This window comes from Bidens hawaiensis, unplaced genomic scaffold, assembly GCF_021521415.1.
Source record: "Bidens hawaiensis isolate Kalapana, Puna unplaced genomic scaffold, B.hawaiensis_p1.1 tig00021361_1, whole genome shotgun sequence".
Taxonomy (NCBI): domain Eukaryota; kingdom Viridiplantae; phylum Streptophyta; class Magnoliopsida; order Asterales; family Asteraceae; genus Bidens; species Bidens hawaiensis.
Window position 1 is genome coordinate 17,208 of NW_027493312.1, and position 72,089 is coordinate 89,296.

The window sequence follows — 72,089 nt, forward strand, 5'->3', positions numbered from 1 at the left end:
CGGCTGGTCGGCATCCTTCCTTCCCCTTCCCCCCAACTTCACCATCAGTGCACTTCCTTGCCATATGGCCCATCTTACCACATTTGAAAAACGCGGGCTTTGCCAACAACAGAGTCAAAGGTAGTAGGTTTACACGTCCTGGCTAAGGTGAGAACATTTTGTGGTAGTCCTCAGATGTAACACTTGATTCTCTTGGCTTTAGTGTTCACCATATCAAGCACCAACCTCACCAGGTGGTTGAATTTGGTAGTACACTCGCGGTGTGTCATCTTACCCGCCTTCAACTTCATCTCCGCCCTTTCAACTTCAGCATCAGCACAGAAACATTTCATGACCAACTCCTTCAAGTCATTCCACCTCATAGCCTTAATCTCTTCCCGGGTTCTTCTCTGTTCCACCGTTTCCAATCAAAACATAGCCTCATCACCAAACGACTGGGTGGCATAACCCACCGCTTGATGCGGATGACACTCGCTGATTCGGATAACCCAATCCATTGAGGTTATCAACTGGAGAGTAGCGATTGCATCCCCTAAACTAGTCGGATTCAGCGGGTCGCAAACTTTGAACGACTTGTAGTTACACCCACCTCGGCCCCTCTTTCTTTCATCAACTTTCACAGATCAAACTTCACTCGAGTCACGTTCCTCATTCTCATCAACCTTCTTATCATTCTCTCATATCCTCTTAGCAGTCCTTGCATGGCTTTCAACAGATTTACCAGGATGTAAATTCTTCACCTTAGTAGCTACAGCTTAAGCAATGGCGGCCGAAACAGCAGGGCTAAGTTGATACGCTTCATTGTTACTCTGGTCCTGCCCAGAGGCACTTCCTTCTCCTCTCGCGTAAGTAACTAGTTCCTCAGAAGGTCCTAGAACGATACGGGACCTACCACGACGTCCCGTACGACCTCCCTGACTAACAACCTTTCTTGCTCCATCCATAACGTCATCACTAAAGGAACTATTAGTATAAGGATAGTAAGGCTAACAGGTAATAACATTGGCCAGCTGTGATTAACTGATCACGTTACTCTCCGTGTCCTATACACTTCCCTTTGTGAGTCCGCTTATGCTAGGTGCTACTTTTAAACGGTTGGACAATCAATCACAATCCACAATCAACCAAATAATCCTATCCCTAGCAATTAAGCCTAACACAATCTTACATTATATGTGAAATTAATCACGTACTTTACCTTTACTTAACTTGCTTGAGTGACACGTGGCTTTCTTGAACTGGCATCTTCTTTCTTTTCTTACTTAAATCCCATTCTCTTTTCGAGTTTAAGCGTGTAGGATGCTTATTACTGTCGAACTTATGCTCTGATACCAAATTGTAAGGCCCCCGGTTCCGGTGCCCTACTTTGGCATTGGATTTACTCATAAACACAGTTCTAAATATCAGAGTTAATTAAAAATTTTCGAGGAAAACATTCAATACAAAATATTCAAATCTTTTCTTTAAACATAACATAAAACATCGTATTAAAATAATCCTGACAATTCTTCTTCAGATGCCAGCCGCTTCAGATCATGCCATGTGTCTTCCTCAAGCCAACTCCATTAATCTATTTACCTGCGTGCATACTAAAAGTCAGCTACGCTGAGTGAGTTCTAGTTAATCAATTAACGTACTTTACATTCATATATACGTGCCCGAATGTACGTATTACGTACTCAACATATTTAACATTCTTCCATATATACATATTTTCATTCTCTCATACTTTCTTTCTTTTATACATACTTAGTACATTCATAATTATTCATACATTATAAAGAGCATTTCGCCCTACGTATCTCGGATATTATTAGGGTCCGGTGCCCTCCATCCTCGGATATTGTTAGGGTCCGGTGCCTTCCATCCTCGGATATTGTTAGGGTCTGGTTCCTTCATCCTCGGATATTATAAGGGTCCGTTACCCTTCTATCCATGCAACCAGATCGTCATGCATTCATGTCATTACTTTCATATTTATGTAATTTAATTCATACTCTTAACATTTCCTAAATCATTCATTAATTATTCATAACACATTCATATATCATTTACACATCAATCATAAAACATTCTGTTGGTGCATGGTGCCAGTAGTTCAGTATCTCGTGTTTTAGTTGTGTCTGTAATTGTTTAAGTTGATAGTTTATATTGAACGTGTTATTGTATGTTCGCTAGTGTGTTTAAGCGAACTTGAAGTATTAGTGAAGTTATGACAACTTCGCCTAGTATGTTAGGCGAAGTTGTCAAGTTATATAAACTCATAACTTCGGGGTTTTGAAAGAGTCTTTTTGAACGATTGGTTTTGGTGATTCTCTGAATCACGTGTTGGCAATATATCGAGTTCTGTCTTATATTCTTGTGTGTTTGTTTATATTCAACGTATTAATCGTCTCGACATTCGTATCGTATACGTGGGGATTCCGCACCCTCGTGTTAGGAGATATTCCTGGGTAGATCCGGCTGGGAACCTACAACTGGTATCAGAGCCAGGTTAATGTGTAGATCCGGCTGGGAACCTACAATTGGTTAATTTGTCTCAAGCTGATTTGCAGGTACTCAATGATAAGAAGATTTTCTACATTCCTGCGTGGAAAGATGAAGCTAAGAAGTACCAGAGGGTGGTCTCTGTCTGTGTAAGACAGGGCGTTCATTCTTGAAGACGGTGGGTACGTGATTTTTGGATTACCAGACACGAGAAAGAAGATAGAGATATGAAGCTACTGCCAAGGGGGAGTCTGTTGGTGCATGGTGCCAGTAGTTCAGTATCTCGTGTTTTAGTTGTGTCTGTAATCGTTTATATTGATAGTTTTTATTGAACGTGTTATTGTATGTTCGCTAGTGTGTTTAAGCGAACTTGAAGTATTAGCGAAGTTATGGCAACTTCGCCTAGTATGTTAGGCGAAGTTGTCAAGTTATATAAACTCATAACTTCGGGGTTTTGAAAGAGTCTTTTTGAACGATTGGTTTTGGTGATTCTCTGAATCACGTGTTGGCAATATATCGAGTTCTATCTTATATTCTTGTGTGTTTGTTTATATTCAACGTATTAATCGTCTCGACATTCGTATCGTATACGTGGGGATTCCGCACCCTCGTGTTACGAGATATTCCTATGTAGATCCGGCTGGGAACCTACAATTGGTATCCGAGCATTTTGCTCGTGATTGTGTGGTTCGGTATTATCACACGGGTGTCAAGATTGTTCCGTTAGACCATTCGCGGAACGAGTTTACGTTGAAATACCTCGTTTTTGTCATTTGCTCCTCTTCCCTCATCAAATATACCTACAAATCACCCTCGCGTCCCTCACAATCGACCTAACTAAACCTACAAAACTCCATTGTTCGTCAGGCGAAGTTGCCGTCACCAATACTAGGGTTTTCAGCCAACATGTAGGGTTTCAGCGAAGTTGTGAAGTAGCGTAGTTGTAAAGTAGCGAAGTTGTGAGTTAGCGAAGTTGAGAAGTAGTGAAGTTTTGAGTAGCGAAGTTTAGGTTCTGCGAAGTTAAGTTCTAGCGAAGTTACATGCTAGAGCGAAGTTGTACTAACTTCGCTGTAGCTGTACACAGAAAACTGTTTTTGATTCTTGAATCACAACTCTTTCAACTATGACTTCGATAAAAATCACAGAACTGGTAAAGATGGAGGTTGAAGCCGGTTTAGCAACTAAAGCTCCAAAACTGCTTAAGGGTACCGATTTCATTGCATGGAAGTATCCAGACGCAAAGATGTGGGTTTGCAATCAAGACAGGTACATTCCTCCAACATCCATGTTTGAGGGTCGTGAACAGATTAAGAAGTACAGTAAGATGGAAGATGATGAAAAGAAAATGTATGAGGCAGAGAGTAAGGCGCATGCAGCTATAACAATGGCACTTCCACAAGAGATTCTACATACCTTCAAAAAATACAAAACTGCTAGAGAACTATGGGAAGCACTAGAGAATATATATGAATGAAATGTTGGGATACGTACCTCCAAGACAAAGCTGCTAAAAACCCAATTCTCTGTATTCAAGTATCTGAAAAACGAATCACTTGATGACATCATCACACGATATTATCATCTGATGACCGAGCTAAATAACTACTCCATTGAATACAAGGAAGAAGAGATAGTAGAAAAGCTTCTTGATGCTCTCCCACCAAAATGGGAAATGTACACTGTTCTGATGAGAGAAGATAAGGACTTTGATAAGATTGATTTGGAGACGGTGGTAAATAAGTTACAAAATTTTTGAACTAAACATGGCTCGAAAGGAGACACCGACTGATCAGGTTCAGGATCCGGGAATGTATGGTGCTAAAGTCACTCCAAACTCAAGTTCAAAATCAGAATCCACTGCCTACTACTCAAAAGAGGAACCAAACTCCACTCCAGATGGTCATATGATTCTCAATATGGATGGTGACGTATGTTTTGTAGCAGGAGGTAGTAGTTCCTCAAAACCTCAAACCACAACTGGTAATTTCTCAACCAATGCTTCTAGCAAGAACTACTCACAGATGCCTATGAGTGTGAAATCAGCTGAATAACAGTTTGCTCTTTATGCCTCCTTCATTGCATCTTATGAGAACCACATCAAAGGAAAAATAGTCGACCCTGCAACTTTGGATGAAGACTATGATCAGATTGATGCTGATGATCTGGAAGAAATGGATTTGTAGTGGCAGATGGCTATGATAGTAAGAAGGGTGAAGAGATTTATGAAGAAAACTGGTAGAAAGTTCGTTGGAGAAAGACCGGGGTTTGACAAGTCAAAGGTTCGTTGTTATAACTGTCAACAAAATGGTCACTTTGCTAAAGAATGTACAAATGAGAAAGTAGAACGAAGCCAAAACAGGCCTGCTCAACAGAATGGGAGTGGAAGTGAAAATAAGGCTATGGTATCTCAACAAAACGGTGGATATAACTAGAATATACAAGTTGATGAGGTGTTCGAACAGGAAAATTTGGTAAACATCGAAACTGGAGGAAGTGACAAAGAGATTGGAGAAAATCAAGCATACATGGCAGAAGTGAACGATCAACTCTCCGATGTATGTTCTGAATCTCATTGTGAACAATGTGAAAAACTGTCTGATCAATTGAAAACATTAACTGATCAGTTTGTTAGTTTGGACACTCAATTTAAAAATTTAAAAGAAGAACATCACTATTCTAAAACTAAAGAAAACAGTTACTCGGTAAAAATAAAAGCTAGTGAAAAAGATATCAGAAGTCTTAAAGCCACTCTAGCTGAAAAATTCAAGTGATTGATCTTAGTTATGAAGTGTTAGAAGAAAAAACCAAACTAATTGCTGATAAAGAAAAACAGATAGCTGATTATCAGGTAAAAGTGGTGGAACTGAACAGAAAAATTGAACAATTTAGGAATTCTTCTGCGATGTTAGATCACATCATAAGTGTTCAACGTTCTCTGATTATCAAAGGGGAATTGAATTCTCTGAAGTTCCACCACCATACAACAACAATTATACATATAATCCTAGTAATCAGCACTCTGCGAATGTTGAAATTAGTCAGACAGTTCCAATAAAAGCATCTGCTAAAAAAACCGAAGTTAATGAGAGTGAAACAAGAAAGACAAGTTCTAATGTCACAAGTTCTGTATCTAGTTCTGTCTCGTCAGATTCGGACAAGTCGTCCGAATCGGATGAGATAAAAGAGGAAGTTGTGTTACTAAAACGAGGGGAGGACTATAAATATTATGAGAAGAAATCTTGCCTAAATCCGTTCGTCCCACCATATGTGAGACAAACGGATAGTAACGCGACCCTGACATCTGCAACAACTTCTGAGACGAAAGTTCAATACTGCCAGACTAGTTAGAATATAAATTGTTTTAGATGCAATAGGATAGGACATCTGGTCGCTGACTGTCCTCTGAAACATAGAAAATCTAGGAATATGAGGCCTACCAAAACTGAGAATAAAACGAATACTAATTTTAATGCTGGTAAGAATGTGAACACACCAACTTTCAATCATTGGACTAATCCAAGATTTCAAAGAAATCAGTCTCGTTTTTTTCCAGTTAATTACCAAACCAACTATTATAATTCAGTTAAATCAAGAAGGTTTGGATGGCCTCATAGCCAGTCATCAAGAAATTTTCCTTTCAGAACTTATAGAAATTCTCCTCAAACTGACTTTGGGCAACCAAGGTACTGGATGCCGGATAACAGGTTTAATCAACCCAAGACCAGAAGGTCTTGGGTCCCCAGATTTTAATTTATCTCTTTAATTGTGTAGGAACAGTCGAACAGGGCTGTAAACAATATGTGGGTTGTTGACAGCGGCTGTTCCCGGCACATGACTGATAACAAGAAATTGTTACGTGAATGGAAATCTGTTCAAGGAGGAAGGGTTAGTTTCGCAGGAGAAAGTGAAGGAAGAATTAGTGGTATTGGGACTGTGACGAATGGAAGAATAAAGTTGGAAAAGGTGGATTTTGTTGAAGAGTTGAAGCACAACCTGTTAAGTGTCTCTCAAATTTGTGACAAAGAATACACTGTTCATTTTACTAAAGACGAGGCACTCGTACTCTATCCCGGTTTCAAGATACCAGAAACCTGGGTTGTGATGAAGGCTCCAAGAGAAAAGAACACGTATGTAATGGATATGAGATCGACCGAGACGGCAGCAGAAGAGTCATGTCTTATGTCAAAAGCAACAGAATCTAAATCAGAGTTGTGGCACCGAAGAATGGGTCATATTCATCTTCGCAAGATGAACTATATTGTCAAGAATGGGCTGGTACTTGGGGTTCCCTTGAAGAATTTCAATTTTGAAGATCAATGTGTGTCTTGCAAGAAAGGAAAACAACACAAAAAGCCTCATCACTCCAAGAAGGTTAACTCAATTGTCAGCACCTTAGACCTACTTCACATGGATCTCTTTGGTCCTGTGAATGTAAAGAGTCTAGGAGGAACTTCATACTGCTTGGTGATAACCGATGATTACTCACGATACTCTTGGGTCTATATTCTGAAAGCGAAAGATGAGACAGTTCAGTTGGTAATTAACTTGATTACCAAAGTGGAAAATATTATTGGGAGGAAGGTTAAGTACATCAGGAGTGATAATGGTACAGAGTTCAAGAACTATCAGATGGAGACGTTCTGCTTACAGAAAGGGATAGAGCATCAGTACAACGCCTCATATACTCCACAACAAAATGGAGTTGCTGAGAGGAAGAATAGAACTCTGATCGATGAAGCCAGGACCATGCTGGCGGATGCTAAACTTCCCGTGGTGTTCTGGGCTGAGGCTGTTGCTACAGCCCTGTTATATCCTTAATCGTGTTTTAACTATTAAAAGATTAAATAAAACCTGTTATAAACTTATGCATGGTAGAAAGCCAAATTTGAAGGGTCTTAAACCCTTCGGGTCCCCATGTTTGATATTAAAGACTAACTCTAAATTTGGTGAGAAAGCTGACGAAGGTATCTTAGTTGGCTATGTTGTTGGGACACCCAATAGAAGAGTCTTTAATCTATCGAACAACAAGGTTGAGGTGGTCTGTAACACGGACATTACTAGTTACAAATCACCAAGGCCTAGCATGGGACCGGCAGAGGCTTTCGACTATGATAAGTTATTCAAATCTTTTAATGTGCCTTACTTGGATTTTGCAGACATTGATGAGAAAATGGCCTCACAGATGTTGTATGACGAAGAGGAGGACATTGTGCAACGGCCGTAATACAGTGAAAATCAACCGAGCTCGTCTAGTGCGGTTGAAACTCCAGCTGTCTCGAATGAAGATGAATTCTACAATCCATTTCACACTCAGCCTCATCCTGATGAACTCTCTCCAAATCTTGAGAATGATCTGGAGGTCGGTCCGGTACGGACCACCAAAATTCACAAGAACCATCCTTTGAAAAATGTGATCGGTAATCCTTCTGATGGTGTTCGTACTAGAAGAAGTTTGGATGAACACACATGTGTATTTGCAAGCATTAAAGACACGGGTATTATAAACGAATGCTTGTACACCTGCTTCATCAGCCAGATTGAACCAAAGAATTATCAAATGACACTAAAGGATAGCTCGTGGGTTGAAGCCATGTAGGAAGAACCGACACAGTTTGAGAAGATGGAAGTATGGCAGTTAGTTGAAAAACCGCAAGAAGTGAACACTATCGGTACAAAGTGGGTTTTCAAATGTAAGAGAGATGAGAAGGGGATAATCATTCGCAACAAGTCAAGATTGGTAGTTAAAGGATTTAATCAGTAGAAAGGAATTGATTACAACGAAGTGTTTGCTCCTGTGGCTAGATTGGAGGCAATTCGACTGTTTCTGGCATTTGCTGCACACAAAGAGATGAAAGTGTTCCAGTTGGATATCAAGAGTGCGTTTCTTAACGGAAAAGTTGATGAAGTGGTATACGTAGAACAACCTCCTGGTTTTCCTGACCCAGATTTTCCTGATCGTGTGTATAAACTGAGCAAAGCATTATACGGGCTACATCAGGCTCCTCGTACCTGGTACGCAACTTTGTCAGATTACTTTCTAGAGAATGGGTTTGAGAGAGGGAAGATCGACAATACCTTATTTGTCAAACGGAAAGGGGGTGATTTTCTACTCGTTCAGGTTTATGTGGACGATATCATCTTTGTTGCCTCAAGAGTTATTATGTGTTAGGAGCTTGAAGCTGTCATGAAGAAAAGGTTTGAGATGAGCGCTATGGGCGAATTAACTTTCTTTTTGGGATTGCAGGTAGATCAGAAGAAAGATGGCATGTTTATTCATCAAATGAAGTATGTCCATGATGTGCTTAAACTCTTCAAGATGGATGATAGTACCCCATTTGACACTCCAATCTGCGTCAACCACAAGCTGGGTGCTGATTTCGACAGTGATGAAGATGTGAATCCCACTCAATATCGAGCAATCATAGGTTCTTTAATGTATCTTACTGCATCTAGACCTGACATTATGTTTGCAGTTTGTCTTTGTGCTCGTTTTCAGGCAAACCCAAAGGAATCACACATGAAGGGAGTGAAAAGAATCTTGCGGTATCTTAAAGGAAAGCCTAAGTTGGGACTATGGGACTCGAAAGGGGGAGAACTGGATTTGGTAGCATACACCGATTCTGACTATGGAGGTTGCAATCAGAACAGGAAGTCAACAACCGGTTGATGTCAGTTTCTCGGAGGAAGATTGGTGTCGTGGCAGTGCAAGAAGCAGACCTCTGTAGCCATTTCCACATGCGAAGCAGAATACATGGCAGCATCCAATTGCTGCTCCCAGGTTTTATGGATACAACAACAGATGCGCGATTATGGTCTGAATTTCACTCAAACTCCTATTTGCATTGATAACACTGCTGCTATCTCAGTAACTAACAATCCCGTTAAACATAGTAAAACTAAACATATTGACACTCGTCATCATTTTATTCGGGATTGTGCTGAGAAGAAATTAATTGTGCTTGAAAAGGTTGATTCACTGGATAATTTTGCCGATCTTTTTACTAAAGCATTTGACCGATCCCGTTTTCAAAATATTGTTGAGCTTAATGGGATGATCAATCCCGAGTAACCTTGTTTTATTAAAAAAAAAACATCACTATCGCTTAAAATTATGTCGGTTGCTCAAGTTTGAATGACATATCCAAGGATATGTTTGGTCCTTACTTCTACGTGTAGATTATAAGGATAGCCATTAACCAGATAACTGAAAGTGACCGGGCGGTTTATGATGGGTTTTTATTCTGTCGCTTAAAATTAGTCGTTCATACTTGGTTAGAAGGACACATACTTGTATGTGGTCGGTCCGGCTGACCCCTTGGATCTTCAGGATAGCCGTTTACCTAAAGACTTTGACTTGATCGGGGCGCTAGAATTTAAATTTTTTTTTAGGGAGATGATATAATTTTTCAGTCTATAACTTCGTAAGAAGTTTCTTTATTGGTGTTAAATGAAAATTGATCCAACCTTGGAAAGTGATAGATAAACTGATTTTGTGTGCTTAACTGGTGAAGTAATTAGGCCTAAAAGACTCTAGAACAGTCATTGTATGTTATGGTAGCTTTCTATGGTGCGTAAAAGTTGAAGTGATACAAACTAAATCTTCTCGATTTAATATGGAGAATCATTCTGAGTTGTGCATGTCTCCATATACATCTTTCCGAATGATAGGCAGAAAAGTGATTACCCAGTCATACACGAGCCCGTGAGTGTTCTGATTCCCGCGAAGATAGTGTTATGTAATCTGCAGTGATCCAGATTCAGGACTTGCAGTTGTATTAGACTTGAAGTTATAGTATTATCTTAATAAAAAAAAATCTATAGTTATTAAAGTTGAGCCTTTGGAGCTAGTCTCGTTACAAATATCAAGAAAAAGGCAAGAAAGAATATTTTCAAAGTATCAGATGGATCGGGAAGATGAATCAGAAGGTCAACATGTGCACATTGTTTAATCAGACACTACGGGTCGAAGTCAATTCGGGGTGACTTGGGGAAAGCCAAATACGCTTTGAGAATAGACAGGAGGAATCACAATCTCTCATATGATGTCCATCTAAATTTTGAGCTTAATTGAACCTAATCCGTATCACAGAAGCGATGAAAACCATACTAAGTTTTATACCTGCCTACAACCTGTTTCTTTATGTCATAATACCGCTGAACATGGATCTGTGTGACAGCCACCTAATCAGTATGATTCCTGTTCGGATCTTTTCTAAAACATGCAGGTTCTCGTCAAAGACTAAAATTTGATCCCGTTTATTCTTTTAGTCAAATTCTCGTTATGTGTTTCTTTTTATTGTTTAAACTTTTAAACTTTTGGTTACTTGGTTCTTTGATCGTTAAGTTTAAATCTTTTTCGGAGGATTTTAAAGCGGAGTTGACCTTTGGTCAACTTTATGTGTTTCTGTTTATAAGTTGTATCGGGCGAACTTATCTTAATGGCGAAGTTATCATAGTAGGCGAAGTTGACCCTGAGTTGACTGGGCGAAGTTGACTGCGGGCGAAGTTATATCCAAATTCGCCTTTGGGGTTTCTATAAACTATATAACGCAAGGCGGTGGTCAAACTGGTCAATTTTCGTTCAAAACTCTAACCCTCGGCGAACTTATCCACTCGAATCAAACCTAAATATAATCAGTTTTTCGTCAGCAATAAAGGTTTGTTGCCTCATAGTGTCACATAATTCTTATTCTCAGGTTGCTAATCTGGTCTGCATTGTGTGATTTTGCTCTCGCTCTTTATAAAACCCTAAAATCACACAGTTCGATCGATTAAAGGATGTTTTATTTAAAACATATCGTTTTTTACCCTAATTGCCTATTTCCTCATCTTCGCCTAACCTCTGATTGCGCCGTTTTCTGTTAAATCGAATGTTTGATTTCTTTGCTGATCAGGGGCGAGGTTAAGTTTGGGCGAACTAAGGGTTTAGGAGAAGTTAGAATTGGGCGAAGTTGAACTTAACTTCGCCCACCTAAAAACTTGTCTTTAGCACCATCTGGTCAATAATCTGTAACCTCACCTGGGTGGTTTTGACCTTGCTACTTTCAGTATCTGGATTTCTCTGATCCAGCGAAGTTCTATTGTCACACCCTCAAAATCCACTAACGGAGTTTTACCGTCAGAGGGTGTGAACTAACAGGATCGGAATCATTAGTTATAATCAAACCATAAAAACGTTTAAATGAAAATAAGTGCGGAAGCGTAAAAACCAAAAGGCAAAAGTTGCGTCACGCAGGACGACTTAAAACTCAAGTAATAATAGTTAAAAACATGTTTGCATATCAGAATGTTCAAAAACCATGCATGATCCTATACCGCGCACCCGCCTCGGCTACCTGAGAATAACATACTAAAAGTGTCAACACGAGGTTGATGAGTTCACAAGTTTATATAAAATAAAGCGTTTAGCGTTTGCGTTCAGCGTTTTGCGTTTAGCGTTTTGCGTTCAGCGTTTTGCGTTACCAGATAGTGTTATGTCAATTATATATCTATATGTAGCTAGCCTATAAAACAAGTATTACTAAGTGTTCGACACCGAAGCTGACTGTTTATCATTTGCCTTGCCACCAGGTCTATCCCGACCATGGTATGTGTTTAGCCAAGATTACACCCACTCGACCTCCAGTCGAGTTTAGCGTTGGGTGGGGTTTGTCAAACCCAGTAGTACTACTCAACAATGACTCGCTATTATCCAATACTAAACGGTTCGATGTGAATGAAGGACTTTAGTTATTGCGTTTGCCACTTAGTCTTTACAAGTGATATATAATTTATATTAACAAAATCTTAAATGCGTTTTCGAAGTATGTTATCTCCCCAAGTGAAAAGCGTTTGAAAATAGTTTAGAGGGGTAAGTGAACTCACTGTTTGCGAAGAATTCCCAAAAATAAATCACCAAGTGATGCGCGTCACAGAAAACTCTCTCTAGCGTTCTAAAACAACAAAGAGATTTTCTAAGTGTCTGAACTATTAACGAGTCTCTAGACCCGGCACGTAGTACCTATGCAAATATCACGTTTCGTGTTTCGTTTGTGAATCGTGTGTGACTTAACAAGTACATTTGTGATACGATACATGTGTGAACAATTATTTACGTGTCATGTATTAATAATGTACATCACTAACAACTATTTCCCACAGGGGCAATTTGGTCAAAACACCACAATTATTTAGCAAGTATTCCCCGCAGGGGCAATTTGGTCAAAACATAACAATTAACTAGCAATTATCATGTTTCATGCATTTTCACAAAATTCAGCAGCTAGTTTCACCGAGACAGAAATTCTACTTGAAAGATTATACTATACCACCGATCATAGCATCTCAATTAATTCATCAAAAATCATAACAAAAGCATACATGTATTAGGTTTCCAGAACATATTTTATTTTATTTTTATTCCACATGTGTTTCTCACAATGATCAAAACATTACAGCAAACTCATAACAGTCAAATTCATGCGCAACAGAATGCTATTTGAAATTCCCATTAAATGAAAAATCCAACAAATGCAAGACCACTTGGGTTAGGTTCCTAACTCAACAAGTCAACTTCCAGAAGTGGAACCAACCCAATTGGTCTCGTGGTTCATGAGATATAACATTTACAAAGCAACCTAACAGCAGGTCTAACAACTCAGCTTTGCACAACATTTTTGTAAAATCATAAAGGTTAACTTTTACACGTTCAAAAATTGCAAATTTATATTCTTTAGAAACTAGACTCAACCTAGTTTACTGTAGTATCAATTATCTCGACCAATTTTTACATTCACACCCCGTTACAGTCAATTGAACATCAATAACACAATCTGTCCAGAAACTGTTTGCATCCAAACTCAACATATTAACTACTTATGAACCATAATCCGTTCATATGACATTCTAGACACCATAACCATTATCCATGCACATCAAATACACATTACATCCATGATTAGGGTTTTACTTGAACTCAAAATCAAGAAACAAATGATTAACATGCAATAACACCAATACTAGCTATCAATTCAACAATCAATACATGATTAACCATCATCTAATCAAAACAAGTCATTTGAACATCATATATAAAATTTTCAGATTCTAGGGTTTATAATTAACCCATTCAAACTCAAAATTAAGCATGTAAAATATATAGGATAGTTGTTTATACCTTCCTAGCACCTTAATCTTCGATTAAACTTGAAAGATCTTGTGTATATGTGTGTGTGTGAGAGCCGATCGCAAGAGAGAGCAGGGGGGGGGGGGGCTGGCTGTCGATTATGAGGGAGAGAAAGAGAGGATTAGGGTTTATAATAATATTATTTAATAACAATATATTACACTCAAGTCCCTCAACTTTCAAATGTTACCTTTCTAGCTTAATTAATTTAGTTCTTGTTTCTTGTTTAGCATCACACATAATATAATCAAGTAACACATAAGTCTAACACATAATTATCACATAATTATTGTTTTGACGTTTTTCGTTTATTCACTAATCGTTTGCGTCAACTCGTTTGCGTTTCGGTGCAATTCCCGAAAGACTACACATGTAGTAATTGTTCAAGCGTCATTTAAACCCTTGTTTAAACGTAATGAGGTGTGCGTTATAGATTCAGTGATCTTTAAGTTTAATTAACGGAGTTGAGTTAACGGAGTTAACGGATTTAACCTGAAATTGACGATTATCACATCTATACCCAGCGAAGTTATCAACCTCGCCACAACATAACTTCGCTCCTGGTAAACGGCGAAGTTATGACATGTTGTTGCACTGATCTAACTTGACTCGTTTGTTTTGCAGAGATGGCTACTGTCGCAGGTGCTGGTGGCGCTGGTGGTGATGACGGTGGAGATAATAATAGACAGTTTTTTCCTGGTCACAATATGTATATCACCTTAGATCCGGATGCTCGAGGAGTTGAAGATTACCGTGAGATCATTTCGTTTCTCATACGCTCACGCATCTTTCATGCTATTACTACTACTCTTCCGATCTCACTACCGAATATTGAAGATTTCTGGAATACAGTTGAGTATGATTGTCGTGTCGATCCACCGGTGATGCGAGCTACTGTAAATGAACAGGTGTACAGTTCTCGGTAGATCAAATAAGGGTAGCCTTACAGCTTGGGGTTGAGACTACCAATGACCCCACTGACTTTTCAGCCACTTTCCGAAATTGTGCTTTTGTACGTATGGGGTACTCGGGTCCGTTGGAAGATTCTCAGAGACGAAAGGGGTTTTTGTTAGATCAGTGGAGGCTTCTGATGCACGTGATGATAGTGTGCATGTCTGGTCGTAAAGCTGGTACAGACGATATGGGTGCAACGATGCAATCTGCGATGACTGCCTTGACTTACAACAAGCCCTACAGCTTAAGTCAGATGATCTTCTATGAGATTGATCGACAGAGACGTGCAGTGGCTCGCGAAAGATTTTTGATGTACCCAAGAATTTTATAGATGATTCTCAATCACGTTGGTCCAAACTTGCCACAACGTCGTCCTATCCGTTATGTTGAAAGTGTGAGTAAGAGAATTTTTGCGCAATGTAAGTCTTCGAGTGCACGTAGTAAGGAGGAGTTACGCCCTAGGCACACAACATTATTTGGGTACTTCGTGAATCCGGCATATGTTACTCCTCCAGGTGATGAATTTCTTGATCCGGCACTGCAACAGGCCGATGTCCCTCAACCACCACTTGTGGTTCAACCCCACCTCCTGTCGGTCAACCACCGGTGGTAAAGGAAGCACCGCCTGTTGATCCTGATGTCGCTCCAGAAGAACAGGTAGATCTTGAGGTTGCTTTTGGTGGGGATGACTTCTTTGATATGGGTATGGTAGATCCTATTGAACTTCCTGCCTCAACAGCAGCGGGTTCCAGTATGAATGTGGGTCAGTCGGTTGCAGCTGTGGAGGATTTGAGGAGACTGAATCAGATTCCTCTACTGATGATATTGCTAAAGCACAACGGGTTCTTGCAAGACAAGAAAAACTCCATGGCAAACGAAAGAAGGACTCAGATGATAGTGAGTCGGACTTTGAGGATGAATTGTATAAAGTGGTACGTCGATCTAAGAAAACAAAGGTTGGTGAAAGTTCTAAAGTTGGTGAAAGTTTGAGGGTAGTTCATTTTACTCCACCTTCCTTATCGGGTATGACTATGTTACCTGCTGTCTCGACTATCACACTGCCAATAACCTTAAGTGTTCCTTTGGTGACCACGTCGTCATCTTTTGGTGTCCCTCCTGTGACATCTGCCCGATCCGACCCGACCCAGGTACCCGTTTCTCTTACCCGAACTCTTTCTTTTATGATTTAATATTTATTTATACTTATATTTTACTTTTAATAATAATAATATACTTTTCCTTCCCGCCTCTTTCTCTCTCTTTCTTTCCGCCGTCCCGTCCCTCTTCCTTCTCTCTTTCCGCCTTCTTTTCCCTCTTGTCGCCGTCCCGCCCTTACGCCTTGTTTCCCTCTTTTTCTTCTAACTCTTTGCTTATCCTTTGGTTCTTCCCGCCTAAGGATGTCTGCAGCTCCACGCGCCAGACTCCTTACATGGAAGCCTGCGTGAAGACATCTTGTTCCTGCGATGCGTGAAGAGAACTCTTCTCGCAGCGCGCTAAGAATGCATGTTCTTCCCGCAATGCGCTAAGAATGTATGTTCTTCCCGCGATGCGCTTAGAATTCTAGTTCTTCACGCAGCACGCTAAGGATGTGATTCTTCCCGCAGTGCGCTAAGGATTGTTGTGCCAGCCTTCGCGCTCGCGCACTCAGCCTTCCCGCGCTTAACCCTTGATGTTTATTCTAGCCGTTTGCTTTTGTAAATGTCTTTTCTTCTGAGCTGTTGACCTAACCTATCTAATGTCTGAATAGTTACTTTCGGCGCAGCATGCGTACCAACCCCATTGGTTGGTAGAAAAAGTGACTGACATTATCTTTTGAGATCTGCTTTTGCCATGCTTGACCAGTACCTTTATCTGAACCGCCCATGCTTTTTTTTACTGTTCCCTGACAGCTTTATCTTGCCCCCTGCAGCTGCCATATCTTTTGATATCTTTTGTTATCTTTTGTTTTGTCTTGTTCTGTTTGTCTTGGAATCTTTTCCTTTTTTTTGTCTGGATTTATGTCTCCTAGGGTTTCTCTATAAATAATAGTATTATTTTTCATAACACTACACACACAAAACACTTACACTCTCCTGTTCTCTCTTGCTCCTTGCCGTTGTTTTTCCTCTGCCGCCTCCTCTCTTGCCTCCGTTTTCTCCTCTCCTCTGCCCTGTTTTCCGGTAATATATTATATTTAATAACTTATTAATTATGCTAACTTGTAATCAAGACTTAAAACCAATCATTAAAAACAACAATCTTATTTATAGGTTAACTTGTGCTTGTTTAAAGTTGGTTCTTGCTTTACCTTACACCGCATCGTTTATCAAGTGAGTAATCTCGTACCTAATCCCTTTTTGCTTTTAATGTTTTGGGATGTTCATGTGTTCATACAAACTTAGAGTCTTAAACTTGTTTATGAACTTTAGTCGCGCAGTATCCCATGTGTTGAGGACGTAGACTTGGCTGTTTATTTGTATGTGTGGATCATTAACCGTCTTGTCGGTCTATTCCGCAGTTTTCATGGTACCATTAGATGAACACGGGAGAACATTCGTTTATGATTTTCTCTTTTGTTACACTTGCACAGTTAGTCTTGTTTGTGAGCTCAATTGAGAGCACTGGCAGTCTTGTCTCTTAGAGTTGGTCCCAATCAGATTACACCCTTGTTGAAAACCAGACATACACATGTTGCGCGCAGATTTATGATTATCTATGTATTGTATTAAACTTGATTTCTCACCAACACGCAAGTGTTTGACGTTTATTTTAACACATGTTCAGGTTTGCAGTAGCTGTTTTGGAGCTTGTGGACACGTAGGACGTTTTCACTTTTGGACCTAGAATTAAAATGTATCAAGACAAGTTAATGTTGTTTGAATGTTATAATTTATAATATATTGATTTATGTTTGATTTATGTTCTTTATTTTCCCCGCTGCGCGTGCGCGATAAAATGTGTATTAATAAATATTGACACCAATAGTGTCGCGAGTAATGAAGCAATATGTGGCGCCCCGATGTATAATCCGCCTTTGGTCGGGGTGTTACAGATTGGTATCAGAGCTCGTTGACTTTAGGATAGGTGGTTAGACGTAACGGCCTAGAATACCTAAGAGTCCCTTCTCGCGCATGAGAAATCTCATGTTTGCGCGCTTATTGTTAATTACTCATTATTTATGAATATGCTCGCACTTGCGCAGTATATGATTTTATGTTTTATTTCGCGATATTTCGATTTTTGCTGAATTTCGATTTTTATTGATTTTACTTACATATTCGTTTGTTGGGATTGAAAATCCGAAAGGTCATGGTGATACATGAATAGTTGATTTTCAATTTCCATTTACGATTATGTTCTGAGGTTGGAGACTTGAAAAGTCATGGTGATACATGAATTGTCAACCTCCAATACTCATTTTCTTGTATGTTTTATATTGAAGATTGAAAAGTCATTGTGATACATGAATCGTCAATCTCCAATGCTCGTTTGCTCGTATATTTTAAATTGGGAATTCGGAAGGTCATGGTGATACATGAATTGTCGATTCTTGATTCGAATTTGTTACCTTTATTAAGTCTGCATTTAGGATCATTTATTTTACTTTAACTGTTGACTGTAACTGACTCCGTGAAACCAAGCTTTATAAGATTAAAACTTTGCGCTAAAACCAAGATATTAACTAAAATTAAAATTTTTATAGAATGCCTCCGCTATCTCGCCGATTTCAGAGAAGAGAAGCCTCGCGCATGCGTAGACAGCAACGTTCACAGGAAATGGCCGCCGCAATAGCCCAAGCTTTGAGCCAAAACAATACCAACACCTCGAGTTATAACATTAAGTCCTTTAACGCGGGTAACCCTCCAAAGTTCACAGGTCTTGAAGGAGCCACCGTGATGCTCCAATGGCTCGAAAAGATTGAAAACACTTTCCTCCATACCCAATGCCCCTCAGACAGACGAACCCTATATGCTTCCAGCGTCCTGGAATCCAGAGCGCTTACATGGTGGAATGGAGTAGCTCATGCGCGTGGCGCAGAGGCTGCTTCTAGCATGACATGGGAGGAATTTAAGGAAGTTCTTACGCGAGAATTCTGCCCTCCCAACGAAGTTAAGCGCCTGGAGGAAGAATTCTGGAACTTGAAGCAATACAGTGGCGAAGCGCGCGAGTACGCAACGCGCTTCCACGAGCTAAGCTTACTGGTCCCTCACCTTGTTACCCCTTCACGCCGAGCAATCGAGAAATTCCTTGGGGGTCTCCCCATGGAAATTCAAGATTCTGTATGGGCCAGAAACCCAGTAACCCTCTCTGACGCCATTGAGTTGGCCGCTGTGCTCAGCGACAACCATGTCAGAGCAGGAACCCTGTTCCTGCGGGGAACTGAGAAGACCAAACTCACCAAGACTGCCCCTGAACCAACAGAAACCAAACCTGAACACTCAAACCGTAACAACCTCAAGCGCAGGCGCAAGGCCTATGCGCTTACCAACCCGCCCATTGTCCAGCAACCCGCATACCAACCCCCAGTTTACGCGCCTAACCCTCTGTCAGCTTACCCAACTCCCCCTGTAGTTCACAACTATGCCCTAACCAATCCAGCACTCCCTGCCCCGCCTCCTAAGAAACCTTACACAGGAAACCATCCCTTTTGCCCAACCTGTAGATTTCACCACCCAACCCAAACCCCGTGTCGACTTTGTACCCGATGTGGCCGTACTGGTCACACTGCTGAGAACTGTAGAGTCCTTCCCGCCAATCCAATTGCGCCAACACCACCAGTCTACCCGCAGAACCCACAATCAATCTACCAAAACCCACGACCCAGATCATGCTTTAACTGCGGTGATCCCAGTCATTTCCGGAACGCGTGCCCGAGACTACAAGTGCAAATCACACAAGCGAATCCGGTGAACCAGATTTCGAACCAAGTGACGCGTGGACGAGCTTTTAACATAACCGCGCACCAAGCGCAAGCGAATAATGACGTAGTTAATGGTACATTTTTACTTAACGGATTTTATGCTTCTGTACTTTTTGATACTGGCGCCGATCGAAGTTTTATCTCTCGCGCCTTCGAGCAGAAGCTTGCGCGACCGCGCAACAATTTAAAAGAAGATTTTTCAGTTGAATTGGCTAACGGTGAAACTGTTTTAATAAACTCAGTGATTAAAGATTGTACGCTTAACCTTAACGAAAACGATTTTCTGATTGACCTCATCCCCATGCCTCTTGGAAGCTTTGATGTTATTATTGGTATGGACTGGCTCTCGCATAATCGCGCCGAAGTTATTTGCGCCAAGAAGATGATTCGCATTCCTCGAGAAAATGGTGATCTTCATATTTACGGCGAAAAACCCTCCAGTGGTCTTAAGCTTATGTCTTGCGCCGAAGCCCAAAGACTCATGCGGAAGAAGTGTGTTGCCTTCTTAGCCCATGTGGTTAAACCTGCTGAAGAGAAGAAGCTTCGCGATATCCCTGTTGTGCGTGATTTCCCTGAAGTTTTTCCTGATGATCTTCCTGGTATCCCTCCCGCTCGTGAAGTCGAGTTCCGTATTGATCTTGTCCCTGGTGCTTCCCCCGTAGCTAAATCTCCTTATCGTCTTGCACCCGCTGAGATGCAAGAATTGGCCAGCCAACTTCAAGAGTTGACTGCTAAAGGATTCATTCGCCCTAGCTCTTCGCCCTGGGGTGCTCCGGTGTTGTTCGTTAAAAAGAAAGATGGATCGTTTCGCATGTGTATTGATTACCGCGAGTTGAACAAACTCACCATTAAAAACCGGTATCCCTTACCGCGTATTGACGACCTCTTTGATCAACTCCAAGGTGCCTCTTGTTTCTCGAAGATTGATCTCCGCTCTGGCTATCACCAGTTGCGCATCCGCGATGAAGATGTTCCGAAGACTGCTTTTCGAACTCGTTATGGCCATTTTGAATTCTTGGTCATGTCCTTCGGTTTAACCAACGCACCCGCCGTTTTCATGGATCTAATGAATCGGGTGTGTAGGCCTTTCTTGGATAAATTCGTGATTGTGTTTATCGATGATGTTCTGGTGTATTCTAAGACCAAGGCCGAGCACGAGCAACATCTTCGGTTGGTGTTGCAAAAGCTTCGAATCGAGCAGCTCTATGCTAAGCTTTCCAAGTGTGAATTCTGGTCTGATGAAGTACAGTTTCTTGGTCACGTTGTAAACAAGATGGGTATTCATGTCGACCCATCCAAAATTGAAGCAATCAAGAACTGGATTACGCCATCCTCTCCTTCTGAGATCCGTTCCTTTCTGGGCTTAGCTGGTTACTACCGGCGATTCATTTCGAACTTCTCAAAAATCGCTTTGCCTTTAACAGCTCTGACGCACAAAGGTAAACCGTATATTTGGGGCTCGAAGCAAGAAGAAGCCTTTCTAACGCTCAAGCGTTTGTTGTGTGAAGCTCCTGTTCTTGCGCTACCTGAGGGTAATGATGATTTTGTCGTGTATTGCGATGCATCCAACCAAGGTCTCGGTTGTGTTCTTATGCAACGAGGCAAGGTTATCGCTTATGCATCAAGGCAACTTAAGGTTCATGAAAAGAATTATACAACTCACGACCTCGAACTTGGTGCAGTTGTTTTTGCCTTGAAGATCTGGAGACACTACCTTTATGGTACTAAGTGTATCCTTTACACTGACCATAAAAGCCTTCAGCATATCTTTGATCAGAAGGAACTCAACATGAGACAACGCCGATGGAACGAACTCATCAGCGATTACGATTGTGAGATCCGGTATCATCCTGGTAAGGCTAATGTGGTAGCCGATGCGCTCAGCCGAAAACCCTGCCAGCTTAACTGTATCTTGCCGCGCACCCAGTTTCACTTCGCGCCGATTCAAAGCAACCTTGAATCGCGTATTCGTGACGCGCAGCGCGCATCCATCAGTAATGGTAACCTTCGCGCCGAGTTAGCGTGTGGCGCGGAAGCACTTTTTGTCCCTAATCTGAGTGGAATTCTCTGTTATCTTAATCGCATCTGGATTCCCTTTGATGAGAATCTTCGCGCTGATATCCTGAGTGAAGCGCACAAATCTCGGTATTCTATTCATCCTGGCGCTGATAAGATGTACAAGGATTTGCGCATTACTTATTGGTGGCCCGGTATGAAAAAGGATATTGCTGTGTTCGTAGCTAAATGTCTGACTTGTTCTAAAGTGAAAGCTGAACACCAACGCCCATCTGGTTTGCTCGAACAACCAGAAATTCCTACGTGGAAATGGGAATGTGTAGCAATGGACTTTATTACCAAGTTACCTTTGACAGCAAGCAAACATGATAGCATTTGGGTAATAGTGGATCGATTGACTAAGTCTGCTCACTTCCTGCCCATTCGTGAAAACTACCGTGTTGAGCAACTCGCGCAGCTGTATGTCAAGGAAATTGTTTGCCGTCATGGTACTCCTTTGAGCATCATATCCGATCGCGATGGCCGTTTTATATCCCGCTTTTGGAAATCTCTCCAATCTGCGCTAGGAACTCGCTTGGACATGAGTACGGCATATCATCCCCAGACTGACGGTCAGTCTGAGCGAACTATTCAAACTCTTGAGGATATGCTCCGATCTTGTGTTCTTGATTTTGGAGGTAATTGGGATTCGCACCTGCCTTTGATCGAGTTCTCTTATAATAACAGCTATCATTCCAGTATCGGTATGGCCCCATTTGAAGCACTTTACGGTCGTAAGTGCCGCTCCCCGATTTGTTGGAGCGAAGTGGGTGAAACTCAAATCACAGGACCCGAACTTGTTCAAGAGACAACCGATAAAATCGCCAAGATCCGTGATCATCTGCTGATTGCTAGAAGCCGACAGAAGAGTTACGCAGATCGCAGGCGAAAGCCTCTCGAATTTCAAGTTGGTGATCTTGTTCTCCTCAAAGTGTCGCCCTGGAAAGGTGTTGTCCGCTTTGGGAAGAAATGTAAGCTTGCTCCTCGTTATGTTGGTCCATTCAAGATTCTCGCGCGTGTGGGAAAAGTTGCCTACAGACTTGACCTGCCGCCCGCGCTCAGTAATGTGCATCCAACGTTCCATGTATCCAATCTCAAGAAGTGTTTAGCTGACGAGAACCTTCACATTCCACTTGATGAAGTCCAAGTTGATGAATCTATGCATTTCGTTGAGAAGCCTGTTGAGATTATGGATCGCGAGGTAAAGCAAACCAAGCGCAGTCGTATCCCTATCGTGAAAGTTCGCTGGGAGTCCAAGCGCGGAGCCGAGTTTACATGGGAAAGGGAAGATCAAATGAAGATCAAGTACCCGCACCTGTTCTCTGCGCAACCTACTTCGAGATAAATTTCGGGACGAAATTTCTTAAAGTAGGGGAGACTGTGACATCTGCCCGATCCGACCCGACCCAGGTACCCGTTTCTCTTACCCGAACTCTTTCTTTTATGATTTTATATTTATTTATACTTATATTTTACTTTTAATAATAATAATATACTTTTCCTTCCCGCCTCTTTCTCTCTCTTTCTTTCCGCCGTCCCGTCCCTCTTCCTTCTCTCTTTCCGCCTTCTTTTCCCTCTTGTCGCCGTCCCGCCCTTACGCCTTGTTTCCCTCTTTTTCTTCTAACTCTTTGCTTATCCTTTGGTTCTTCCCGCCTAAGGATGTCTGCAGCTCCACGCGCCAGACTCCTTACATGGAAGCCTGCGTGAAGACATCTTGTTCCTGCGATGCGTGAAGAGAACTCTTCTCGCAGCGCGCTAAGAATGCATGTTCTTCTCGCAATGCGCTAAGAATGTATGTTCTTCCCGCGATGCGCTTAGAATTCTAGTTCTTCACGCAGCACGCTAAGGATGTGATTCTTCCCGCAGTGCGCTAAGGATTGTTGTGCCAGCCTTCGCGCTCGCGCACTCAGCCTTCCCGCGCTTAACCCTTGATGTTTATTCTAGCCGTTTGCTTTTGTAAATGTCTTTTCTTCTGAGCTGTTGACCTAACCTATCTAATGTCTGAATAGTTACTTTCGGCGCAGCATGCGTACCAACCCCATTGGTTGGTAGAAAAAGTGACTGACATTATCTTTTGAGATCTGCTTTTGCCATGCTTGACCAGTACCTTTATCTGAACCGCCCATGCTTTTTTTTACTGTTCCCTGACAGCTTTATCTTGCCCCCTGCAGCTGCCATATCTTTTGATATCTTTTGTTATCTTTTGTTTTGTCTTGTTCTGTTTGTCTTGGAATCTTTTCCTTTTTTTTGTCTGGATTTATGTCTCCTAGGGTTTCTCTATAAATAATAGTATTATTTTTCATAACACTACACACACAAAACACTTACACTCTCCTGTTCTCTCTTGCTCCTTGCCGTTGTTTTTCCTCTGCCGCCTCCTCTCTTGCCTCCGTTTTCTCCTCTCCTCTGCCCTGTTTTCCGGTAATATATTATATTTAATAACTTATTAATTATGCTAACTTGTAATCAAGACTTAAAACCAATCATTAAAAACAACAATCTTATTTATAGGTTAACTTGTGCTTGTTTAAAGTTGGTTCTTGCTTTACCTTACACCGCATCGTTTATCAAGTGAGTAATCTCGTACCTAATCCCTTTTTGCTTTTAATGTTTTGGGATGTTCATGTGTTCATACAAACTTAGAGTCTTAAACTTGTTTATGAACTTTAGTCGCGCAGTATCCCATGTGTTGAGGACGTAGACTTGGCTGTTTATTTGTATGTGTGGATCATTAACCGTCTTGTCGGTCTATTCCGCAGTTTTCATGGTACCATTAGATGAACACGGGAGAACATTCGTTTATGATTTTCTCTTTTGTTACACTTGCACAGTTAGTCTTGTTTGTGAGCTCAATTGAGAGCACTGGCAGTCTTGTCTCTTAGAGTTGGTCCCAATCAGATTACACCCTTGTTGAAAACCAGACATACACATGTTGCGCGCAGATTTATGATTATCTATGTATTGTATTAAACTTGATTTCTCACCAACACGCAAGTGTTTGACGTTTATTTTAACACATGTTCAGGTTTGCAGTAGCTGTTTTGGAGCTTGTGGACACGTAGGACGTTTTCACTTTTGGACCTAGAATTAAAATGTATCAAGACAAGTTAATGTTGTTTGAATGTTATAATTTATAATATATTGATTTATGTTTGATTTATGTTCTTTATTTTCCCCGCTGCGCGTGCGCGATAAAATGTGTATTAATAAATATTGACACCAATAGTGTCGCGAGTAATGAAGCAATATGTGGCGCCCCGATGTATAATCCGCCTTTGGTCGGGGTGTTACACCTCCGACCTCGTTTCAGTTTACGGCACCAGAGATTGTTTCTTTACCGCCTCCTACTCTTACTCCATCAGAGGTGGTGGCTATGTTTGCTGAGTCCACACTGGTGGCGACTGCTGGCTTGTCTGTATCGATGCCATCCTCAATTCCTACTCAACATACACCTATTATTCCCGCAAGCTTGGAGACCCCACTACGGTTTGCTCAGGCTACTTCTCCCTTGAATGTTGATTTTGATTCAACTTTGTCTGATTCGGAGAGGATTGCAGCTCTTGAGAGGGTGGTTACTGAACTGTCATGGGTGAATATAATTCAATCTGAAACTATTAATCGTTTGGTGGCACAAAATCAGGTTCAGACTGCACTACTTATTGAGCACGGTAAGGTGTTTGATCAACTTAAGGAGTTCTTAGCATCTCAGGGGGAGTCCAGTTGCAAAGGTGATGAATTGAGAACAAAGAAGAGGCAAGACAGAGACGATAATCCCAATGCATCGAAAGGTGCAGGTGGTGAGTTGCCAAGAACTGAACAAACTCTTGGGACTTCCACATCTCAGGGGGAGTCTGCGGGTCCGTCAAGTAGTACAGGTGGTGTTACAGTGGTGGTTGTAGATGATGAAGGGGTTTTGGGAAACGATGATGAAGAGTTAGTCGATGATGTGTTAACAATTGATGAGATTGAAAAGATTGGGAAGGAGATAGATATTGACAGTGAATTGGAAGAAGAAGAGATTGTTGATGATGGTGTAGAGCATGATATTCCAAGTGCCGATGAAGTGAAGCTGAGTTTAGATGAAAATGTGTCGGATGAGTCTGAATGGGAAGAACAACCAAGATGGAAAGAAGGCTGTGCTCAGTGGTTCTTCAACACAAAGAAGCCTGCAGTTCCAACAATGTTTAAGAAAAGTTACAATATCAAGGGCTACGCTGAGTCAGAGAAAGGTATTATCTGTTGGTTGTATGATGAACAGCTGAAATTGTTTGTGATTAAGCGTTATGATGGGGTTCAGTACTTTAAGAAGGCTTTGAGATCGCTCAGCACCTTGCCTGCGTGTGAGGTGAAAGATTTGGCTCAGTTGAGATTAATAAATAGAAGTGGTGATAACTTCGCGGATTGGGTTGGAAAGATCGTATGGAAGGAAAGTGTGAAAGAGAAAAAGTTTGAATTATTGAAGCCACAGAAAGGGAAGTTAGTCGAAGATAAGGAAAGAGGCATGAGGACTGATGGGAAACCTTGGATGGTGATGAAATACAAGCCGATTTGTTTCTTGAAAGAGGTCCCAATGAAGATGATGCCCAAGGATGTGTTGAAGGATCTCAAGTAGTGGTACGTTGACTGCAAGACTGCTGAAGCTGTTATGGAAGATGAGGATGAACAGGAGATCCTGAGAGTGTATGATCCCATGCACTTGGTTAATTTGTCTCAAGCTGATTTGCAGGTACTCAATGATAAGAAGATTTTCTACATTCCTGCGTGGAAAGATGAAGCTAAGAAGTACCAGAGGGTGGTCTCTGTCTGTGTAAGACAGGGCGTTCATGCTTGAAGACGGTTGGTACGTGATTTTTGGATTACCAGACACGAGAAAGAAGATAGAGATATGAAGCTACTGCCAAGGGGGAGTCTGTTGGTGCATGGTGCCAGTAGTTTAGTATCTCGTGTTTTAGTTGTGTCTGTAATCGTTTATATTGATAGTTTATATTGAACGTGTTATTGTATGTTCGCTAGTGTGTTTAAGCGAACTTGAAGTATTAGCGAAGTTATGACAACTTCGCCTAGTATGTTAGGCGAAGTTGTCAAGTTATATAAACTCATAACTTCGGGGTTTTGAAAGAGTCTTTTTGAACGATTGGTTTTGGTGATTCTCTGAATCACGTGTTGGCAATATATCGAGTTCTATCTTATATTTTGTGTGTTTGTTTATATTCAACGTATTAATCGTCTCGACATTCGTATCGTATACGTGGGGATTCCGCACCCTCGTGTTACGAGATATTCCTGTGTAGATCCGGCTGGGAACCTACACATTCACATAACATACACTTACCATTTAATATAAGTGTATTAACTAATCATATCGAGTATGCACACAGCCCTGAAAACATAACAAGGAAATGGGGCTAGAAACTCACCTAGATTTTGTTACGTTCGGAGTTAATCCTAATCCCCCTCCTTAGCTGTGCACGACTGACTGAATAAGGCACATAAGTTAGCTACTACTCTAGTGCTCATTTGTCTACTTGGCCCTTCTTTCTAGGTCTTTCTCATTTTAAGCATTACCTTCCATATTAATTGGTTCTTTGTTCTTAGTGTATATACCATATAAGTCCAGATTCTATGTTAACATATGTACACGCTATACATACATATATATGATACATACATATGCGTTCTTCATATATATATGGCATACATATATACATGGCATACATACAAATACGTTACACATATATATATGGCATACATACATACACTGCGTATATACATATACGTTACACGTACATATACGGCGTACATACATACACGACATACGTACATATATGACATGCATACATACATGGCATACATACATATTCGTTGCACATACATATATGACAAACTTACACGGCGTATATACTTGTACGCTACGCATACATATACGGCATACATACATGGCTTACATAGATATACATATATGGCATACTTACACGGTGTATATACTTATACGCTACGTATACATATACAACATACATACATGTTGTACATACATACACACTATGTATACTTATAAGGTCTATACATATACACCTTATACTTGTACGGCTTATACGTTCAGACCAGCTTTCTACTTCGTGTTTTAAGGTTTTTCTTCTATTTTAGCGCCATCAACCGCCATTAACCACCATGGTTGCCCGGATTTTGATCCTTTATAACCCAGGTAGCTTCGGGGTGTCCAGATCTGAGCTAAGGTGGCCCTTAAGTTCGTTTTTGGTCGACGAAACACCCGATTAAAGCTAGATCTAGATTCAAACGGCTCACTCGGCATCCAGGGGCTACGGTGTCGGGTTCTAAATTGTTGGGTTAGCTGAGATAAATGATTTCTTACCTTTTTTTGGTCTTGGATCGTTGTATGGAATAGTGTAGAGAGTGTTAGGCTTAAGTGTGTGTTTTTGATGATGTAGGCTATGGTGTAGAATGATGGAGATGGAAAGGATTTAGGATTTAAAGGGTATTTATACTATCTAAGCCCATGGACCTTACATCTTCATCTTAAGTCCATAAACAATTCCATTAATTCTAGCCCAACAACCTTTTATCTTTTTTATTATTATTATTATTATTATTATTATTATTATTATTATTCTAACTCAAATTAATTATTTAGGCAAAAATAATATTTTAAAATTACTCAAGGGAATCTCGGGATGTTACAGAACTCATTATGTGCGCATAATCTTCAAAATACCAACAAGTGAGTTTTTGGAATTCCTAAAATAAAAAACATGATGCAATGTTGTCCGAAATTTTGAATTACATTGCACTAATTTCATTAATAACCACATATTGGACACACTTTATGATGAACCATATAAAATGATGCCATATTATCAAGTTAATAGCTCTCTCTATATAAATGATCACTATACTTGCATAATTTGAAAAATAATTAACCAAATTCTCACATCTTTAGGAGTACACTTTTAAAGCCATAAACACATAGGCGAACAATTACACCGTACAACAACCTCTGAATCTTACTCGGTTGCGTGCATGATTAACTTTGTCTATTTTAAAAGGTTTAATATTAATATTATTATAGTTATTAATTATTATTCAGTTATATTCTATTCACTGCCAGGTATCCGAAACCAACCTTTTATTGTGTTAGCATATTTTTCTGTGATTGTTGTATGGTTGAAATTCGAACCAATTTATGTAACGTTGGTTCGATTAGTACACCTGAAACGATAAGAATGGAAATTATGTGGTTCGATTAATTTTTTTACTGCGATTTGAAGTGTTGTAACGAACAATTAGTTATTGATTATTTATGCGATCTTTACAGTTTATTATTTAAAATTTGGGTTGTATTCAACGCGCCCTTATATATATTGTAACATCCCGAGAATTCCTTAAATTATATTAAAATATTAATTGCGCTATAAGAATTAATTTGAGTGAGTAGAACAATAATAATATAATAATAAAGATAAAATGATTGTTGGCTAAAATAGATGGAATTAATTATGGAATTAAGATAAAATTTATAGAAGTCGTTTTCGTTTTTTACGCACTTAGGTTATTATAACGAACCAAACCTTTATTTAGTTATTTTATTATTTAACTAAAATATTTTTAATATTTTTGAAATGCTTAATATTTTTAAAATGTTAAAAGATAAGTTATACACATTATTTGCTACGTAACGAATCAAACTAGTTTCAGGCCGCGTCTTCGCCGCAAGGCACGAGTTTGTTGTCTATGTAACATACACTCTCACATGTGCATATCTTTTTGGTCATATCACCACTTCACTTTTTGACTTTCTTTTTCGGTTACTATACTGGTAACGCGAGAACCAAACCGATACCGTAATAACAAGACTGTTGTCATAACGAACTGATAAACCCGATAGTGACTAAGTTTACATTACGGGTATGTTTGGCAAAACTAGCTGGTGGCTGGAAGCTGGTAGCTGGAAGCTGTTAGGTAGTAGCTGGTAGCTGTTAGCTGTAGCTTTTTAGATATATTTAGGTGTTTGGTAGAGTAGCTGAAACTTTTAATAAAATGTATAAAATGACCAAAATAGACATAACTAAATAACTAAAAAACATAATACTAAACGTAATCAGACACACAGACACACAAATATATATATATATATATATATATATATGTGTGTGTGTGTGTGTGTGTGTGTGTGTGTGTGTGTGTGTGTGTGTGTGTTCTCAAATAAATAAAACATGGTTATTTCAATTAAATAAAACATAGTCAATACCAAACAGTCGAAAAATAAAATATATTGTTGTTATATCGTTATTGTCGTGCATTCCATATCAAAGTAGCAATATTGTTGCGAACAAATTTCATCTCATTCGTTGCTCCTTCAAATAGACCATCGGTGCTTGTGTCATGGTTACTAGCATCATGAAGTTCATCTCGTGGTATGTAGTTTGGATATTTCTCCATTGTAGTAAACATGATATCTTCTTGAGAATTACGTATATAGTTATGCAATGCAAATGTAGTCATGATAACATCAATTTGTGTTTGAACGCTATACTTGGGCATTGTACCAAGTATCTTAAATCGTTTCTTCAAAATTCCAAATGACCTATCAATATAACTTCGTATGTGAACGGTTGAAAGCTTCTTGCATATTATTCGGGGGCTCCCTTTGAAATGAGATTGATGGTATCTTGTCTTGGAATATGGAACAAGGTATCCTTTTCTGCATGGATATCCTTTATCAACCAAATAATATCTGCCTGATAAAGGAGTTGAAAAACAAAAGACGTTGGGATTTATTAAAAATAACATGAAACAGTTCCATATATATGTTTAAACAATTTTAAATATTACCTTCAGGTGGGTGTGGGAAGTTGAATTTACTATCCTGGGTTGCATTAATGAAAACACGTGTGTCATGTGCTGAACCCTCCCATCCGATCGATATGAATGTGAAACACATATCGAAATCACATGTTGCCATTACGTTGAAAGTTGGTACCCCTTTTATACCAATATAAGGTAGTTGTTGGCTCTCTGGGATGCAGGCCCCTATGTGTGTACCGTCAATACATCCAATACAATCCTAAATATAATTTGAAATTAGCTAAGTAACAAAATAAACAAGCATGAATGACATTAATCAATTCAACACCTTGAAATACGGCATGTATCTTTTGTCGTTCAAGATTTGAGGTGGTACTAATTCAAAAGTTGGATCTTTTGGTCTTATAATGTTGCGTGCTAGACCTTGAGAACCTTTATCTCTACCGGATATTGCCTCTAGAACTTCATGAAATGCTATACTAATAGTCTCTCCAGAACGTTGAAAACGCTCCTCAACATCCCTGTTAGATAATCCCAATGCCAACGTATACAGAAATATCCCCACCTTCTCACAAGTTGACATTCTATCACTCGACTGCAATCCATAGTTTGATTCAAACTCTCTACATAATTTCATAAACACATTTGGATGCATTCTGAATTCTTTTACACATCGTATAGGATTTCCATTCAAAACTTCCATTATCCAAGCCTGCCCCGTTTTTGATGATGTCATGCATGGTTTCTTGTATATATGCTTATAATAGTATGCAACAACTAGATCACTTGTATAAGTTGAATCCAACAAAAAATTATAACAATGCAGTTTGTGCTTCTTCTTGTTTGTTTCATTATTCATAATAACCCTGGTAATAAATTCAATATCAGCATAACACATAAACACATAACTAGCTAACACATAAACACATAAATAGCTTAATATATAAAGATGTAAATAACATTCTCAAATAAATAAAAATTAAAATAAAAAGATATCAAATAACATCTTATATATTCATGCCACTAAAACATCAATGTAAAAAACAATAAATCAATCCAAAAGAAATAAAGTTCAAACAAATAGAGACAATAATGTCTTTGTAACATATCCTCAAAGAAAACCTTAGTCGGTGAGCCTTTGCTTTCGTTGCAGCCACGCTAACGTACTTTGATCATGTCACACATTTATAAACATTTCTCTTTTCACGGGATCTTCAAATAAATCCATTGCAAACAACCACAACCCCTCATCTTCTCTCATTAATCCTGCATCTACCATCTGATAAAGCACACTTATAGCAGCTTCAATACTAAACTTACTACTTTCACTGAGTTTGGAATAATCTAATTCTAATATTTCTAGAGCACACTGTTGATTCATATTACTTTGAGTTAAATGGTCTTTAAGTATAAGCCCCCAATGAGTCTCTCCCTTTACGTTTCATCTTAACTGGTTTAGGCTTAGTGTTTACTTTAGTAGGCTTCTCAAAATTTTTTGCAACCTCACTGGCAGTTGATGTTGATGCATCAGGTTGACGTACTTCATTCAAAAAGTCACCAAAGAAAGTATTTTCTAGAGTTTCCAAGTTTTCTAGATTAGAAGGTGTATCATTGTGTACTTGAAAAACATCTCCATTATCACCTTCTTCAACATTGTCATCCTCAAGGTTCTCAATATGCACCTCACTGAATGTCGTTGGATCCATAGATGGCGCCACACAATTTTCCCCACTAGCAACTGCATCTCCAAATAACTGATCCCACACTTCTTGTAGTTGTATAGATGGTTGATTATTTTGAATTGCTAGAACTTTCGAGTTTTCCTACATAATTAAACGGTAAATCATTAGTTATCATTGTGACCGATTTTTAAATTTTAAATGAGTTATATTTTTGCCACCTTAATTTTCTTTTCCACCATTCATCAGAACAACTAAGTTGCTTGATGCTGTCATTCGAGCCTACACCAGTCTCTCCGTTCTTAAGTGACTTCCAAAGGTAGTATTCTTTTCTCATATGGTCATATTTGTTCTTCATAGCTTTGTCACTGACGAATTTATGATTTATAACCTTTTCAAACTCTGGCTGAAAAGAAACCCATTTGAATGAGGAAGTTCGACCATGCTTCGTTATATATTTGTTTAAGAACCGACATAATTCTAATACCATTTCTTTTATCCAATTTTCTCTTTTCCCTTTCTCTTTTTTGGAATCCATCTAGTAACCGTGCATACATATATACACAATTAAAAATATAAAAAAATAATTAAAATCAGCTACAAACATATGTTGCAAATATTAAGCATGTTTAAACACAATATGTCCACAATTTTTTAGAACTAATTTGTACTAACAAACATGCCCGTTTGACTTTCCCATGTTGATATGAGCATAAAAATTCCTACCAGCCCGTTTGACCAGTATGTCCACAATTTAACTCAACTAATTTGTACTAACAAACATGCCCGTTTGACTTTCCCGTGTTGATATGAGCACAAAAATTCCTACCAGCCCGTTTGACCAATATGTCCACAATTTAACTCAACTAATTTGTACTAACAAATAGGCCCGTTTGATTTCCCCGTGTTGATATGAGCACAAAAATTCCTACTAGCCCGTTTGACCAATATGTCCTCAATCTAACTCAACTAATTTGTACTAACAAACGGACCCGTTTGACCAATATATCCACAATTTAACTCAAATAATAATCTGGAAAAGAAAACATTATCAAAAACTAAATTCACTAAACAAGTTGTCTACTTGACTTTAATGTCAACCTTCTATGATTACTTATACTTTGAAATACCAATTTTGAACAGATACATTTTGAAATATATATATATATGTATATATATATTTCTCTAAAACTTGTATACACCATAACATGAACTTAAAAAAGTTATAAGCTTACCCATTTTTCAAATCACTTTAGCCATCATTATTTACTCTTTGGTTTTGTGATCACAAACTGAATCTTCTTTTGAATATATGTTATTTAGTTATTTTTTTTCATAAAATTATATATATCAATTAATAATTATTAAATATATATGTATATATTAATATATATATATATAATTATAAAAAATATATAAATGACATGCTCGTTTTGACTAGCGAGCCGGCTCGAGTTCGATAATGAAGCTCGGGCTCGGGCTCGTTTATTAAACGAGCTTGGACCACTTGATTAAAGATTTGGTTCGTATAAGTGGTATTAGAGCCACTGTGATCCCCCCGGACCCATGGCTACTTAAAGTCTTAAACACTATCCAAACTTGAGTTCCGCCAATGGAGGGAATCCTTTGCGAGACGCGAGTTCCAGTTTGAAACTGTCTTCGCCAAGCTTCGACAGACCCGAACAGCATTTGAAGCCGCCACACCCATACACCGCCACCGGCAGTTTCCGCTCTCGTGCCAACACGGGTTTCTGCTTCCGCACCAACATGTAGCATCACCTCCGTTCCCTACCCCTAAAACTGCCCAGACTCCAAAATTGTTTTCTATTCTTAACCCTCACACCTTGCATCACAGCTACGGTGTTGCAAACTTAATTGAAGATAAGTTCTCAACCCAATACTTTACGTTCATTGTCCCCAGTAGCAAGGACAGTTTCAAAACCACATCTACTTTTAGCCTTAAATTCCATTTGTTGCCAACACAAATCAAAGCATTAGCAAAACCGTTTGCACCAACACCGGCACCGACACGGTCACAAAAACCACCCCTTCTATCATACAATGAATTTAGAATACTAGCAATTGTGTCTCAATTAGGCAATTAATCTAAAATATACAGAGACATGATTAACTGTTTACACTCCATATACCGGTTTTATTACATCGATCGCACACAGTTACGTATCATATATAATCATAAATCAAATCATAATAGCTTAATTATGCATAATCAATGAAATCAGAAACAAGTAATAATCAAAGATCAGATTTCATACCTTTACTTTCACAACTTTTAGATCACGAATTCACGAAACCTTAGCTTGCAGAAACGTATAGAGTTAGAAGGCTGTTACTTTGGATTGAGAATTGGAAGGTGGGATAGAAACATATTGGAAGGTTATTTAGGTAATTATAAACCCTAGAAGCTTGTAGACTATTTTAAACCAGTAGCGTTTTAATTTGGAGCTTATTCTTATCCTCAAGAAGCTTTAAGCTCCTCTTACAAAACAATAATTTTTATTAGATGGAAACTTTTTCTAAAAGCTTTTAGCTTAAAGCTTCTAAAAATCTCTTTGCCAAACACCCTACCCGTCGTCGTAACACGTGGGTCTTGTGGTTGGGGGTGGGGTGGGTGGTGGGTTTGCAACAAACTAGTACACTATAAAGGTATCCTCTCTCTCACTAACAAAAGTTAACCTAATTCATTCATACCTACATAAGACCACGTGTACTGCTAGCGTTGTGGCTAGCGTTTTGGGTGAAAACGCGGGGGGTACACCGCCCCCCCCGCGTTATGATAATTTTTTTTTGGTGCGTTGTATACAAAACGCGCATGATGGCACAGAAATCAAAAAAACTAGCCGTTGGAGCCGTTGAGATTTAAATATATATATATATATACATATATATATTAATTATATTTATACTATATAAACAAACCAAACTCATTTTTTTTAACACACTCCTTCTACTTCTATACCAATTTATATCTTTTACACAAATATTTCTACCAAAATGTTTCCAAACAACAACCAAAATATTCTCGGTTTCGGCCAATATGCCCGTCAAGGCAACCAAAATCCACAACCGAACCAATCTACCGCCCCGACGCCAACCGTACCCGTCCCGCAAATGTATGACCCGCAAATGGCCACGTACATTGCACGGCGCCACGTGGAAATTTAATGTAATTTTTAATTTAGTTTAATGTATTTTTTATTTGAAAGTTTAATGTAATTTTTAATTTTATGTTAATTTTTTTAAATGATTTAGTATTTAAAAAAAAAATAAAATTAATAATGACTGGGCGCCAAGTGACACATAACCCCAAATAATAAAGCTTTATGACTGCACGTGGTGTAATATCATTCTCTGCGGTCAAAAGCAGAGTGCATAATAAAGTATATAAATGGCGAAAACCACCACCATCACTTTGATCAATCAGATAGAATGAGAAAAACAACAAGACCAACCCTAGACTCAACCACAAACCCACAATTTCTCCCTCTAGTACGCTCTCAACATTCAATTATTATTATTATTACAATTAATTAGCGTTTACTTTGTACATACAGCGAAATGATGGGGTTTGGGTTATTCGCATCGTCATCGGCGATGTCATCATCGTCATCGTCTTCTTCGAATCTGTCGCCGTTGGCAGTTCCGTTCACCGTCGAACAATCGAACTATAACAAGTTCAATTTGGGTATAAACTCTGACTCTCATTTCAGTTTTGGTGGTAATAATTCAGATGCCGATTCCACTGCCACTTATTCGTCCTTTCAAAACCAGAATCCCATTACTATCACTGCACCTACTACTTTTAACCGGTCTTCGGTCCCCGCCGTCTATTTGTCTGCTATTGACCATATTCCTAGCCCCAACTCGATCAGTACATCCACGGCTATTGGCCCGAATCAGCGTCTTACTGATGGATCGTTTTCTACGGCTTTTGATGCACCGGGCGCGCATAATTGGTGTTCGATGAACTCTAGTGTTACGTCAGGGTTAGAACCCGTGAATACGAATCCGTCTGCGTTCGGTGTAAACCCGGGTTTGCAGTCTCATAAGTGGTCGTTTGGTAATGATGGTAGTGGTAACGACGCTCCGGTGATGAATGTGCTGCCGGGTAGGAGTTTTCTTGAGGATTATGGATCTTCTCAAGTTGGCTATAACCAAAGTTTGTTGGGATCGAAGTACAGTTGTCAAGCCGATGGATCACAAGGTAATGATTAATGAGCCTCTGCATTGAGATATAAGGCGTACATTTAGGCTTAAATTTTGTTTCTTTTTTCTTTTTTTGTAATTATATAGGAAAAGACGATTCATCTATGTTTGGACCAGCGTTTGGTCGTCCTGCCTCAAGAGGAAACAACGTTGCGCCTTCAATAATCGGGACGACAAATGGTGCATCATCTCCTGCAGCATGTCACGGGCTTGTTTCTAGTGGGCTCTCAAATGAGCATACGTTTACATGGAACGACTATACATCGCTTTACTCGTTTGATACAGGATCAGTCTTGTATGATTCCTCAAGTGATCACTTATCGCCTCCCGTAACCACCCAAAGTCTGGATACCGGCAGTACTTCACCTTTTAACAAAAATGTTGATCTTTCGGTTAATTGTAACCCCTTAAAAGAAAATGAGTCATATCATGCAGTAGGTTTGATTTCTCACGTTGCTGATATAAATATCACTGAAGAAGTAAACTCGGGTGCACAATTATCAGAGCAGTTAGATCATCATAACCCTGGTGAAGATTCGCCATGCTGGAAAGGAGCTCCGACTCACTTTTCATCAAGTGGGTCCCATGAGCATGAGCCAACTCAGCATCCGATGAAGAAACTACAAATTAACAGTACCAGTGATGAAGATGTTTTGTTACAAATGGACCAGAGTTTGGTTGGGATGGTTGAGAATATGGTTGTAGCATCTGAAAGTCTAGATGTGAATATGGTTGTTAAAGCACTTAGTAACCTTTCGGAATTGCTGTTACGGTTATATTCAAACGATGAATGTGCATTGAAGGAACAAGATCACAAGGCTCTTGATCATGTTATTGCAAATTTAAACCTGTGTATGTCTAGTAAAGTTGAACAGGTGGATCCTGCACAAAAATGTTCATCGCCTCAGCAAATTACTTCAAATGTGCTTCGTGAGGTACTGTTTTCTTGCAATGTGTTCAGTAAAGGTGGAAATTTTAATGTATGTATTTATGATTATGTGGATTTCCGAAGATGAACAGAGCTTATAATGTTCGTTGATAAAACGTTAACCGAAAAAATGACTGGACACGAACAATGAAACAAATGGAGCTTTGTTGGTCGTGTTCATTTGTTAAGATAATGGACATGTTTTTGGTTGTTAGAATTATAAACGGACGTTTCACGGATGTTAACGAACGAATATAACTGAAAATAGTAAAAAAGTTTAAAAGTAAATGTGAACAATGTGTTTGGCCTTTACTTATTAAGCCGATACGAAATTGTGGACCTAAAAAATTTAAGTATATTAACGAACGTAAAAGAACGAACATTAAACTAATGTAAACTAACAAGCATAACTAAACAGACATTTACGATTTATTATACATAAATGAATAAGCGCGGCATGTGTTCATGCTCGTTTGTTTAACTAACTGAAGGAAATGATTGCTCATGTTCGTTCATTTATTAAGTAAACTAACATAAACGAATTTCCCGCCGAACTATTCACGATTCACTTACAGGCCTATGATGATTTGAGTTATGTTGTGGGTCAAACTGATAAACTCAAAACTTTGACAAAAAGGAAACATGTCAAATAGGTCTGGGTCAAAGTTGCTCAAATTGTTTTCAAATGCTTATTACTTAAGACCATTTTCATCATTTTATTAAAATTTAGATTAGTATTTAAATATTTCAAGTTTTATAAACCATTCTGCACACACTAATCAGTAATCATCTATAAAAAGTATATCTCTGGAAAATAAGTGTTCGGGTTGAACGCAACTCAACCAAGATAAAAAACTACCGATTTTGACAACCCACCCACACACACACCTGCTTCATGATTGTCGACTTTACACCAGGAAAGGAATACTGATCAATTTGGTAAGAATATTGAGGAATTACAGAGTGCTTATGTTAGGGACGAAAGTCTACCAAAAGATTATAACATGGTCCAGGTACTATTATCTTATTCTTCCAATTGAATGACTTATTTTTTCTTTTTAAATTGGGATTTGAAACTTAGTTTTAGATTACCATAAATTTAAGCAGAAAATAAAGAGGGTACTGGATGAGGATGTAGAGATCAAGGAGGATTCATCATATGACCCTCTTTTATACAAAAATTTATGGCTTGAAGCTGAAGCAGAGCTCTGTGTTTCTAATTTTAAAGCTCGTTTACATCGTGCTAAGACAGAGATGGGTAAATCAAAAGCCTTAGGTATGTATAACTATCATTACAGTTGATTATCTAATATCTTATTATCTATTATAATGTACAATCTTTTTTTAAGTCCCAGATTTATCTGAAGTTGCTTCTGACATAAAGAAAAGCTCAACTGCTTCCAAACTGTTACGCGAAAATGTTGGTGGCAAAACATTGAACACACACGTGCCTAATATTTCTTTGCCTGTTGTTGATGATGTCGAGAATTCAGTTATGGCGCGTTTTAATATCCTGAAACGACGTGAAGAATCAAATCCTATTAATGTGGCAGAGAAAGAACCTACAGATGTTGAAGCTTCTGGTAATAATATTCAAGGTTCTCGAGTGACTGAGGAACCACATCTGAAGCATCTCCTTGATACAGGTAAAGTGTGTCTTGTAAAAACGGGCTGGTTAGGTATTGTGTCAAAAGGGGTTCATGTTAGGTAGTGGGTTGAAATGCATTTGGGTCAAAACAGGTTTGGGTTGACCTTGAAACTTTGTTTAATTATTGTATATAAATAGTTAGTACATTAAATGTGATTATAAAAACTATGTTTCTCTAGTAATGATCTGGTTTATAAAAATGAAATAAGTTCAGCATTAAAGATTTACTTTAACCACTTTCAACCCATTTGACTCATTTATGTTTCAGGTAATTCTATTTATTTGACCTAGGGCTGTTAGTGAATCGAACATTTAGTGAACCATTCGATGGGAATTTTGCGTATGTTCGTTCGTTAAATAAGCGAATGAACATGAACACAGTTTTGTGTTCATTTAATTAAACGAACGAACATAAACAAATGTCTCGTTTGTTCGTTTATATTTGTTTATTTTTCCAAATATTCAAGTTTATTTAATACTATTATTAATTTGGAATCAATATTATTATATTATATTATAAAGCCTGTTGTATGGAGATATATTTGTTTAATTTTATAAAGTTTTGCGTAATAATGATGGTAATTAAGAATTTAATTTGGATATTCAGGTTTACATTAACTCGAGTCGGTTTATGTTTGTTAATTTATGTCTCGTTTTTGTTTCATTTATGTTCATATGTGCTTGTTTTTTATCGTGAACCATTCATCTAGAATCTTAACGAACAAACGTAACAAACACAAACATCTTTTCTTAGCGAAAAAACACAGACAAGAAAAATCATTCGTTTAAGCGTTCATGTTCTGTTGTTTATTCGGTTAAATGAACGAACAAGCCCCGTTCTGGTTCGTTTCACTCATTTACAAGCCTAGTTTGACATGTTAGAGATAAAACCATTACCCAGATCAACCTGCTTATTAAGAAGAAGTATGTTGTAATTTTCTCTTTTAGTAACAAAAAATGTCAAGAACTTTACAAATAGATGTGAAACTGATGAATTGTTTACTTGTACCAGATGATGCAGTGGTGCATTCTCATGGTAATCAGAAGATGCATGCAGAGGATGTTGATCATGCAGTTATGGCCAGATTGAATATTTTGAAATTACGAGGTGACGCGGATCCTGTTAATGATCAGGTTTCAGGTACAGAAAGTCAATTTTTTCGTTTGAGATAAACACAAGATAAATTAACTCATTGCAAGTTTGGTTAATTACTCATATTGCAAGTTTGCTCCTTAAGTTTGAAAAATTAAACCTAACCCTAATGTCATATTTTATCGGTAAGGGTCATTTTAGTCATTTCACATGTACCTAATCTGAAAAATTAACGCCCATGCAATCCAAGGACCCTTCGTGTTGCGCTTTAGAAGCAGTTGGGACCATGCATGTAGTTTTTCAAACAAAAAGACCATACTTGCGGTATGGACATATAACAGGACCATCCGAGTAAGTAACACATATATAAACTAATTATTGGGTGTGTTAAATGCGTTGCTGGTGATTGCAGAAAAGGGAAGCATGATGCAGAATCAGTTTGGGTCATTGAATGCATCATCATTTGGGTGGGAATATGTGACTAAAGGATCAATCGGATAAGTTGATTATGAACACATGTGACTGACGGAGTATATTTGTGATGTATGTACATATATGATGATGTTGAATCAAAGGTTATGTGAAGTTGATTGTGTTCTTAACTTGGATTGCTGGTATAAATACATAGTTGATGTGGGTTTTTTTAAAAAAAAAAAAAATTGTTGCATTAATTTTTTTAAAGTTGTATTGTGTTCTTCACTTAGTTTTTTTTTTTTTTTTTTTTAAAAAAAATTGTTGCATTAATTTTTATTGTGTTCTTAACTTGGGCTTTTTTTTTCAAGAAAGTGTTTTAACAAAATGTTTTTTTTTCACCAAAATAGGGTAAAAGAAGAGTTTACATCTTCCGTAAAAGTCTAGATATGGTGATGGAGCAAGTAGTTTAGTAAAACATTCGTGGGTGTGCAAGCTTGAATAAACGAAAAAAAAAATAAACAATGTTCACATTCCTTGAAGATGTAGTAAAACTAGAGGTGGAAAATGGGTTGGGTCGGGACGAATGAGTAATGGGTCAAAACGAGTTTGGGTCAGAATGAGTTTGGGTCAGAACGGGTCAATTAAAAAAAAGTTATTTTGGTTTAGGTCGGAATAGGTTAGAGTCAAACTGGGTTTTGAGATTTTTTTTTTGTTTTTTTATGGAGACTAATGGCGGAAACATTTTAGCTTTTTTAATTTTTTTTGTTTTTTATTTATATTTTAAGTTATGAATTTTTTTTTTAATTTTTTTAGAGGTTTTCTATTAAGATAAAAAACCCTTAAAGAATACTCAAAAATAAAAACAATAAAAAAATTATAACTCAATATAAATCATAAACAACAAAAGTAAAAAACACTAAAATGTTTCATACGTTGTCCTCGTTCCATAAAAACAAACCCCACCGAGAATTGAACCGAAAAAAATCGAAGAAAATGAAACAAAAAGCCATAACCAGACCACATCAATCGAAATCGAAAAAACAATCAAAACAGAACTATAAGAATTCAAACCGAACAAAAACGAAATTGAAAAAAAGGACAAAAACGAGTCCGGAATCGACCAAAAAGAAACCAAAACCCAACCCGTCACGGGTGAAAACTCGTGTTGGCTTGAAACCTGAACCGAACCCGTTCCAGTCTGAAACCCGTTTCGTGTCGAAACCTCTCTTGTACGAAAACCCGTTCCGATCCGAAATCTGTCTCATTTCCTTAGGACACTAACCCACATCAACCCAATTCTTTGAACTTGTCGACCCATTTTGACCCGAAAATAAAAGGATGAAATTTCAAATGACTCATTTTGACCTATTTAGTTAAAATCTTTTACCCAAATCAACTTATTTAATTTTTAAAACAACTCATTTTGACCCGTTTAGTTAGCGTAAAACATAAGTGACTAAAATTCCAAATAACTTTCACTCTTAAAATTCCAAATAACTTACACTCATCATACAGATTAAGCTAGTGATAAGACATTGGACATCTAAGAAATCTTTCTGTAGTGTATGGTAAAGATGAGTGCGCAATCTTTCCGAATAATTCCCTAGACTAGTTAGTAGTTATACAAGGCAAAATGTGCATACACTGATGCTTTAATATCATCATTCGATCAATTGTAATTTTTTGGAATAGACCATGCGTTGTCAAGGCAATAACTTTGTTTTGTAGAGGTCTAATAGAGTTCCAACACTATCAGCCTATTACATTACAAGTAACCATTATGAGAGGATCCAGCAACAAACAGAGTATCAAATGCCTACCTTTGCGCTACTATCAAAGGAGCAATTATGGCTGTATCTCCAATCAATGGCTTGATTTGGTACTTCAAATTATACAAGGAAATTCGGGTTTACTCAAATTGGATTTACTCAATTATACCCGTCAAAATGGGTCAATATGGTAAAACTTGATAATTTACGGTACAACCAAATAGACATCATGTTGGGATCAAAATTACTTAACTAAGCTTGAACAAGATAAACACAAATTACATCAATAGAACAGTGAACAACTGATCTAATCTTTTGACCAGATTAGTATCACACTAAGGGTCTGTTTGGTTGGAGTAATGGATTGAAGGGAGAATGAAATGGGAGAAGGAATGGAATGAACAACGGAATGAAATGGATCATTACCATTCATTTGTCTTGTTTGGTTAACCTATGAGAATGAAATGAATCATTAGTTAATGTTGTTTGGTATCCAAAAAAATTATAGGAATGAAATAGATATATCAATAACATTTTTTTCTCAGAGTAAATTATTTTACAAAAAAAAAAAAAAAACTGCAATGGCGACAGTGGTGGTAGTAACGATCAGGCGTCGAGGGCGGTGGTTATGGTGGTGGTGGGAGGGGTGGCGGTGGTCAAGCAATGGTAGCATTGGTAGTTATGGCGATGGTAGGGTGGTGGCGACGGTGGTTGAGGTCAGGTGGTGGTGGCGGTGATAGTCAGGCGGCGACGGTGACAATGGTCGCGGTGGTTACTGTGTAATGGATGATTCCATGTGTAATTGATGATTCCATTCCATTGAGCAACCAAACACTATATTTTTCATTCCCAAGCAATGAATCATTCCATTCCCCCTACGATTACTGCATACCAAACGCTACCTAATTGAATCCATATTGAATTATGAATCAATTAGTATTATCAAAGTAAATAAGTAGCGGAAATTAAATAGCTATAAGAGGTTTCACATGAAAGAACAAATTAATTTAATATATATATTAATTTACAACTTGCTTTACAAAAATCCTGCTTTGAAGGCTGTACATAATGCTTTATGGGATGTAACCATTGCTTTACAAGTTGTTTCAAGTGCATTGTATTTTGTAATTATTCATTCAGCTTACCACGTGTCTTCTCCGATTTACAGGTATCTCTCTCTACGTTTACCTCTGTATTCTCTGGCACTATCTTCTTGATATGGCAACACTTTCTCTCTCTCTTCCCCGGTGGCGAAAACCTCTGCCATCATTGTCATCGTGGGTGCCACGATTTTGACAACCACCGTCATTACCACCATCATAGTTAGCGTCGGTTCCATCCTCCTCAACGGTAGCCGCCATCGTGCTCACTGTTTTTAACCACCACCATATGGAAATCCTAGGCGGTGTGTTGAAGGCGGGCCCGATCTTCGGTTGTCTGGTTGTGGTGCTGCGGCGGTTTTCGGAGACCACCGGAAAAGGGTGGTCAAAGTGATTGACCTACTGTTGCAAGGTTTCTGTTTGGAGGTGACGGTGTTTGGTAGCGGTGTGTTCCGGTGGCCGTTAAAACCCCAAATTGCATAAACCCTGGAGTTTATGTTTTTCTGTCTGTGCTGTTCCATCTGACCGTAAGTGGCGGTGGTCCGGTGGCCGTGAATTGCAGAAACCCTAGAACAGATACGGTTGTTTTCAATATGATCATCTGAACTGATGTGGTTATCCCTAAACATGGAATGTTTAATATATGATGCCTTATAAGTTACTGGTTGTGGTGTTTACTTTGGTATTGTATTATATGAGGCTGATCATTGTGTTTTGTGCTTGGCTGTATTGTTTCTTCCGGTTTTCCCTTTTCCAGTTGTGGCCTTTATGTGGCCGCCGCCGAAGCTTATGACGAGCTTCGGCAAGCCTGTAGCTATTTTTTGACCTTTTTGAATATGTGTTTGTACTTTCCTTAAACCTCTTTGTTTGGAGGTATGTACACGTTTAGCTGATGGGCTGTAGCAGATTGCTTTATGGTTGTGTTAGTGCTCCATTTTTTGGAATGCAACGGATGTTGCAGCCATTGTGCCAACCTGAGAGTGAACTTACATTATCTGTGTTTCATGAACTTATATTATGTTGGCAACATATTTTGCTAACAACATGCAGTGCCTTGCTGATGTGTGGCAAATCAAATAGCGTTTTATCCCGTTTTTGTGTTGTTTTGTGCGTAAACCGTTAATGATTATTTATTATTCTTGCATGAAATTACATGTTTGTGATTATTTTAGATTCCAAGGTTGAAGAGAGCGAAAAACCGAGTCTAACTGAAAAAGAAATCAGCTTAAACGGGAATCTAATGAAGTCGGTATATGCGTACGAAGATAAACGAGCCGGAAGTCGAAAAACGTCAGAAAATGGCATGGCCGCGCTACGTGACCAGGTCATACCATTCAAGCAGCATGTGGTGGATTCCAACATGTCCCAAGGCTGCCAAGAATGTTAAGAAATCATAAAAACGTCTATTTTGTCTTCTAGTGAGCATTATGGGCTTGTTTTAACCTGTTTTATATTAGGAAGGGGGTGTTTAATGATATATTTAAAAACCCTAAACCCTATGAACGAAAATAATCATCATTCCAGCCTTCCAAGATCCGCTAAAGTCGAAATAACAAGAAGGAGGAGCTTCCGGATCGGAGTTTCATCAACCGGTTGTCGGTTTTGCTTGTTTTAACGTTTGTGAGTTCGTTTTTGAGTTTTAGACTTTGAAACAAGTTCCAATCAGTTTGTAATGGAAACCTTGAGCTTAGTTACGATTATTATCTGCTGTTTGTTCATAATGATTGGTTAAACTTGTTTGAATCACCTAGGTTTGATGTTTAACGGTTAAAATTAACTAGTTTAGGGTGCTTAACAAGTGGTTGATTGTTTTTCTATTGTAAAGTTCATATTTTATGATATTATTCCGTGTATACCCGCTGCCATAGATGTATCTCAGGTTGCATGCTCCCCATGTGGTTGATTATTGCAAGAATTAGTTTCGTGTAGGCGTTAATTGCATGTTTCGGTTAATACTTTGAGTGTTGATTGATTGTGGTAGGCATACCATTAGGGTTTGTGTTTCTTGGATCATTAAAGTCAGTAGGTTCACCACCTTTGAGTTGGACCAAAACCTTAGGTGTCGGCTTATCTTGCTAGTTAGTTGATCGGATTAGTCGTTGCGAGACCACGTGCAGTTTTCCCATTGTCGGCTAGGTTAAGTTTGTAAGTTGAGTTATTTTGTTTTTAGTATTGAATTAACCCTCTTCTCGTAGGTTTGTAATTAGCTCAAGCCTTAGTGAGATCTGTAACTTAGACATGGACCAAGTAATGAGTTATTAGGGTACGTAGATTAACAACCATGAATTAAAAGCTATCTAGACGTCGTTAGAGTTTTCTGGTAAAACTGACCGTATGGACCCAGTTTCCTCGACCTGGTTTCAACCACATGTTAGCACCCGTGTCATTTTACGACCGTTAAGTCATCCTACCTAGGTGATTCATTTTCTTATTATCGTTAGTTCCGTTAAGTTTCACCGTTAGCTAAGTTAAGTTTAGTTAGTTTAAATAATTAAGATAAATAAATATATTATTTAGGCAGGACTTAGATTAGGGTTAATTATCTGAGCCGTTCTCAAGTGTCTTTGTGTTCGATACTCGGACTCCCTTAGTTTTTACTACATACGATCGGTACACTTACCGCTTGTGTGAACTTAAGTTAGGATAATCCGTTTTAATTTAAAGCTTAGTTGTGAGTTGTAGTTTCATAGACGCATTTTCGCACATCAAGTTTTTGGTGCTGTTGCCGGGGACACGGTTTGAGGCGATTGAAGAATGACCCGAATTGAGGACTTTCTTTTTATAGTTCTGTAGATATATTAAGATTAATATAGTTTATTTTAGTTTTCTTTTAAATAGTTTAATTTTAATTCTAATTAGTTTTCTTCTACTACTATCTGGTGCCCGTGATCCGTTTCTGTTTAAGTGTGTAGTTATGGAGACTTACGGGAATGGAGTCAAAGAATAAAAACGTTACACCATCTGGTAGATGGAGATAAAGAGGATTCTGTATTGCAAAGAGAAAAATTGAGTGAAACCCCGGTTACGTTTGATGTTTGATTTAAGGGGGAATCTTCTAGGTTATGAAAACTCAATCGGTGAATTCATTGAACAAATACCAGATCCGGATGAGGTAATGTTTGATTGGTTACGCATCATCCATGATACAAATCCAAATGCCCCATTTCCAACCCAACAAGCTTTAGATGGAATTCGGCTTGGTTTAATGAGTCAATCACAACTTAGTGAGCCGATTATTGAATTTGAAGATGTGAGGATGGAAAATAGGTCAGAGGAATATGTTCCCTCATGGGAAGACGAGTTTAGGGGTGAGTTTGGTGATGAGTTGGTGGATTTTACAGTGATGGATGACAGAGACTTTGACCCACTAGGCGATTTAAATTTGCTTGAGAATCTATTGTATAACGAGCCAAGTGCGGGGGTTAAGAAGGAGCCTTGTGAGGAGAGCCATGAGGTGGTTGGTGATTCAGTCTTCCCACCATTGCACTTGGATTGTGTAAAACCAAAACATGAACCGTACTCAATCTCCATTCGGGACGTGTCGAGGTTTAAAAAGTTGGTTAAAATAATAAGGAGGATATCTAGGCTCAGAGATCATGGTGTGCAGAAGAGTTCGTCACTCCCATTTCACTTAAAGGAATTATTTTTGGCAGAGTCTACGAGTTGGTGGGCCAAGTTTACGTTGTATGTTTGGGCCCATGAGAGCGGTGCAGTTGGTTTCTTCCCGACCAGTTGTAAGAGGAGAGTGTTGAGGAGTATTGATGGGAAGCGGATAAAGGAGAAGCCTCCTGATTGAGGTTTCGGGAGCAAGTCTGGCTGAAGACTTTTTGTGTAAACTTAGCGCTTTCCGGGAGGCAACCCGGTAATATGTTTCATTTTATTTTAGTTTTGCTTTTGTTTCTCCGATACTCCAGTTGCTTCTTTTCTTGTTTGCAGGTTATTCTATGGTCGGTTTATGAGATGATTATAATAAGGGTGGGGATGCCACTTGTTTTAGAGGATTGCCGCTTTCGTTCGTGAGTGATAGCTTGATAGAGAGCACTGGAGTTTTAAGCTTGCGTTCGAATAGGAGGGCGAGGAATATGATTCACCACACACTTTCATGATCACATATACTAGGGGAGTCTGCTCCATTTTATTTTTCTTTATGTTTAGTTTTGTCTTTTCCTTGTCTCACATTGAGGACAATGTGAAATTTAAGTTTAGGGATGGGGAACTGACGTTTTCATTTTTAAGAAAAATAAAAGAATATTGAAAATCTTGGGAGTTAATATATATAAAAAAAGTTTTAAAGAAAAATGTCCCATGAAATTTGTTTTTCTTCTATGTTAAGCAGGAAATGATATTATTACCGTTGTGTTAACAAACTCTCGAAACTTTTCAAAAAATATAATGTAATAATAAAAGAAGAGATGGTTTGCATATCTGATTTGGGAAGTATATGCTTGTAAGTATGAATAAAAGAAGAGATGGTATTAACAAGTTAATGGTTGTACATGCGAGTAAGTATATGCTTGTAATGATCACACACAATGAATATTATGAATAAAGCTTGAATCAAATAGCATTTATAAAACATAAAATAAAAGATTGCATGTTTCCACCTGTGACATTCGTGACAAAACGAGGTATACTATATTCACTACGTAACAAGTAAACGATAAATCGGTTAATTCGTAGTGCTTAAAGGAGTAACCGACCGAAACTAATTATGACCCGTATATATACTGAGGGGTCATATACGAGTTGTAGATATATTGTAGAGGCTAACATATTGATATTTAGTCCCCAGTACGTTTAAAACTCTATAAACGAAAAAGGTTTCGTTTATTGATACGCTATAAATTTAAACGCAATCGTTAACATCAAAACGAGCATTGTAGCATCCGTTAAGCCGAAAAATATTTATAAAACACTTATATGACATGTTCTAGGCAATTCGTGAAAATATTTTGGATTTTTACAACGAGTCAGTACGTTTTTCTTATTTTCCAAAAAGAAGCTGAAAACCACTCGTTTTCGCGCTGGTTTTCGCACTCGAACTAGTTTTCTTGCGAAAAACCGAACCCGAATTAAATTTTGGACCTAATTTTACGCATGGCACGAAAACCGAGGCACCATTGGGCCAAAAATAGGCCCAATGGGCCCCTTATACTTGCGGCCGCAAAAGGGTGGGACACCCCCCTTGGTTCTAACTTGTTGTATATATTAGAATAGTAAAGATATTTTGCACATTAACCAAACTAAGATCAAGATCAGCTGAGTTCTGCATCATCCCTTCCAAAACCCTAAAGGTAATCATTAAATTCATGAAGATTTCAAGCTTGTTTAGTAAGATTTAAACATAGAAAATTAGTTCTTGATTAGTATTAAACATGTTTAACCATCCAAAAATCATAAAAATCAAGTAAAATCATGTTTTGGTTTTAAACATGTTTACAAACCAGGAACATATACTTTTGGTCAAAAACGCGGATTAGAACATGAATACAACGTTTTTACGGTTTGAAAGTTCGGTTTGAACCCAAAACCGAAACCCTAATTATCAAGGCTGTTACATGGATGATTTATGCTTGATTTGATATTATATCATATGTAGATACACTGAGTTTGCAACCCGAGACCCGGAAAGTCGTTTAAGCTAGCAAAACTCATTGAAAACCGACAAGGTAATACCGTATTACTCGTTTAGGGGCTTTTTAGTATTAGGTTATGACGTGCTTGTTGTTAGCTTGTGAAACTTTGTAGGGACATTAGGGATCATTTAAATGAGTCTCTGTTCAAAATTGGTAATTTTTAGATAAACGAAGAATATTTGGCGAATTTATTACCGTTTATTGGCGTTTATTTGGGAAAAATAGCTAAACTTCATGAAAAATTATGAAATTTTGTTTGGAACCCAAAAATGATATATTAAGATTACTGGTAAAGTTTTAGAACCTTTGGAGATGTCTAAGTATTATTTGTGCAATTGTGTTTTAACCGAGTTTTAATAGCCTAAAAACGCGCAAAAAGGCCTTTTTACCAAAGAGTTAGATTCTGGAGATTTTTCAGGGGATATGTACTGATATTGAGACCACTTGGAAAAAATATCGGATTTTTCGGATGTCGTTTGATATAAACGGGCTATTTATTACTTAATTATAACACATTAAATGAATTTTTATAAATGGATAACTAATCATAAAATTTATGAAAATATTTTTATAAAATTCTACATAATTTAATTTATTTATAAAAAAATTTCCATAATTTATATATAAGTACATAATTAGTTATGAATAATCCAATATTTAAACTATATTTGTTTTAACGAAACCGGCAGTTTTGTGTTTAACGGACTGACTGGTATGTCAAAATGTCAAAAGTGGTCAAATATCGTATTTTTGAATGAAATTGATAAAAACAAACTTTTTACGAGAATTCCGGACAACTCGGGTGGATTGTACGCGTTTTGTATAATCAAACCCGTGTGAAAACGGAAACGAACCCTGCGATCATACCAGATATCGAAACTTCAAAATTCTTTCATAAATTAAATCATTTTATCAATCAATATGTTTACTTAAGTTTATGTGATCATACCTAATCCCGAAACGCATAAACGATAAACTTGGCTAGGCCTGGGAAACGGTGAAACCATGCCAAATCCAGTTTTAAACATTTCATAGTATACAACGTCACAATCTAAGACTATGGTCATGTTTTGGGACTAACAGCTATAACCAGACTAGTTATACAGCCCAATTTGGTTTAAACACTGTACTAGTATTAACAGTACGATACCGATTATAGGATACGAGTTATAATCGAGGCATAACACTTATTGACGTATATTACCTGCTCAAACTACGATAAGGTGAGTTTCAAGACCTCCCTTTCTAAACTGTTTTACGAACTTTTGGGGTGGAAAGCATGTTTACATATACTTATATACTTGAAAACGTGTGGTGATATGAATTATCTAAGTACTAACACTTGAAAGTCCCCACAAACACAAGTGATTAACTTCGTGCCAGTGACGTGTGGATAGTACTATCGGTTTGAAAAACCCAACTGACAGGGTCGGTGGGGTATGCCGGAACATGTTAACACAGTTGCACATTGTCATTTATACTTATTACATTCTGCTATGTGGTGTTAGACATAGTACATACTTGGGCAAAGTGGCTGTTAAATGCCAACGGAAGTACATGGGCAAGGGTCGCCATGTAGTGCGAGCTGTCTTGGGTTCACTTGTGGCTTAGTATAATACATCATACACATACTTATATACATACGTATTGTGAACTTTACTAACTCGTATACTGATTTTGTTCGTACTCGTGAAACTTGAAACTCACCAACTAGACGTAGTTGACCCGTTTTAACATGCTTTTCAGGTAAGCCGAAGTTGGAATGATTTGCTTTCGTGCTTGGTGTTAGAAGGAAAGTTGAATAGCTGTGAATAGATGCAAATACGTACTAATGAATAAGGAACCGAGAACTGGTTATGTGTTTTTCATCTAGTTTGTAAACATAGTACCTACCAATGTAATATGATGTAAATTAGTTGTTGAATTTCTTTATAAACAATGTGGTTGATACCAGTGTTATTTGTTACATTCCCGTATTACGCTTCCGCAACTACCTAGTCGGGGTGTGACACAACCCCAAAGTATAAAACGTTTAAAACATGTAAAAGGGGCTATGAACTCATCTTGCTTGATGGATGAACACGAACACGAGCAAGAATTAGTTGAACCGGTCACGGGATGCCCTAGATTAAGTTTCGATTTTTAAATTAGTTAGAGTTTCGCATACTAGAATGTTCTAAACCAAGAGCATGACCTCCAGCAAGTTGATTCCCAGGTAAGAGTCACGGGTCCAATGGGATTATTTACGCCACTCTTGCCTTAGGCAGAACCGTTTGCTTGTCAGATACATACATACCCGGTTTATACTCTATTTGTATACTAACTCAAAATGTTTTGGAATGGTTTTGATAAATAAGAAAGTACGAGGTTAAAAGTGTTATATCGTATAGTTTTGTGTATATATTATCATTTAGGAAAGTATAGGGTTCAAAGTGTAAATATTATAGTTTACGATATTTATTGACATTTGTGAAAGTATAGGGTTTAAAGTGTAAATATTATAATTTATGATATTTATGATAATTTTATGAGTTTTTGAAGATCATAAAAATATTCATAGTTGTTCATGGAAAAAATATACTTTTGATCCAAAATATTGAGAAAATAATTGTGATTTCTTAGAATAACATGATCATCATAATCTTTAAAGCAAAAAAGTAAAGGTTTTATTAACAATTTATGATGATCATGGTAAGAGTATATGAACAAAAGGAAAACTCAAGAACATAAGAACAAACAAGAAGAAATTCATAATAGAAAGCAAAAGTGTATAAAAACAACAATGAAAAGCAAAATAATTATAAAGACTTACTTGTTTATGCTTAGAGAGAAAAGAGAGAATGAGATTTGGTGTGAAAAATAATGAGAATGAAAGTCTCTATTTATAGTGGAGGTAGGGATGTTTGAATACAATTGAGATAGAGATTCAACTTGTTTAAAGATTAAGAGATAAATAATGATAATAATAAATATTAATAATGATAATTATAATAATATTTAAAAAAGTAATATGTATGCATTTAGATGTGCACGGCACATTTAATCTTTTTCTTTCTTTTTTTCTCTTTTTTTTTCAAATTAATAAGATTAAATAAATTAACTTGAGGAACAAGATTTAGCTTGGAAGTTTCTAGAATGTTCCATTTTTAATCACATGGTTTATTTAAATACTTAAGATAAAAATAATATTGATAATAACAAAATGTTTTGTTACATGTTATAAAATATTAATCTAGGCATTCCGGTTCAACGTGTCATATTAACGATTAAGCATGTTTATGATGAAATGAGTATAGGATCATATAAATACGCATACAAAGTTAATGTTATTCCATAAATAACATATAATTCAACAATAATAAATGAAGACGATGAAATGAATACAATAACTTTATTAAATGAGTAGAAAAACTAGCGTTTATTAACATGAAAAATCCATAGATGTTACAGTCTCCCCCACTTAAGGGAATTTCATCCCGAAATTAAATAGTGGAGACTGGTTCGGATTGAAAAAGCTGAGGGTATTTCTGTTTCATTTGATCTTGAAGTTCCCAAGTGATCTCAGGTCCTTGCTTATAGTTCCACTTGACTTTCACTAGACGGATTCGACTTCCCTTGAGTTTCTTGACATCACGATCCACGATTTCGATAGGTTCCTCAACAAAGTGAAGTTTATGATCAATGCGGAAATCTTCAAGAGGAATAGGCTGAGTGTCATCGACTAAGCATTTCTTGAGGTTAGAAACATGGAAAGTGTCATGAATACCGCACAATTCCTGAGGTAGTTTGAGTTTGTATGCCACTGGACCAATCCTATCAAGAATCTCAAAAGGTTCAACATACCTAGGAGCAAGCTTTCCCTTTTCCCCCAAATTGGATAATGCCTTTACAAGGGGAAACTTTGAGTAAGACTTGGTCGCCAACTTGAAACTCAAGTGGTTTCCTTTGATTGTCAGCATAACCCTTTTGTCGATCACGAGCGGTCTTAAGTCTTTCTCGAATGATAGCAATCCTGTCGGAGGTTTCTTGGACGATTTCGGGACCAATAACTTGTGATTCACCAAACTCGGTCCAACACACGGGTGTTCGACATTTCCTACCATACAAAACCTCAAAAGGAGCACATTTGATGCTAGTATGGTAGCTGTTATTATAGGAAAATTCAATGAGAGGTAGGTGATCATCCCAATTTCCTCCAAACTCGATTATGCAAGAACGAAGCATGTCTTCTAAGGTTTGGATGGTTCTTTCGGTTTGACCATCTGTTTAGGGAAGTTAGGCTGTGCTAAGATCCACACGAGTCCCCAAAGATTTTTGAAGGGATTGCCAAAAGTTGGAGGTAAAGCGGTTATCTCGGTCAGAGATTATGGATAATGGAACACCATGACGTGTCACGATTTCGTTGATGTAAATTTGAGACAACCTCTCCATCTTGTAGGCTTCACTAACAGGGATGAAATGAGCTGATTTGGAGAGACGATCGACTATAACCCAAATAGAATCATGCTTACGAGTGGTTTTTGGTAGTTTAGTGATGAAATCCATGGAAATTTGATCCCACTTCAATAGAGGAATCTCGGGTTGTTGAAGCAGACCCGAGGGCTTTCAATGTTCGGCTTTGACTTTTGAGCAAGTGAGACACTTCCCAACATACAAGGCTATATCCTTCTTCATACCAGACCACCAATAAAATTCCCTAAGATCGTGGTATATTTTATCGGCTCCCGGATGAATCGAGTATCGAGTTTTGTGTGCTTCATCAAGGATAAGATTTCGAAGGTCTTCAGAATTTGGAATCCATATGCATCCCATGAGGTAAAGAACTCCATCGGACTTAGTTTCAAATTGTTTTCGGCTCCACAATCCAATTCGGCCTTGAGATTGTTTTGGGCTACCATTTGGGCTTGAGCTTGAAGAATTCGGGCCTTAAGGCTAGTGTGAGTAATCATTTCCATGGCCCGAATACGAGAGGGTTTAACTCTATCCTTTCGGCTTAGGGAGTCGGCCACGACATTTACTTTCCCGGGGTGGCAGCAAATTTCGCAATCATAGTCATTGAGTAACTCGACCCAACGACGTTGCCTCATGTTGAGTTCTTTTTGGTTGAGGATGTTTTGTAAGCTTTTATGATCGGTATAGATGACACATTTAGTCCCATAAAAGTAGCGTCTCCAAATTTTAAGAGTGAAAATCACCGCATCTAACTCGAGATCGTGAGTGGTGTAGTTCTTTTCATGGATCTTGAATTGACGAGAGGCATAAGCTATGACTTTTCCTCGTTGCATGAGTACACAACCGAGACCTTGATTTGAAGCATCACAATAGACTAGGAAATCGTCGTTTCCATCGGGAAGGGTTAAGATGGGTGCGCTACAAAGGTTTTGTTTTAGGGTTTGGAATGCGTCTTCTTGCTTTTGTTCCCAAATGAACGGCTTGCCTTTTTGAGTTAAGGTGGTGAGAGGTAAGGCTATTTTTGAGAAATTCGAGATGAATCGACGATAATAACCGGCTAGACCAAGGAAGGAACGGATTTCTGATGGGGTTTTTGGAGCTTCCCAATTCTTGATGGCTATAATTTTTGCGAGATCCACGTGTATGCCTTTATCGTTAGTAACATGACCCAAAAATTGAACTTCGCGAAGCCAGAATTCACATTTTGAAAATTTAGCATAAAGTTGTTTTTTCTTCAACAGTTCTAATGTGAGACGAAGGTGTTGCTCATGCTCGCTTTTGGTTCTTGAAAGGATTAAAATATCATCAATAAAACATGATGAATTTGTCAAGGTACGGTTTGCAGATGCGGTTCATGAGGTCCATAAACATTGCGGGTGCATTAGTCAAGCCAAAGGGCATGACCATGAACTCGTAGTGTCCATAGCGGGTACGAAATGCGGTTTTGGGTATGTCTTCATCGAGATTTCGCAGTTGGTGATAACCCGAGCGGAGATCAATTTTTGAAAACCAAATGGCTCCTTGAAGCTGATCGAAGAGATTATCAATCCTTGGTAGTGGGTACTGATTCTTGATGGTAAGTTTATTTAACTCTCGGTAGTCGATGCACATTCGGAAAGCTCCGTCCTTATTTTTGACGAAAAGGACAAGAGCTCCTCAAGGTAAGAAACTGGGTCGAATGATTCCTTTGTCGAGAAGTTCTTGAAGTTGGCTAGAGAGTTCTTGCATTTCGGACGGGGCTAAGCGGTAGGGAGATTTGGCTACGGGAGTTGCACCGGGTATAAGGTCGATTTGGAATTCGACTTGTCGAGACGGAGGAAGTCCTGACAGGTCGTCGTGAAAAACTTTGAGATAGCCTTTGACAACGGGAATGTCTTGAATCTTTTTCCCTTCGTATTTCTTGTCAACTACATGGGCTAAAAAGGCATAGCATTGTTTCCTAAAAAGTTTACGGGCCTTCATACAAGAGATGAATTTTAGGTTACGATCAGGTTTTTCTCCTTGAATGATTTTATCGGATGGTAACGGGATACGAATAAGCTTCTCGGCACGTACAACTTCGGCTTGAATACGGGATAACCAATCCATTCCCACAACTAAGTCAAAGCTACCAAGCTTAAAGGGAATTGATCGATATTAAGAGAATGATCATCAAAAGTCAAGGTGGAATCACGTATAATAGTATTGGCTTGGACGGTTTTACCATTGGCTAACTCGACGGTGTAAGGGAAGTCTAGTTTAGTTGGTTTCCATTTAACAAGGGGTTCAAATTCAAGTGATATAAAGTCGAATCAAGATAGATAGATTAGGGAAGTAAAAAGGTAGATCAACACTCCAAGTCCAACAAGTCCGTAGTCTTCAAGATAGTTGTAATGGTCCAGCCGCATTTGCTAGTGGCATCATCCTTGAGCTCTTCGTCAAGTAGTTGATTACTTCCTACCAAGCTATTTCCTGACGGGGCTAAGAATTCTCCGATTGGGCCTATTAGTGCTCCACGGGTGGGGGAATGAGTTCTCATTCAATGGTGGTAAGGGGATGTGGGAGTTTTCATTCAAAGGCACGTTCAAGTCTTCTAGCGCAATGTAGTCTTCATCCAACGGTGGTAAGGGGATGTGGGAGTTTTCGAAAGGGTTGGCGGAATCAAAATACATGCTACAAATGGGAAGTTAGTACATCTAATAGAACAAAATTTCAACCTAAGGGACATTCTTAGACGTAGGTCGGTTACTAACTCCCTACGACCAAGGCTCTGATACCAATCTGTCACAATATGATACTAATCTGTCACAAACCCGGCTGAAGGCGGAAACGCCGGGGCGTGCGTAGATTAAAATCATGCACCTGGTATTACATGTAAAAATTCTTCTTTAAATAAACCAACAAGTTGTTAAAAACCAAACATAATCCAAAATAGAAAACATGACATAACAATTTATTCATTAAACTTCTAAGTCTGACTCATCCCCTATATGAAACTTCAAGAATCTTTCTTAATTTCCATTACCTGAAAAACATGCGAGAGTGTCAACTAAAAATTAGTTGGTGAGAACATAGGTTTTTAAATTGAAAAATATGTATTATGTTGAAAACATTTCATATGTGTTAAGTTACTTTATATACTTTAGTGATTACAACCAAACCTTTGACACGATTAGGGAGTCGTCTAATCCACGATTAGACTATTATGTTTAACATTTAACGATCTTCGGATTCTGAACACACAGTCCGCTACCCGAGGCCTGAGTGGGTGGGTCGGGCCAATAGATCTATCATCATACAACCACGGGCTTAACAAGTTAATGGTTGCACATGCGAGTAAGTATATGCTTGTAATGATCACACACAATGAATATTATGAATAAAGCTTGAATCAAATAGCAATTATAAAACATAAAATAAAAGATTGCATGTTTCCACCCCAAAGTATAAAACGTTTAAAACATGTAAAATGGGCTATGAACTCACCTTGCTTGATGGATGAACACGAACACGAGCAAGAGTTAGTTGAACCGGTCACGGGATGCCCTAGATTAAGTTTCAATTTTTAAATTAGTTAGAGTGTCGCATACTAGAATGTTCTAAACCTAGAGCATGACCTCCAGCAAGTTGATACCCAGGTAAGAGTCACGGGTCCAATGGGATTATTTACGCCACTCTTGCCTTAGGCAGAACCGTTTGCTTGTCAGATACATACATACCCGGTTTATACTCTATTTGTATACTAACTCAAAATGTTTTGGAATGGTTTTGATAAATAAGAAAGTACGAGGTTAAAAGTGTTATATCGTATAGTTTTGTGTATATATTATCATTTAGGAAAGTATAGGGTTCAAAGTGTAAATATTATAGTTTACGATATTTATTGACATTTGTGAAAGTATAGGGTTTAAAGTGTAAATATTATAATTTATGATATTTATGATAATTTTATGAGTTTTTGAAGATCATAAAAATATTCATAGTTGTTCATGGAAAAATTATACTTTTGATCCAAAATCTTGAGAAAATAATTGTGATTTCTTAGAATAACATGATCATCATAATCTTTAAAGCAAAAAAGTAAAGGTTTTATTAACAATTTATGATGATCATGGTGAGAGTATATGAACAAAAGGAAAACTCAAGAACATAAGAACAAACAAGAAGAAATTCATGATAGAAAGCAAAAGTGTATAAAAACAACAATGAAAAGCAAAATAATTATAAAGACTTGCTTGTTTATGCTTAGAGAGAAAAGAGAGAATGATATTTGGTGTGAAAAATAATGAGAATGAGAGTCTCTATTTATAGTGGAGGTAGGGAGGTTTGAATACAATTGAGATAGAGATACAACTTGTTTAAAGATTAAGAGATAAACAATACTAATAATAAATATTAATAATGATAATTATTATAATATTTAAAAAAGTAATATGTATGCATTTAGATGTGCACGGCACATTTAATCTTTTTCTTTCTTTTTTTTTTCTTTTTTTTTTCAAATTAATAAGACTAAATAAATTAACTTGAGGAACAAGATATAGCTTGGAAGTTTCTAGAATGTTCCATTTTTAATCACATGGTTTATTTAAATACTTAAGATAAAAATAATATTGATAATAACAAAATGTTTTGTTACATGTTATAAAATATTAATCTTGGCATTCCGGTTCAACGTGTCATATTAACGATTAAGCATGTTTATGATGAAATGAGTATAGGATCATATAAATACGCATACAAAGTTAATGGTATTCCATAAATAACATATAATTCAACAATAATAAATGTAGACGATGAAATAAATACAATAACTTTATTAAATGAGTAGAAAAACTAGCGTTTATTAACAAGAAAAATCCATAGATGTTACAGTTAGTTCCGTAAAGTTTCACCGTTAGCTAAGTTAAGTTTAGTTAGTTTAAATAATTAAGATAAATAAATATATTATTTAGGAAGGACTTAGATTAGGGTTAATTATCTGAGCCGTTCTCACGTGTCTTTGTGTTCGATACTCGGATTTCCTTAGTTTTTACTACATACGATCGGTACACTTGCCGCTTGTGTGAACTTAAGTTCGGATAATCCGTTTTAATTTAAAGCTTAGTTGTGAGTTGTAGTTTCATAGATACATTTTCGCACATCACTTGCGTGTATTGTGATGTTAGATGCGGTAACCCTGAGGTGTTCGATGAAATGCTCCTATGTTCGTTTGGGTTTTAGAAAGGCTATGACGGTTTTTTGAGCCTAGGCTCTACTTTACATAATTAAAATTGTGGATGAACATATTTTAATTATTTTGTTTGATAGCATGCAGGTTGCAAAGAATACTTTTCAGCTCAACCATTATCATTGCAAAGTTGGTTTTGGTATGTTATTTCCCATTGCCTGAAGGATGATAGTGAAAAGTATGCTATTCGTTTTAGGTGAAATTTTTTAAAAACTGAGTCAACTGAAACTGGTTCATAACCAAGAATATAATCGAATTACCAAACAGATTAACTGAAAAAGGAATGTTAAATTTGTTAATTTACTCAAAGCCTGCATAATTTGACACTCCATTTTCAGTAAATATATAGTTTTTTTTTACTTAAAGGGTATTTTTAGGTTACTTTTTTTCTTAAAATAACTTTCATCTAATCCAAAATACTTTGGTGGTTATTCATTATGGAGAGTTGTTTAGATATGCCTTCTGTTATAAGAGTTACATTTTGATGGTATATATAGCTATTTCAATTTCTTTAATTAACAAACAACTTAAACTATGGTGTTAAACGTTTAGTTCTTGCACTTCCAGTTGTTCTGCACTTCCTCCTGAGTACCTAAATACACTAGCTCACTGGTCTAGCTCCATGGCACCGAAAACATATCAGGGCTCAAGTGATTCACCAGTGGGCAATGGATAACTCACCCTGTATGACCTGATGTACTTTGAAAAATCTTTTATTTTGTGTTTGGGAATTAACTGAATATACAAGCAAGGTATATAGGTCTAAACCCATGCTTTTATATATTGTGACTTGGCCACTTGGGTCAAATGAACTAAATAGATATACTACGGGGGTTATTTAGTCATTTAGATTTTTTTAGTAAAAGGAAACGAGTCATGCTCAGCCCGTTGTATACTTTGACTTGGGTCGACAAACCATACATATAAACTTACAAGTAGTCATTTTACTCATTTTAGACCATTTTGTTACATGCTTATGTTAACTGTTATATACTTATGCTAAGCGTTTATACTTTTGCTCCGCAGGTTGGAGCCATTTTGCTGTTGGCAACACACTAGTCTACTTCATCTTGATGAAGCTGAGCATCTGACTTCAGCTGGAGAGAGATTTAAAGGTAAAACATGACATATTTTTATTACTACTTTTTTTTCTGTATTGCAGCGTATATGGGTTTTAAGTTTATATTACTACCTAGGTTGTTGTAGTTGTGAGGGCTGATGTTGTACAAGTGATGGCATGAAAGCAAGGTTATATAAATGGGATGATAAAAAGATATAAGATTTTTGGATTAGTTTAGATTATGATTCTTAAATCTTTTTGCAATACTATTTACATATGGCAGTATTTTATTTTTGTAAATAGCATCAGGCTATTCTTTTTATTTGTAACTATGTTGTGTTTGTCCCATAACTAATGCTATGGTAGATAGCTACATATCTATCTTTGTTGTCAACTATGGTTGATATGATCGCCCTAATCTTACTACGATAATTTATGGGTAAAATGTAAAGTTGTTAATAATGAAACGGGCCAAACTACTTGAATGGGCCAGGCAACAATACCGCCTCAACGAGGCTAGACACAAACCCGCAACCTAGTTTGTATTAATTATGATCGAATGGCTACAATCTATTGGCCACCATCAACCTTAGCTCGTCATTCACTGATTTTCAGTACAAAGGTACTTCGATCAGGTGAATGCGTGATGTGTAAAAGTGTTGATAAATAAGAGACTCTCTTCTATATTTTATACATATGTTAAACAACTAATGAGTTAAAGATGAAAACGACATCTTACCAGTTCTGCTACAAACTACTGATGAACTAATAAAACAATTGTCTATTATACAATCCTATAAAAACAATTGATGTTTGAACCATCAGTTGTTTGTCTTCAGTCTTTTGGATCTTCAATAGTTTGCTTAAGCAGTTGTTATTTCTTCAGTTCTTTTCCCCTGAAATGATGATGCAAAAACGATTTATTTTAGCTCCATTTTCTTATCTTAACTATAATCTCTTTGCCGAATCTTTGATAAACTTTAAGAATTTAGCTCCTAAATTGTCATCTTCTTCCATCAGCAAAGGAAGGTCTATGAGGGTCTTCAATACATCTTCTTCCAGCATGGGTACATCCTGCAAATCTACCCTTTTGATATACTAGTGTCAAATTCCAAGATTACAAAGGAGTTATTCTCTAGTTTTCTCCAATGATAATACTTGACTGGCTTTGACCTTCAGTTGGTAGATCATGGAATGTTGTCAAAGAAGATGAAGGAGGCAAATACTGAACATCAAATTCAAAGCCCATTTTGGCATCTCTATGAAAATCCTTGATAGCTTGTAATTATTCTTCTTCAGTTAGCCTTCTTCTTTTGGTTTGCAGGGCCAAATTCATTGCATTAATCTCTTCAGTAGTTGTTGAAGTGATCACAACAGTACTTTGTTTTTCTTTGCCTATTGGGAATTTTGATAAAATAGAACTTTTGGTTCAGGGTATATGCTTGATTTTTCTTTCTTACATACACAAGATCCCTATATGCAACCCTTAGCTTATATATTACCAATTTAGTAGTTTCTCTTCTTGAATGTAACTTAGCCTCAGCTAGTTCAATCTTCATTTTGAGGATTTCTCTATCTTTCTCCTCATTTATTCTTTCCTTCACAACTTCCCAATTGTACCATTAATTGGCATGCTCTATTCTTGATTAGGTTCTTTTTCAATAAGCTTCTCTATTCTTCCACATCCAGCTTGAAGTTCCTCATAGTCCAACCTAAGAACTTGTAAAATTAGACTTTATACTTGGCATGTTCTTGAAGCCATAACATAGCAGCTGATATGGTCTAAAATATGTATTATTATATAAATACTTCCTACACTTTTTGGTTGTCTTTACTAAATTGTAGCCTAATTGGCTCATATTTAAAGTTATTGGTTCAAGTAACAACGAGTTAACATAAGATGTTTTAACTAATTTTGTGACCAAAGTAAAATCATTACCTATTATTAATCATTTTTGTCACTTGTTGATAATTAATGACATTTGAATGAAGCATTTAAAGATATAAGAAAAAATTAAAAATGTCACGTTGGACTAAAGGAAACAGATGTTGTGCTATGTGATTTCAGTTTACTTAAAAGAATATTTATTTCTAATGAATAAATAAGTTAACGAATTCATATGGGGCTAGGCACTTAATCTAGTTTTTAATTTGTGATGCAGGAATCATTTAGAGAGGCCCAAAGGAGAACGTAATTCTATTAAAATGCATCAGCCCAACATGAAAAAGAGGAAGTCGGTGCACAAGAGGGCTACGCAAATTAGAGGGCTTTGGAGGTATAAATAAAAAGCTATAACCTGCTGCCGCAGGAGGTTTTTTGGTATTACAGAGAGGACTTGGTTAGGGTTTAGTATTTGAGCCACCTCACGTGTCTTCGTGTTCAACACTCGGACTTACTAGACTGTGCTGCTACACGACTGAAACACTTTCCGTCTGTGTGAAGCTTATTTAGGTTATCCGTTTAATTTTAAGACTTAGTGTTGAATTGCGAAGAACTAGTTATTAATATTTATATATAGCTTTTCACACATCAAGTTTTTGGTGTCGTTGCCGGGGACACGGTTTGAGGAGATTAGAGAAAGACCCGAGTTTGGGGACTTGCCTTTTGTAGTTTTGTATATATCTAGATTGATATAGTTAGTTTAGTTTTTATTTTATCTTATTATTAATTGTCTAGTTTTAGTTTAATTTTAGTTCTAATTAATTTTCGTCTACTACTATCTGGTGCCCATGATCCGTTTCTGTTTAAGTGTGTAGTAATAGAGACTTACAAGAATGGCTTCAAAGAACAAAAACGTACATCATTTGAGATATGGAGATAAATAGGATTTTGGATTGCAAAAAACAAAATCGAGTGAAACCCTGGATACGTTTGATGTTTGATTTAAGGGGGAATCTTCTGGGTTATGAAAACTCATCCGTGAATTCATTGAGCAAATACCAGATCCAGATGAGTTAATATTTTATTGGTTATGAATCATCCATGATACAAATCCAAATGCCCCATTTCCAACCCAACAAGCTTTAGATGGAATCCGGCTTGGTTTAAGGAGTCAGTCACAACTTAATGGGCCGTTTATCGAGTTTTAGGTTGATGGAATGGAAAGTAAAATTGAGGAATATGTTCCTTCATGGGAGGTTGAGTTTAGGGGTGAGTTTGGTGAAGATTTGATGGATTTTACCGTTACAGGTGAAGAAGAGTTTGATCCATGTGGCAATTTAAAGTTGCTTGGGGATCTATTGTATAACGAGCCAAGTACGGGGATCAAGAATGAGCCTTGTGAGGAGAGCCATGAGGTGGTTGGTGATTCAGTCTTCCCACCATTGCACTTTGATTGTGAAAAACCAAAATATGAACTTTACTCAATCTCCATTCAGGACATGTTGAGGTTTAAAAAGTTGGCTAAAAGAATTAGAAGGAGGATATCTGGGCTCAAGGATCATGGTTTGATGATGAGTTTGAATTCCCCACCTCACTTTACTGAATCATTTTTGGGGAATTCAAGAATTGGTGGTTTGAGCTGAATTCAGATTTTAAGGACCACATGAGTTTTGCAGTTGGTTTCTTCCCTACTAATTGTAAACGGAGAGTGTTGAGGAGCATTGATGGGAAGCGGATAAAGGATAATCCCCCTGATTGAGGTGTAGGGAGTGTGTCGGCTGAAGACTCGTATATAAACTTAATGCTTCCCGGGAGGCAACCCGGTTGTTCATTGGTTGGTTGATGACGGTTAGTGAGATGATTATAAACAAGTGTGGGGATGCCACTTGTTTTAGAGGAGTCGCGTTCGTTCGTAAGTGACAGCTTGGTAGAGAGCACTTGAGTTTGAGGCTTGCGTTCGAATTGGAGGGCACAGAACATGATTCATGACATACGTTCACTGCTATTTACTAGGGGAGTCTGTTCCATTTTTCTTTATTTATTTTATTTTTGTCTTTCTCCTGTCTCACATTGAGGACAATGTGATATTTAAGTGTGGGGATGGGAAAATGATGTTTTAAATGTACAAATAAATAACAAAAATAAAATTAAAGAAAGGTTTAAAATAAAAATTGATTAAAAAAGGTAAAAGATTTTAAAATTTTTTGTCCCTTGCTTTCAAATTTTTATGCATTAAACAGGAAATGATATTAACTACCGATCATTATCACTTTTGAATTCTTAAAAGAAAATGAGTTATTTTAAATCAGAGTATATAATTTGGGATGTGTCGGTGGGCTCAGCTCTGTAGTTGGTATAGACAATACATGTTTGATTTTAACTGATTCTTAAAATTGCTTAAACTTTAGTAGGATGCATTAAAATAATTTTGGGATGAAAGCCTGGGCCATACTCAAGCCTCATGTTTGATTTGATTGCTAAATTTTTATGAAAACCTGAATGCTGAAATATGATGCTTGGGTAGGTTTAATGTAACATCCTAAATATGGATAATAATAATAAATAAAAAAGATTATGTTTGTTTAATGTGTGTTAACATTTAATTAAGGTTAAATAGAATAAAGAGTATGGACTTGGGTCGGAAAGATGGATTAAAGGGTGGTGATGGGCCTTAGGTTCATGGGCTTGAGAGAGTATAAAACTCTTTTAAACCTCCCTAAAACCCTAAAACCCTCATTTCTCATCTTTCTAGCCTCCCTAAACACACACAAACACTCTTAAGCTAGCCGTGACCAAGAAGAAGGATTCAAGACCAAAGGCAAGCTAGATCTTGATAGATCTTGAGTATACAAACAAGATACAAGGTCCTTGTTGAATATCAAAGTTAACCGTCGCCTAAAAACACGTAAAGGTACGTCCTTTGCTTTTAAAGGTTACGTTTTTATGAACGGTTTTGCCCTAAACCTTAGCCTAGAGCAAATCTTGTATAGATGGTTCATAAAGTTACAAACTTGATGTAAAAATGGACATAACGAGCTTGATAGTGTATACGGTTCATAAAAGAAAACCCTAGATCTAGTTTAAGAATGTTTTAAATAATAAAGGTTCAAACTTTATGAAAACCGAACTAGATCTTGGGCAATGGAGGTTACGGGGACGTTAAGGGGTAATATGGTGTGAAGTTATGAGAGTAAATGATAACCGATGGTGTGAAAACAATGATGAAAGATCAAATAGTGGAAGCCCGTTCGAATACAAGTAGCCTACAGGCCGTTTGAATACAAGTATCCTACAGCTCATTCGAATAGATGTGTACACTCGCATACAACGGTTACATTCGAATACATATTAAATTCGAATACAATGCATGATTCGATTACGCTATATCTCGCATACATGGAACTCGCGTACAACATGGGTCATTCGAATACATCAAGGATGTTCGAATACATGTATACATTCGAATACACGTATACACTCGCATACATACAATATGTTCGAATACATGGGAAATCGATTGCATGTACAAGCCTGCTCGAATACAACCTTGGGCACAACCTATTCGAATGGTAAACTATATGAAAGCCCATTCGAATACATGCATACTGAATACATGTTGCACTCCCATTCAAATGCATATTGTATTCTAAATTTAGTCATTTGCATACCTTATTGTTGGAACCTAAAGGGTGATCCATCACCTATGTCAGAATACCTGGATGTTTGGACATAGTTGCATTCTAAATGAAATGAAATCGAATAAAAGGTGTGTTGAGTATAAGTGTAATCCTTATGATATACTCTAAGGCAAGAGTATTCAAATATCAAAGCATTCGAATACAATGTATTAGTATACAATGGTGTTTGAATACAATGCCTTGCCATGATTATGAATACAGTACCTTATAAGGCCATTAGCATAGACCAGACTTAGTCATTTTTGGTGAAATATGAATAATGTGATTAGGGCAATTATTGATACATGTAATTAATGTACAGTTAGCCGAGCCCAGTTAAAGAGAGAAATAACGATTAACGGAGAACGTAACAGAATCCATGTGAGTTTCTAGCCCCATTTCCTTGTTATGTTTTCGAGGCTGTGTGCATACTCCATGTGAATGTTAAAACACTTACTGTAAATGGTTAGTGTATGTCTTAATGATGAATATGATAGTTATGTTTAAATTATGAATGAATGCTTGACACTACGTGAACGATCTTCGGATATTTCACGTATTGTTAAGGGATGAATTGTGTTGTAAGTATGGATGATTATATGAAAGAAAGTATGTATGAATAATGCACGTATGATATGTATGTGTATATGTAGGAAAGTTATAAAGATAATGAAAAGGAAAGGTAATGTATGGTTGTATGGTAACGAAAGGGAACCGAACCCTAATAATATTCGAGGCAAGAAGGAACCGGACCCTAATAACACTCGAGGAAAGTAGGGAGTAATGCTCTTTAAAACGTAATGTATGAATATGAAAGAAAGAAGGTATGAAGGTAAGTAAGCATATTATTAACGAAAGTGTGAAATATGAAGTATGTACGAAAGTATGTAATTATGAATGTGTTGTATGTTGTATGATTAACTAGAACTCACTCAGCATAGCTGACTTTTAGTATGCACGCATGTGAGTAGAATAAGGCAGCAAGCTTGAGCGGGGCACATGACAGATAAATAAAAGGCTGGCATATGAAGTCTCAAGATGTTTTTATGATTAATGTTTTATAATTGAAAGACATGGATGTTTGAATAAGACAAGTTTATGAATTGTTGTAACACCCCGTAACCGCAGCGGAAACGTAAACTGGATGCAACAGACACCTCTGATATCAACCACATTGTTTATAAAGAAAACTGAATACATTAATATGCTTCAAATTACATTATCTTGTATTTCATTACCGTCTAGGTGATACACACATCATACAATACGATACACAATTCTATTTGTTATAATGTATCCTAATATCCTGCACGCAAATCTTACACACACATCAAGCACTTAGCACGTAAGCAATCAGTTCATCTTAATTGTACCTGAAAAGCATGTGAGAAAACGGGTCAACTACGAATAGTTGGTGAGTTTCACAATTTTTGTAAACCATGATATATCAATATCAAAATATAATATTATTGATGTAATTATGCTGAGCCCACAAGTGAAACCTCTGTTAACCCAGAACACTTCCAATAACCTCTGGGGACACTGTTAACCCAGAACACTTTCAATAATCTCTGGGGACACTGTTAACCCAGAACACTTCCAATAATCTCTGGGGACACTGTTAACCCAGAACACTGTTGCGGGACCTTACAATATTAATAACTCAGACAATTACCATCTTAGTACATTTCCGTACGATTCCCGTACAATAAACAATATATATAAATCCAAGCAAATCCATGCGTTCAGTAAAATCCACGCAATCCATGCGTTCAGTATGTACTTAAATATTTCAGTAGTAACATGCTTCCGCCCCGGGAAAACATTTGAAACAATTCAGAAAAAGGGGGCTCGTGAAACTCACCTTAGCACATGCAAGCAGGTAGCAACAATCATTATCAGTTAACACGTCCAATCTGTAATATGATCCCTACGATCGTTACTATACACTCATTATTAATATAACTTTAACCAGGTTAACCGGTACATCTGGGGACACTGTTAACCCAGCACTGTACCCGTTCTGGGGGCAAGGTTAACCCAGAAACACTTTTCCGGACTCAGATTGTGATGTCGTTTAGAGTTCAACAGTCAAATCTTCTAATAGCTTGTTTTCCCCGTTTTGCGTGCCTAGCACTGTTATCCAATTTTATGTTTCAAAATGAGTTTGGTCACACACGACCCGAAAATAGTTGTTGACTGATAATTTAATTAAAGTGGTGAAATTAGTACTCGGTTTAGACGCCCCGATTGACCGCGGGACCCATTTCCGTCTTTGGCGTACCGGAAACTGTTAAATCGGTTAAAAATACCCAAATCATCCGAATTATTTTCGGATGATTCATTTTTACTTGTTTAACACAATTATATGAAAATAGTCCGTTTTTAGGGTTTTTATACACCAGTCAGCTCGCTTAAACGAACTTTACCGGTTTACGCGTTTTAACTTTAAAAGTTTGATAATTAGCACAAATAATTATCCGTTTAACCTCGGATCTTGAAATTTTGTACAAATAACATTTTGACCGTGGGGAAATTTATAAAAATATTTCCAGAATTAATTTCTATATTTAAAATTTATTTATCTATTTTTAAACACCATTTAAACACTAAATATGTCGTAAATACCAAACGATCTTAGAAAAATCCCAAATTTTTCCTGGATGTCCCCTGCCATCCACATAGTCCCCTGTAATATTTCCAGAACCAAAATCTTCTTTTACATGCCATTTTCACTAAAACCGAGCTAGAATCCCTAGAACTCGTTTAACCGAAAAGCCTACTTAGACTTCTCCAACTGACCTCAAATTTTGTGTGTGACTTATACATGATATAAAAAGCTTATCTGCAATTTTCCAGAATTTTTCATGATATTTAACTATTTTTCACCATTTTTGGCCAAAACCGAGCATTAAATTCACCAAATATTCATCCTTTATCCAAAAATTACCAAAACTTCACGGAACTCTTATTTTCTCGTGTAAAACATCCCTGTAAAATTTCATGACCTAACTCTAAACGACCAACAATCTGTCCAAAAACACATACACCGACATAAACCGAATATACCTTTCGTTTTCCGCCACTACAAGCTACAAACTCGTCTTTCCGCCTTATCTACCACTAAACACAGAGCCTACAAACAACATACCACAATACCAAGCAAGTTACACTCACGATCAAGCCATTTCTTTCATGGTTTCGGTTATGATTCAAAAACAAAGATTTAAACCGTAAAAATTCGTTTTTGGTTCGTTTAACTCCTTTCTTGGAACAAGATCCCTTGTATAACCCGTATACATCACTTGATCATGCAAGAATCGGTTTTCATCTTTGAAACCTCATTTTCTTGCAAATAAACTCAAGAAACGAAGATGGAAACGTAAATAACTCGACTTTTTACCTCGGTTTTCTTGCTAAAATCTCGGTTTTTAGTTGATATTGTGGAGAGGAGATGAAGATTGATGAGTGTTTGTTGAGAAAAAAGAAAATGATAAGAGTAAAGGAACCCTTGGTTCCGATCGGCACTAAAGGAAGGTGGGGTGGGACCCACAAGTTCATTTTTGGCCACTCATTTGGATATCCGCAATCCGGATAATGTTTTGGATAATCTGGTTCAGTTCGTTTCTCGGTTAAACGTTTAATTCGGCTTAAAACGAGGCCAAAACGGTTGTTTTTCGGCTAAAAAATGAAATTTATATAAAACCGATTTAAAAACTTTAAAAACTTAAACCATGACATTTATTAACTCAAAACATCATATTATTAATTATCGCGCATCTTTTTCGGCTTGATCGATTGTCTCTTGCTCGGTTTGGTATTAAAGGTTTCGTTTAATGTACCGTCGTACCATTAAATCGAAATTCTTTTTCTGTGCCGTACTTTACTTATCCCGAAGCATTAATGCTTCGTAAAATCACTAAATATCATATATCTCGTCTATAATTGAACCCTCGATTCGTTCGGGTTTCAATAACTATCAATCGATTAATCTCATATTCAATACGATGAATTATTTATTCACGCACAATCAATACAGTGAACCCTGTATTCTCGTATAGTTACTATGGTAACTCATGTACCCGACATTACATATGACGCAACTAACGTCTACCGGTTAGAGTATAACTGGTTTCGTCGGAATCGTTACATTCTTCCCCCGTTAAGAAATTTCGTCCTCGAAATTTTACACGCCCACTATCTCCTTTCGAGAGAAAGGTGGGGGGTTTTTCCTTCAGAATTCACCCTCGCGTTACCAAGTATAATCTGGTCCTCGCTGTGAATTCCACTTAATCTTAATTAATAAAGCTTGGTATGTCTAAACTGTTTAGTTTTCCCGTCTACTATCTCTACGGAATTAGTTATGATATCAAGCATGTCTTCTATGAGTACCTCTATTACTAGTACTTTCGTTGCCTCATCGCTTAGGCACTTTTCAATCCGTATACATGGCAAAATATCCTGTATAGTACTTAGCCCCTAGAGTACTTTAATCAATAAACTAAATGACCAACCATGGAGATAGTTCTCATGGGGTCCAATTTATTAAGAAGCTATTTTCGGTTTTGCCAAACCTCATATCACCTTTCTCTAAGGTGATGCCTTAAAATGCCTTGTCACCTCTATTCTGGGACAATGGTTTCCTTTGAACATTGGCATAAACCCTTTGCCAATCACGCGCTGCTTTCAACTTGTCTTAAATATTATAAATCCGATTGGTTGTTTCTCGAATCAATTCAAATCTTATGGCTTGATTGACGCCCATTTTCAATTTAACAAATTGGTGATAATTACTTCACCCATAAAAAGCTTCAAGCTCTCGATGCTTCCTTCCCCGCCTTCCAATAATGGAAGTAGGATGACTATTTTGATCTGAGATAATTGAAAATGGCACTCCACGACGAGATACCATTTCACCATCAGGAATTTGGGCAAGAATTCATTGTAATTTATTCCCACTATCATTGGCGAATTTTCTGTCGTTGTGGCGTTCCCTAGGGTTTTCGGTGTGCAGCCTTATCTCTTGCATAACTCAATATTCACCAACACACGTAACCATATCTTTCTCCAAACTCGACCATTAATAAAAATCCTTTCAGATATCCGTATCATCAATAGTCAAATCCGATCCCGGATGTATGGATTATTTCGATCTATGCGCTTCGTCAATGATTAATTCACGAAGGTCATGGAGGGTCGGGATCCAACCCGATTTTTGAAGTAGAGAATTTAGTCCACGCGCTGTTCGAAATTCTCCTCATTGCCGTAAGATTCCTTCTTTTCCAATTGTTCCTCTTTCAACGCCTCACGTTGAGCGACTCGAATCAAGTTCGAAGGTTCGACTGGACTATCATCCCCAGCACTCGCACTCGCAATGGCTTAACCCGATCTTTCTTACTCAAGGCATCGGCTACGACGTTAGCCTTGCCAGGGTGATAACGGATGTCACAGTCATAATCGCTTAACAACTCGACCCATCTTCGTTGCCTCATATTCAGTTCCTTCTGATCAAATATGTGCTGCAAACTTTTATGATCGGTGAAGATGGTGCACTTCGTATCGTAGAGACAATGTCTCCACATTTTAAGTGCGTAGATAACCGCTCCCAGTTCTTAGTCATGAGTAGTGTAATTTTTCTCGTGTATTTTTAACTGTCGGGAAGCATAGTCTATAACCTTATTATTCAACATTAACACGCATCCTAACCCTCTATGCGATGCGTCACAATACGCGACAAAACCATCGTCTCCATCGGGGAGACTTAAAATCGGCGCTTGGCACAATTTTAATGGTTTCTATCTTATTTGGATCTATGTGAAATCCTTGTTGTTCTACAACATGACCAAGGGATTATGCCTTCTTTATTCAAAATCACATTTCGAAAACTTCGCGTACAACTCCTCTTGCTTTAACCCTTCCACAATTTTCCTTAACCGTCGTTCGTGCTCCTTTTTACGTTGCGAATATATCAAAATATCATCAATGAATGTTATGACAAGTTTGTCAAAATAAAGTATACCGACTCGGTTCATGAGTTCCATGAATGCTGCCGGCGCATTTGTTAGCCCGAAAGGCATAACTAAAAATTCATAATGGCCGTAACGAATCCGAAACACTGTTGTTGCAACGTCCTCCTCTTGGATTTCTTATTTGGTGATAACTATATCTAAGATCAATTTTCTAAAAATAAATCGCCCCTTGCAGTTGATTAAACAGATCATTCACTTCGAAGAAGTGAGTACCTACTCTTGATCGTCACTTTATTCAATTCTCCCTAATCAATACATATCCTAACACTTCCGTCCTTCATTTCCCAAATAACACTGGTGCACCCCATGGTGACTAACTAGGTCGTATAAAACCTTATCCAATAATTCTTGCATTTCAGTTGGTGTAAGTCGGTAAGATGCTTTAGCAACAGGGCCAGCTTGAGGTATTAAATTGATTCCGAATTTGACATGTCGGGTTGGCGGTAATCCAGGAAGTTCTTCTGGGGAAACTTGTGGAAATTCGCGTACCACCGGGATATCTTCTGTATGTTTTCTTTTAAATACTTTGGCAAACGCGTTTGTTAAATACACCACGTCTTCTTGTCGTAAATACTATAACATCTCCAAATGAGATTAGAGTGGTAACATAATACCGTACACTTTTCTCTGTATCTAATCGCTTCATCGTCCGAAGGAGAGCTTCTAATCATCTTCTTTTCATAATTGATTTCAGCTTCATGTCGAGTTAGCCAGTCCATGTTAACTATTACGTCAAACTTCTTAACTTTACTGGTCGTAGGTCAATAAGGAAAGGTTAATCGTTCAGAATAATAGGACAATTCCGAACAATTTAGTTAACCATTAGGGGTTTACCGTTAGCGATTCTACAGTATAGGGTTCTATAGTTTCACTAATCAGTATCTTTCCAAATGATAGGAGGTTAAC

At 37.7% G+C, this 72,089-nt stretch overlaps 3 protein-coding genes and 1 pseudogene across 4 annotated transcripts; 1 reads left to right on the forward strand and 3 right to left on the reverse strand.

The window, feature by feature from the left end:
- Positions 1-29,861: 29,861 nt before the first annotated feature.
- On the reverse strand, positions 29,862-30,537 carry LOC143563317 (uncharacterized). Its single transcript, XM_077050881.1, has 2 exons — positions 30,408-30,537; positions 29,862-30,313 (listed from the first exon to the last, which is right to left on the reverse strand). Exons 1-2 carry the CDS (start codon positions 30,535-30,537, stop codon positions 29,862-29,864), a joined length of 582 nt encoding a protein of 193 aa, XP_076906996.1.
- Positions 30,538-30,696: 159 nt separating this feature from the next.
- On the reverse strand, positions 30,697-31,116 carry LOC143563318 (uncharacterized). Its single transcript, XM_077050882.1, has one exon. It carries the CDS (start codon positions 31,114-31,116, stop codon positions 30,697-30,699), a length of 420 nt encoding a protein of 139 aa, XP_076906997.1.
- Positions 31,117-31,503: 387 nt separating this feature from the next.
- Positions 31,504-32,597, reverse strand: LOC143563315 (uncharacterized; annotated as a pseudogene).
- A 3,029-nt stretch (positions 32,598-35,626) lies between these two features.
- LOC143563322 (uncharacterized) lies at positions 35,627-40,596 on the forward strand. Of its 2 annotated transcripts, none has more exons than XM_077050885.1 (7): positions 35,627-36,284; positions 36,374-37,221; positions 38,132-38,227; positions 38,322-38,490; positions 38,564-38,860; positions 39,875-40,003; positions 40,368-40,596. In XM_077050885.1, exons 1-7 carry the CDS (start codon positions 35,639-35,641, stop codon positions 40,454-40,456), a joined length of 2,274 nt encoding a protein of 757 aa, XP_076907000.1. In that variant the 5' UTR covers positions 35,627-35,638; the 3' UTR covers positions 40,457-40,596. The 2 variants fall into 2 exon arrangements, with proteins under 2 accessions (XP_076907000.1, XP_076907002.1); XM_077050887.1 differs by having other exon boundaries at positions 38,570-38,860.
- The last annotated feature ends 31,493 nt before the right edge of the window (positions 40,597-72,089 follow it).

Coding starts and splice junctions, on each gene's coding strand:
- LOC143563317 (XM_077050881.1), bottom strand. CDS start 30,537: ATGGCAACATGTGATTTCGATATGTGTTTCACATTCATATCGATCGGA. Junction 30,314..30,407: donor CTTCCCACACCCACCTGAAG/GTAATATTTAAA, acceptor CTCCTTTATCAG/GCAGATATTATTTGGTTGAT.
- LOC143563318 (XM_077050882.1), bottom strand. CDS start 31,116: ATGACATCATCAAAAACGGGGCAGGCTTGGATAATGGAAGTTTTGAAT.
- LOC143563322 (XM_077050885.1), top strand. CDS start 35,639: ATGATGGGGTTTGGGTTATTCGCATCGTCATCGGCGATGTCATCATCG. Junction 38,491..38,563: donor GGGTAAATCAAAAGCCTTAG/GTATGTATAACT, acceptor TCTTTTTTTAAG/TCCCAGATTTATCTGAAGTT. Junction 40,004..40,367: donor TGTTAATGATCAGGTTTCAG/GTACAGAAAGTC, acceptor TGGTGATTGCAG/AAAAGGGAAGCATGATGCAG.